Source organism: Lissotriton helveticus, chromosome 7 (assembly GCF_964261635.1).
Source record: "Lissotriton helveticus chromosome 7, aLisHel1.1, whole genome shotgun sequence".
NCBI lineage: Eukaryota > Metazoa > Chordata > Amphibia > Caudata > Salamandridae > Lissotriton > Lissotriton helveticus.
Window position 1 is genome coordinate 1037671445 of NC_136068.1, and position 72089 is coordinate 1037743533.

Genomic DNA, 72089 nt, shown 5'->3' on the forward strand with positions numbered 1-72089 from the left:
GCTGAAATAAGAAAGAAGGCCTGGGAAGACCTTAAGGCAACAAGTATGTTGAAAGACTCCTGAGCTTTTTAGCAGGTTGTTAACTCGCCAAGCTTATTGGGAGACTAATTACCTAGGCTGGTGTCACTGATATAACCCAATGATTGGGTGACACATTTCTCAAAAATTGTTGATTCATGGACTCAGCCCACAGATGCTCAGGTAGATGATCCGAATGCTACCATTGTTTTAGGCCGATCTATTGAAGTATAGGACATTACCCTTGCCATTGAATGTGGTTCCTTGGACAGAGTTCCAGCACCTGAAAGAATTCCCATAGATGTCTATCAATAATTACCGGAATTCTGGACTCCATTAATCACAAATGTAATAAGAAGGGCCATTGTAGGATCCCCAGTGAAAACCTTGCAAGAGGCTATCATTGTTCTCCCTTTCACAAAGGGACACAAGTCACTCTCACTGTTATCACCTGATTTCCCTGCTGGATAGCAATGTAAAGATCCTGGGTAGGGTGATCTTGGCCAAACTGGAGGAATGCTCATCGGAGTCCTGAGTGTTTTCCGACGTCCAGTTCAAGTTTCGACCCAGCCTGGGAACTGTAGAATGATCCCTGAATCTGTCCCTTATTGTGCAAAAATATACTAAGGCAAAAAAAGGTTGTGTTCTTCTTGCTTTTATGAACCTAACATGTGCTTTTGACCAAGATGGATTGTAGCCCATTGTGGCCTAGGGATTGACAGTGCCATCATTTTTTTTGAAAATCAATTTATTAGCATTTGTAGAAACGAAACATAGGAAGACAGCAGAAAGGGTGCACAATACATCAATGTCCATCATCAACAGACAGCAGGAGGCCCGATCTGAGTATATAACCATTGAATCTCGTACGAAGAAAAAGAGCAACAATAAGAGCTAGAAACCAGTATAAAGATCAACCCAGCAAGTTCAACCATTTTCCCCAAACCTTATCAAACTTTTCAGGGCAGCCTAGGGCTTCAAAGAGGGGTTCCTCTTGGGCCGCGCACCAGTCCACACCTTGGCGCCATTTACGTACTGTGGGAGGCTAGGCCTGTAACCAGAAACCGGTCCTAGGAAGGCACGGCTTGGCAGTTCGGGCTGGACTGTTCCCATGGGGCACAGGGTCAGACCGGTCAAGGGAAGGCACGGCTTGGCAGTTCGGGCTGGACTGTTCCCATGGGGCACAGGTTCAGACTGATTTGCATATGGCCATGTCTGAACTGGGGTGGCAGAGTGGGCTAAAGAACGGTGATGGATTAAACCCAGATCTTTTGACTGGGTGTGAGTGTTTGATTGGTTCAGATGCTCCGTCCATCACCACCCCCTTTTGTACCGCGATATCTCGTTTGGCCACTTCAACAGCCGTACCCAAGAAACATTTGTCGGCGCGAGAACAATCCAAGCCATCAAATACCCCTAGGAGGAGACGTAAGGGATCGTGTGGGACCTGCCTCCCCAGAGTGTACGTGAGGTCAGATTCTATACCAGCCCAGAAGGAGGTGAGACCAGGGATATTGCCAGACCATGTGGTAGAAATCGACCTGAGCATGACCACAACGTGTGCAATCTGATGAGGGGCGCAGGCCCGCCCTATGTAGGCGTGCAAGGGTAAGATATGCCGTGTGGAGGTAGTAAAGCTGAATAAGGCGTAGTTTTGAGGAGGACGTCAGGGTTTTGGGTGCCATCAGTGCGTCTCGCCAATCTGCCTCCTCCAGGGGGCCTACCCATCCCTTCTCGCGGGATTGCAGCGCATCTAAGGTGGTACGGCCATTGTTCACAAGGGAGTGGTATATCCGCGACACTCCCCCTTTACCCAGGTTGCCCATCATGACTTGGGCTTCCAACGGACTGAATTCAGGGAGCAAGGCGCCTGGTGAAACATGTGTATTAAGGGCGCAACGAAGTTGCAGATGTTTATAAAATTGAGTAGGGAGAAGGGAGTAGCGTTGCTGCAGGTCAGAGAAGGCCCTAATGTGGTCCCCCACCCAGACGTCCCCAAGGAGTGTAATCCCGATCCGATCCCACTGTTGGAACCCTCGGAGAACTGATACTTCGTGCAGCCACGTACCATGCCACAGAGGCATGTGTTGAGTGATTTTCTTGTCCCATTGCGTGGAGCACAGAGCAGAGCGTCAGGCCGTTAGTACCACTCTGGTGACAGGTGGGATGTTCTGTGGAATAGGGGTCCCATACAGGTAAGCTAGAATCCGTGGGAAATAGTTCTGAGTTTGGTCCGGTAGTCCGGATTGGACCAGCCTCCAGCGAACCAGTCGTGTACGACAATGATTCGGGTAGCCAGATAGTAGAGGTGAAGGTTGGTCACCCCCATATCGCCATCAAAGGAGGTTTTCGACTGTGGGCCAAGGCCATACGTGGTCTCACATTCACCCACTGAAACTTTGTAAGTACTCCGTCAAACTCACAGAACCAGATACCCGGGAGATGAAAAGTGGTGTTTTGAAGGATGTATAAAAAACGGGGGAGGATCATCATTTTAAAAAGCGCTCCTCTACCCTGGGGGTTAAGCAGGAGGGACTGCCACCGCTTAAGGTCAGATTTGGCTTTCGTGATCAGGGGTGTGAGTTTGAGAGCCCACTCCAGTTCTGGAAGCAAGGTTATCCAGATCCCCAGATATTTAAACAATTGCCTCTGCAGGGGGATAGTAGACTGCCAGTCAAAGCAGGCTTTCGAGGGGTGGAGGGGAACCAAGGTGGACTTCACCTGGTTGAGGCGTAGACCCGAGACATTCTCAAAGGTCCAAAGCACCTCCAAACAGCGTGGGCCGTAGGTCTCCGGGGTGGCCAGGAAAAGCAGAACATCGTCCGCATAGAAGGCAACTTTGTCAATCTGACCGGGGTCCCAGGACCATCCTCGGATTTGGGGATCATTGCGTATGAGGCATGCCAACGGCTCCATCGCTAGCGCAAATAAGAGCGGTGAAAGGCGGCATCCCTGGCGGGTGCCTCTGCGAATGGGGAATGTGTCTGAGAAGGCGCCATTAGTCAGGACTCTTGCCATAGGACTCGAGTACACGACTCGGATAAGACATCGAAAGTGAGGGCTGGGTGCCATGAGCGGGCATAAAGCCACACTGATCCGGGTGGATCAATTCATGCAACAAAAGGCGAAGACGCTGCGCCAACGCTGTAGCAATTTTTTTTATTTCAGTGTTGACGAGCGAGATCAGGCGATAGTCCGTGTAAGAAAGGGAGAGCGGTTGAGTTTTCGGAATGACCACAATTGTGGCAACATCAGTCTCTGGGGGGAAAGAGCCTGTCTCTACCACATGTTAAAAGAGGTCGACCAGGTGAGGAACCAATACGTTGCAGTATGTCGCATAATATTCCTGTGGGAAACCATCAGGACCTGGCGTCTTTCCAGGGTTAAGTAGGGAGATAGCACCTTGGACTTCCTCCGGAAGATCAAGGTCCGCCGAGTCGGTCTTGGGTAAGCAAGAGAGATGGGTACCGGATCTATCCAGTAGGTCGGCTAGAGAGGCCCCAGGGGGAAGGGCTGAATAGAGCTGAGAATAGTAACCCGCGAAGGCCTGGGCGATAGCTAACGAAGTACAGTGATGGGTACCAGCAGCGTCTCGGATTTCGGGAATAATTCTGACAGTGCCATTATTAACCTCTCTAGACTTCATGAGAACACCACAGCCAAGGTACGATTCAATAGGGATGTGCTACTTACAGATGAATTTCCCTCTCAGGCCAGGGTAAGGTGAGGCTGTGTCCTGGCCCTCATTCTCTTTTTTATACGAATGGTCTTGAGGCTTATCTGTGTGGGTTGAGGAGGGACATGCCAAAGTTTGCTTCTCGATATGGCCCTCTCTTGCTCTACGAGATGATGCAGTGCTCATAGCCAGAACTGCTAATGGACTTCAAATTTTACTTGATGCTTTTAATAGTTTTATGGAAAACCTGTGACTTGAGATAAAGCACACAAAATCGTTCATAATGAAATGTGGCCCAAAGTGAGCCAAAACAAAGAAATTCTTATTAGGGGGCTCTGAAATGTAAAAACCTCCCCACATTTGACATACTTAGGAGTTGCTGTGGATGCTGATTTTATCTGAAAAGTTTTGTTGAACATAAGAGCTCTTCAATTTCGAAAGGTCAATTGATGCCGTTTTTAGGTTTTCTAAAATAATCGGACCTAGGCCAATAGAAGAACCACTGTGTGTATTTAAAAGCAAATTACGTTCTATTACTTCGTTTGGTGCTGGAGTTTGGGGACATACCAATAGTAAACCCCTTCAAATAATGAAGAATATATTCTTAAGAATGCTGCTGGCTATCCCACAATCTGTCCCAGCCTCATTCTACCATGAATAATTGGGCTTTACTAATTTGGAAGATTATCTTAAACTCCAGCCGTTGGCCTGAAAGAAATGCAAATGTGCACAACAGGTTAATCTGCAAATGTAAAGGATTTGCAGATTAACCAGTGCCCATTTGCATTTCTTTCAGACCAGCAGCACACTGGCAGAAAGATGTGTTTAGCTGTTTACCTGGCTTTGATTTCTAAGGAAAGGAGAATGGTTTTGCAGTTAATTGATTAAATCACTTGAAGCTTTTTGAGTGGTAGTGCACAGAGTTAACTGAGCTGTGAAGTGCTTGCTTTTAATTGTCATTGTATTTACATAGTGCGTACTATCCCTGAGAATGTATTGAAGGGACAGTTCTGTGATACAAAATGCATTACATAGATTCTAGATATTACTAAAATCTATGGGCCTCATTTACAATGAAATTGTGTAGGGCAGCTCCGCAAGTATTTTTGCTACGTTGCCCTATGCCAAAAGGGCAGGATTGGACTGTATTTATAAGATACTGTGCATTCCTGTCCTTTCTGCAGTCACACAATTTGGTGCCTAGCGCCAATGCAGGCACCCTTGCATCATGGTGTTGTAGTGCTAGAGGCACTCTTGTGGTTTGACACCCAGTGATGACCTTTGACTACCATTATTTTAACTGACTTTAGTGTGTTATTTCATCCTAACCTGAATGTACGACGGTCCTGCATATGCCTTGCTACTCTTCTTTCTTGTAATCTTGCTGTCTTTCAGTGGGAGCTGTCATGGAGTAAGACAGTCTTGCCAAGAATAGAACGTCTGGATTTGAAAGCGTGAAAGGGAGAGAGAGTTGTGGAATGTACTCTTTGGTTTTGGAGTGCAGTGTTGTGTGCAGTGATGTACACGTGCTCGGTGTTGAATGAGAATTATGAAGTGCTTACTATTGGCTTTGACATGGCCTTTGCCTTGCTTCATCTTTTCTGCGTGCACTGCAACGCTTGCAAGTTGCTTGGGTTATTCACTTTCAAGGTCTTTCTCTTTTGGTGAGGGATTGGTTATGTGTTCTGAAAGGCTTTGTGAGCTGTGAGCTTCGTCAAGATAAAGGCTGGAACATGTGAGATTTGGAGAAGGAAATGTGAGAGCTCCTTCCTTCTGTGAGAATGCTTGCTTGGAACCTGGCCAGTCCTGGTAAGATTTCTCTGGCCCAGGGGGAGGTCTTTCTCAAACCTGGGACCTTGGTCGACCCACTCACTGCTGCCGCTCCTGCCTGCCTTTACCGCCTCCTGCCTACAGATTCCTTCGCTCGCTGCCCGCTGCTCCTGGGAATTTCCCGCTGCTCCTGGGAATTTCCCGCTGCTCCTGGGAATTTCCCGCTGCCCGCTGCTTCTTGGAATTTCCCGCCGCTGCCTCCCTGCGGCCCCGCCCCCCTGTGATTCCATTCGCCGCCCCGCTCCCGCCACCCAGCTGCTCCTCCCTCCCGGCTCCTTACTTAAGGGGACCGTAGGGGACCACAGAGTGTGACCGCTCAGCCCTCCACAGGGCTTGGTCGCCCCACTCACTGCTGCCGCTCCTGCCTGCCTTTGCCGCCTCCTGCCTACAGATTCCTTCGCTCGCTGCCCGCTGCTCCTGGGAATTTCCCGCTGCTCCTGGGAATTTCCCGCTGCCCGCTGCTTCTTGGAATTTCCCGCCGCTGCCTCCCTGCGGCCCCGCCCCCCTGTGATTCCATTCGCCGCCCCGCTCCCGCCACCCAGCTGCTCCTCCCTCCCGGCTCCTTACTTATGACGCCCCCAGAGCGACCGCGCAGCGGACGCGCACAGCGGGAGCACCGATTGAGCGCCGAAGGTGCGCCAAAGGTAAGCCCGTCTGCGCCCGTCCGCGCCTGGCCCGCGCCCAGCGCCAGGACCCCTGGCCCTCCCCGCCGAGGCAAGACGACCCGACTGACCTACGACGCCGCCACTCTCAATGCACTCCATGCCGGCCGGACCCACGCCTGCTGCCGAGCCACCCTGAGATGCACCCACTGACCCTTCACCTGCTTCACCTGCAAGTTCACCTGCCTCCGAACCTGCCCCGCACCCGCCAAGACAAACACCAGCAGCAACCACCTCAAGTGCATCCTGATCAACACCCGCTCCGTCCACAGACACGCCGTGGAACTCTGGAACCTCCTCGTCGCTACATCACTGGACGTCGCCTTCCTCACGGAAACCTGGATGAACGCCTCCTCTGCACCCGACATCGCCATCGCCATCCCGGATGGGTACAAGATCATCAGGAGGGACCGCATCAACCAGACCGGAGGTGGCATCGCCATCGTCCACAGGAACACCATCCGCATCATGACCGACGCCAACGACTCCTTCGCCGCAGCCGAACATCTCCACTTCCAGATTCACACCGACCCTAAGACGACCCTCAGAGGCACCCTCGTCTACAGACCCCCGGGACCACACACACAATTCAGCGAAGACATCACAGACTTCATCAGCCCGCACGCCCTCCCCTCCACCGACTACATCCTCCTCGGGGACCTCAACTTCCACCTGGAGAACAACAAGGACCGCAACACCACCGCCCTGCTGGAAAACCTCGCCAACCTCGGACTCAAGCAACTGGTCAACACCCCCACCCACTACGCCGGCCACACGCTTGATCCCGTCTTCTCTTCCAGCAAGTACATCACCTTCAGCCACGCCACCGGACTCCACTGGACCGACCACAGCTGCGTCCACTTCAGCTTCAAAAGATCCATGACCCACCACCACCCGCAACAGGTACCTCACAGGAATTGGAGCAAGATCACCGCAGACCAGCTCACCACCTCCCTCAGTCAGAGCCCACCCGCCAACACAACGGACCCCAACGAAGCAGCCCGCAACTTCACACAGTGGCTGACCGCCTGCGCCGATGACCTCGCGCCACTAAAGAACCCTCCCAGCAGACCCAGAAGCAAGAAGGCATCCTGGTTCACCGACGACCTCAAGGACTCCAAGAAGACCTGCCGCACCCTCGAGAAAGCCTGGCTCCTCGACCAGACCACCGACAACATGACCGCCCTCTAACATGCTACCCGCAAGTAAGCATGGGCGGATTTTGCGGATTGGCAATCCGCGAACTTGCGTATTTACGGATTCGCAATCCGCGAAGATCCGCGAACTCTAGCGGACTTGCGGATTTTTCCGTTTTTTGTGTTGGCGCGTGTTCGCGCCGATTTTGGGACAAGTTCGCAATTGCGAACTTACTTTTCGGCTTGCAACGGCCGCGACTATGTTGTTTCTACGTCTGGTTTATCATCACAGGTTCACAGCACCCTCTGTTTCACCACTGCCACCCTCTGGGACACCCATGCCACCCTCTAGTACATCCTCACAGGCACCTATTAGGTTTATTTATTACTGTAGATTATGGTGGTTGAAAAAAGCTAGCACACCTGCCCTTCTTCAACTGCCATCAATTAATTTGTGTTTCATTAATGTGTCAGTAATTTTGAAAGTTCCAGTCTGGCTGGCACCTGCTTCCTTCCTTATCTGTAATTTGCTTTTTGTTGCAGTGAAATTTTTTTTTTACAGGACCTTTATGGTGCTATTCTATGAGCCTGCTGTTTGGGTCATAGCAGGGTCATAGAATTGTTGCAAACTCTGGAGGGGCCCATCAGGAAGCACTACCTTGAATGTTACTAATGTTAAGTTTGAACTTTTGCACCTGCTCATTGCTTTCATTTTAGCTAAAATCGTTTTTTTTGCAATTTCGCGCGTTATTTGGGGCGCGAATCCGTGCGAGATCGATTTCGGAAGCCGCGAATACGTGCGAATACAAAATTGTTTTTGTTGCGACGTGTATGTTCGCGTGATCTTGCGCGTGTTCGCGAGGCGCTTCTAGCTATTCGTTTGCCAAGTTACCCTATCGGTCGTACACGGGCGCGGCCATCTTGTTGGCGTGACGTAATTCCGTTTCCGCCCGCTATGTGTAATCTCGCAAAGTGTGCTGCTCGCGAGTACAAGTTCGCGCGTACTCGCAAGGAAAATCTCGCGCGAACTTACCCACGCGGTCGTGAACGGGCGCGGCCATCTTGTTTCTCATTCATTGCTATGGTTCTGGGCATGCTTTCTCTATCCTCTCTCAATCTCTGCCATCCTTTGCTTGTTTGAAGTTTTTTTGATCTAATTTTACTTATTATCTAACCCTCTATTTTTCTAGCTCTATATTTTTGTGTTTTCTGCAGCTTTTAGTTACTTTTAAACTACTTTTTTAAACTCTTTTATTTTCTTCTTCACTATTCTATTTCTTCTTTATCATTTAAGTTTATTTCTGCCCAGACCATGGTAAAGGGAGCCGGGAAGCACCCTGAGAAGGGGAAGGGTCCCGCACCCCGTGCCCGGCTCCCGTGCGGGCGTTTAAGGGGGGAGCAAGTGGTCCCGAGGGAGATCTTTAGCGCGGAGGAAGTGGCGGCACTGATCTTCCATGTCCAGCGCCGCCTCCCCAAGACGATCCTGGGAGGCGGCAAGATCGCGACCGGCTATGGCATCCGGGAGCGCCGCCAGCGGTGGGAGAAGGTGTGCCGGGCCATGTACAAGATCTCTGGGGTCCGGCGCACATATAACCAGGCCACCCACCGCTGGACCGATGTCATGGACCGGGAGCGGGACTTGCTGGACGCGCTCGGCGTAGAGGTCCCCGGGCTTGGTGAGTAGTAGTAGTAGTACATTTACTACTCTGTTTTATCCTGCTCTGTTATTTGCAAATCTTTGTTCTTTACCAAGAGCAATAATGCTGCCGATTACATTGAGGTAAATTATATTTCAAAATCTTCTATGCATTTCATTTTCAGGTGCACTGCTCTCCTTCTCAGTAGCCTTGCTTGCTACTATGCTTCTTTGTTTTGTATGTTGTGTTCAGAAGCATTTCATTGGCCTGAGAAATTATGTATCAGTGTACTGTAAAGAAAAGAACTGCGTAATGCTAGACAGTAAGGGTCATATTTTCAATTACCGGCGCATCCCTGCAAAGTAGCAGGGATGCGGCAGTAATTGTGTGCCATGCCACCACCACCCATTGGCCCAAAACGTCGCAGAAGCCTTACGCATCTGTGCCGTAAAGGCAGCGCATTGCTGGAGTTGCGTGCCAACGATGGCGCAGCTCCAGCAATGCTCTGGGGTACCCTATCTCCCCAATGCTGCATCAAGCCGTACGTCGGCTTCAAGCGCGCAGGGTTTGAGTCATGCATCATTGTCATAAAAATGACTGATTGACATCTTGTAGATTTCCCTCAGCCACTTTTAGGATTCGTTCCTGCGCAGGTACGCCCTCCCTTGCGCCGGAACGCCCCCTGATGGCGCAGGGCTTTACAACGTGATGCATCGCCCATATGCCCATATGTGTTTTTTTTTTTAATATATACGCCGCACCAACACCATGGCGAGTCTTTTGTTCTGCCGCTGCGTCAGAAAAGGCACGCAACAATGGAGGAAAATCAGCCGCAACTTCCGCAAGGGACTTATAAATCAGCCCCAACAGACTGAAGTCCAGTGTCCTTCCTTTAGACAGTCACATGGCTATCAGAAGAAATAGTGGCGGTGGTGGCGGGTGGATTGATAGTTTGAGTATTCACTGATCTGCAAGCAGGATGGACTTTGTCTGTCACGTGTTGTGCACTACTGCCTGCAGTGCCAGGCCTAGGCAAACCTCTTTAGTAGTCTGTTTATTGAGTTACATAGGAACTTTCTAAGTCAACGTTCCGCAAATCAGGCAATACGAATAACGTAGTATACCACATGAGATAGATCCCGTGGAATAGTTGTCTATCTATTTGCTATTTTTCCAAAATATGTTGTTATTGTTCTTTTGAAATGTTTGATTTGGTTGAAAAATCTCATCCATGTTTTATGGTTTTTCTTTCTTTCATGTTGTACATCAGCTCCCCCCAAGGGCAAGAGGACACAGGAGGAGGGTGCTGAGGATGCAGGCCAGGATCGGGCAGGCGAGGGCTCCTTTGCTGGCCCCAGTAAGTTTACATTTTACTAAACAGTACCTATTTTTTCCTAGCGTTCCTCATTCGATTTTTTCTAAATCGTCTTTGATCTTCTTGTAGACTGGATATAAATTCTTATCCTGCCTCGAATATGATGACTCCCTGTGGTATTACTAGACTATTCTTATTAGTCTGTCTGTGTAGCTAACTAAGATTGGACATTTGGCAATTCCATTGGACTCCCATTATATTCAGCAATACCTCTATGCACTGTCTCCTTACTGACTAGATAGTGTGGCAGAGTCATTCAGCTCCCGAAGTCACCGATTATAGATCCCCAATGATCTCTAGATTATCGTACGCAGGACAAGAGAGTAGTACGGAGTCACAGCACAGTCAAGAAGTGTCAGAGGCACTCATGCTTGCAAAAATTCCAAAACCTTTAGCTCATCCACTCTAGTCTAGAGGAACAAAAACCACAGAGTCTATTTAAGTGTAAAAGCTTTATTAAAAGTAAACACATTTATTGAAATCTACTTTGTCATAAAACTATTTAACTGTAAACGGAAAAGTGGTTAGTGTTGACGATTAATTGGACACATTTCTTGTGGTCGAGCCGAACTCTCACCTACTTTGAACTTGATCCTGGTCGTGTTCTTAGGACTCAGGAGTCAAGCTTCTGTCTGTTAGGAGAAAAAGTGGTGCGTGTTAAAAATCAAAAGCAAGCATTCATCAGTTGTGCATAAAAGTGCAGCAAGACAACAGCCTTCCCTGGAAAATGGGACATTTTTACTATGGAGTAGACAGTCACAAATTATTACATTGTATTCTGTTTTTTTAACATTTCTCCTAGACCAAATATTATATAGTAGTGAGTGGTGTATTCTAACTTTCTTAAATGTACTTTGTAGGTGTAACATCTGGTGACGGGGCCAGCGCGGAGGTGGCTGATGTGTTGGACTTGGACTCGGAGGCCTCTGGGGAGGATGCGGCGGTAGAAGAGCTGGTGGCCGTTCCTGTGGGGGATCAAACGGTGGTGGCGGAAACAGGTAAGCTATATATTCCTTACTTATTGAGATTGAAGACTGCATAGTGTGCTTTCTGCACGGGTGTATTACAATTACAAATCAACCAGGTAGTAGCCTCCTCGAAATGTACTTCGACTTAGCTGTGAAGTTTTTGGTGAGAAGAATCCCAATAAGTTCTTAGACGAACGTGATGGATGGGATGAACGAAAAGCGAAAGAAGGGTGTAAGTAAGTGGGACGCGAACTTGTATGATGGCTGGCAAAGAAGAACGATATGTGTTTGCTTGGACCCAGAGGTGGCTGGGAAGGAAAGAATATGGTATGGTGCATGGCTGGGTCAATGATGAAGCAAGGATGGGTGGAAGGACAGCAGCCTGGGTGGGTGAAACAGAAACTGTATGTGTGCGTATACTTTGAATGAATGGATGCCTGGAGCATGGTATTCTCTGACTCTTACATAGCAAATGTGTATCTAGAGAGAGTAGATGGTCGCCAGGTGAAGTAAGTGTTACCTTGAAGAGCATGTACCACCGCACCCGCACGTCCGTCCCAGTGCAGGGAAGGCAAGGAAAAGAAATTGTAAATGTGTCCAATACTTCCATGAATAGTAGCAGTACTTTGTATTGCGTTTGCATTCACAGCATATATCTGGTTATTACGGTGGACACTCCGTACCTCTCTTAATAACTTTAGTTTACTTGTAGTACGTCATTCATGTGTGGGTGTATCACTGTGTTCACTCAATATTAAGCAAAGCACCTAAAGTCATCTCATCTGTCATTAAATACGTCCCATGTGAAGTGATAGATAATCAAATTAGTTAGCTTCTTCAGTTTCCTTTTCTAGTACTCATTTGCACTGTAGGGTGAAAGGTAAATTAATTAAGCAGTAGCCCTTGTAACAGAGTATTCTCAGTGCCACCCGTAATAGAAAAGTAATAGCTTCACCACCTGCATGTACTGGACCGGTACAGTAACGCAAGTCTGTCTCCATCATCATGGTGTGCAACTTTTTTTCTCGGGTGCAACTTCACTGTGCTGTGTCCATGTCATTCTGCCGGCTTGCATAAGATAACGTACCCATTTCCCTAAACAAGAGAGAAGAAGAAGAATAAGACTGGTGTACTGTCATAGTCGACTGTAATGGAAGTCCATAGTGGTCGTAGAATTAGTTCATTAAACTACCACTACTGTTAGAGCAAGGATGCAGAAGTGGGAGGGTTACATAGATACTGTCCTCAATAGTTATGTACTGTGCTTTCAATTTGCTACTTGTACTCTGTGACCCAACTTTCGGCTCAATCACTTTGTGTTATTAATAAGGAGCATTGGTTACAGACTATGTCTTTCTTTCTTCATATAGTTGCTCCTTCTTCCAAATCAACAACAAGGAGGGAGCAGGCTAGATTGGCCCGGCAACGGAGGCTGGAGGCCACAGTCGCCGAGTATCGGCGGCTGGTGGCCCTGGAGGAGGAGGAGGACACGCAGTCGAGCGGGGCAACATCTTCGACTGCATCCTCCTCCGTGACTAAACCAGCGGGACCGAGCCGGGCTAAGAAAGCCGACCGCCACCGCCAAGCACCGGAAACACCAGCTGCCCCCCACAGGAGCTGCAAGGAACGCCAACACCGCCTACGAGTCCGCATGTCCAACCTGGAGCAGGAGGTCCTGAGGTATAAGACCTTGGTTAAGGGCCTCCGCTCCGAGCTTGCCACCCTCCGCAAGGAGTATGATGCCCATGCCGCATCATGCACCAGCACCAGCACCCTCCAGTAGTGGAGTGTCCCTTGCCCTTTTTTTATAGACTTTTGGGGGGTGGGATTTGGGAGTTGGGATCGTTTTGGGACGTTTCAGAGACAATCGTTGGGGTTAGGGTGGGTGAGGGAGATTATTTTGTTAGGGATAAATAAATATATTTTTCAACTACTTTATCTGACCATACCTGTTTTTTACTGCTTTTCAGTCTGGTGGGTGGGGGGCGGGGGTGTAACAGTAACTTTGTTTTCCTGAACAGTCGTAGGACTTTAGTAGTACAACCGTCAAACTCTTGTCTACTCCGAAATAATACTCCATTATACTACCTCCCACCAAACGCTTATCTTACCTGTAATTTGTGTTAGAAATTAGGGCTAGGCCCAGGGCTGGCTCCAGGTGAAATGGGGATTAACGTTGTCATTCCTGGGCGGGTGACATTTCCTCATTGCGGTGTTACTAGTGGTGTGACACAGTGGCAGTTGCATGCCTATGGAAAAAAAGAAAACGAAACCTTGTTTGTACTCCTTACTGTAGCATTACAACGGTTACGGTACGATCGAGAAAATAGCAGGTGACAGTACACTAGAACAGTGCCATAATGTAGCCTAACAAATGGTAAAGTATTGCAAGTATAACTAGTACTTGCGTTGAATTTATTTGACATTGGCTACTACTACTAGAAGATATAGTACTGAAGCTGAGTAAGTCTAGAAGATATCCTCGTATTCCTTCACCAGCCTGTTGCTGCTATCACCTTATCCTCCCCAGCAAGTGTGTGGAATTATTGATGTCATTTTAGTCAGACATCAAGCAAAACAACACAGCCCGGGGGAAGAGGGTTAGGGTTTGTAAAATGGATGGGAATGGGGGTTTCTTTTTGGGTAGGTTTTGTTGAGAGAAGAAAAAAAAAGCAGAGCATGGACAAACAATAATTGAAGATACAGAGTTTACAGACAATCTTTGGTTACAAAGTAAAGGTAAGCACATGCAGTCACACTCATAGAATAAAAGACAACAATGGATACTGTATCTGTATTGCGTATGTTGTTGGAGTTGTCCTGTTGAAATTGGTAAGTAAGTTGCATGCAGCAAACAATTCCTCTTATTGGCGGCACTCCTCCATTCCAGCTGACGCTTCGTCCATCAATGTGGTGGTGACCACTGACAGAAGAGACACCCTGTCCACTGCCTGCCTGGCGGATGTTGACTGAAACCCGGCCTGTAATTATTGAACGGAAAACAGGAAGTGCTATTACAATACCACTGATAAATAAATAAAAGGTATGTACGCTGTGTGGTTCAAAAAGTCACACTTTGATGATGCCTAGCAGAAAAATGGTTACAAAACGTACTTTGAAAGTAACAGTAGACCCAAATACAGACCGTGGATTGTATTCAAACCACTTGCCTGCAAGCAAAAGTATCCATAGCCAGCATCGCTCCAACAGTGCTCTACAACAACAGAACCGCGTTGCAATAGAACCCCCCTAAACACATGCAATCCTGCTGCTAGGGCTAACCCTAACGAACCCTAACTTACAAAGTGCCAAAACTGGTGTTTCCTTATGGATTTTGTCCAACTAACTTCTAGCCGGTATTAGACCTTCCCAGGAATGCCCCAGGCAAGACCCGCCAACCCACCCGCAAAAAAACACCCGACACAACACCACCAAACAGCGAAAAAGCTAAATCTCATACTTACAATGTCTCTCGGCCTTCGGTCCAAACGCGGCGCTGTGCAGCTAGGTCGTCATCATCATCATCAATCATCATAACTCCTGTTTTCCACCACGGATTTCCTGAAAAGCAAATGCAATCAAGATTAGACTGTCGCAGCAGTGCTTCGACAGAGACCCCGGCCGCAACCCACCCACGAACAGCAGGAAGCCCCCCAAAACGCTACATTGAGCAAGATGTCTGAAGAAATGGCAAAAAAAAGGCTGTTCCTTATGGATTTTGTCCAAAACACTTGTATCCGGTATTAGACCTTCCCAGGAAAGCCCCAGGCAAGACCCGCCGGCGCCAACCCACCCGCAAAAAAACACGCGACACAACACCACCAAACAGCGAAAAAGCTAAATCTCATACTTACAATGTCTCTCGGCCTTCGGTCCAAACGCGGCGCTGTGCAGCTAGGTCGTCATCATCATCAATCATCATAACTCCTGTTTTCCACCACGGATTTCCTGAAAAGCAAATGCAATCAAGATTGGACTGTCGCAGCAGTGCTTCGACAGAGACCCCGGCCGCAACCCACCCACGAACAGCAGGAAGCCCCCCAAAAGCTACATTGAGCAAGATGTCTGAAGAAATGGCAAAAAAAAGGCTGTTCCTTATGGATTTTGTCCAAAATACTTGTATCCGGTATTAGACCTTCCCAGGAATGCCCCAGGCAAGACCCGCCGGCGCCAACCCACCCGCAAAAAAACACCCGACAACACCCCCAAACAGCGAAAAAGCTAAATCTCATACTTACAATATCTCTCGGCCTTCGGTCCAAAGTAACGCGCTGTGCAGCTAGGTCATCATCAATCATCATAACTCCTGTTTTCCACCACGGATTTCCTGAAAAGCAAATGCAATCAAGATTAGACTGTCGCAGCAGTGCTTCGACAGACACCAAAAATTACACACAAACCCCCGGAACCCCGCCAAAGAGCACCTCAAAGGCAAGCAAGTCAGCAAAAACGGCAAGAAATTTTCACCTCATATTTGGTCCAAAACACTTTTGTCCATTATTAGAGCTTCACAGCAATGGGCCCAAAACCGTCAACTCACCCGCAAAGAAGTACAACACCCCCACAAGTGCTGAGTCTTTCTTCATTGTGCGTAATCCAGCACTCTGCTTGGAGGGAAATCGCAGTCTGGAGGAGGAGGATAGAGGAGCATGTTCTTCAGAACTTGTGAACCTGAGGAATGTAGACTGCGGCACCTTCAAATCAATAAGCAAACAAGTGAAGACAGTTCTGATGATGGTCTTCTTTTTGGGATTAGGTGATTAAAGTTTGAATTAAATTAACTGTGCAAAACAAAGAAAGAGAGACACAAAGCACACAGGAATAAAAGTGAATAAGGACGAAAAAGAAAGTTCTTGATTGATTGTCTCATTTTCAGGGCTCGGTGTCAGGGAATAAGAACAAGATTTCGTCATCATACTCTGCGAATTCAGGCTGGATGAGGTCAGTGGCACCGAACAGAGAAAAAATCCCCTCATCTACGTTGCTGTCCTCATCGTCTTCATGTGGCGTGCTTTCTCGCACTTTGTAATCTGGTGGTATGAGGTGCTGATTCATCTTGATCATTGTCAGCCGCTCCACATTTTTGGGCGATAGGCGGCTCCGTTTGGCAGTTACAATGCCACCAGCAGCACTGAAAACACGTTCAGAAGACACACTTGCGAGTGGGCAAGACAAATAGTTTATAGCCAGGTTGTAGAGCTGTGGCCACAATTGTTTTTTGCCATGCCAATACTGCAATGGCTCCTCATTAAGAAAGACCACTGTTGAGTCATTCAGATAGTCCTGCACCATCGACTCAAGGTCATCAACTGTTCCTCCACTTTGCTTACTTTTTGCTGTGCCTGTGACATTTTTTAGAGAACCATACCCCATCAAACTTAGCCAATCCTCCTCCCCAGCCACTGTTAGTGTTGTCATTGTGTGTGGTGCAGATGATCCAGTTGCCGGTGTCTTTAACGGCTGAGAGGTCACTTGTGCCCCAGCCACAGGTGCAGAAGTGGATTCTTGTGACTGCGGATGGCCTGCTGATGCTGATGCTGATGTACTGGCTTCTCCTTCAATAACCTGCCGTTCTTTTTCAAACCTCTTGGCTGACCAGGCTAACCAATGTTTGTACTTTTGAACATCTGCATCAGCGAAAGGAAAGAATGCGTTGTCTGCCAGCGCCTTTTTGTAGCGTGGATCCAGAATAGTAGCACAAATGTAATGCTGATCTGAGTTGATGTTTTTAAGACGTTCATCACCACGTAGGCGATGTAATAATTTCTCAGACAAAATGAAATGTTTTTTTTTTTTTTCATCTTTTTCAAACTCAGAAGAAACCGCCATCAGTTGGTGCTCCAGTATGCACAACAATGGGATAGCTTTTCCCAAATTACAGTCCTCCTGGCTGACTGCACGCGTGAAGAACTCAAAAGGACGAAGCATGTCTGTCAGGCTTTTAACTATGGCCCATTGCGCCTTACTCATCCGCAGGTCCTCCTTCTGAGATGTAGCCTCTGTCAAGAAATAGTGATCGAGTACCGTATACTGCTCATGCAGACGCTCAAGCATGTAGAAGGTTGAGTTCCAACGTGTTGCCACCTCCTGGATGAGTGCTTTCACTGGCATTCCACGTTGAAGTAGCAGTCTCCGCAGATGCTTCCGGGCCTTAAAAGAATGGCTGAAATGGTTGCACATTTTGCGGCAGGTGGCCATTACCTCGAACGCTGGACTCTCTTTATCACTCAAGAATTTTTGAACTACCAGGTTGATACAGTGCGCCAAACACGGCACTCTAACATGGTGACCCTGTGACATGGCCTTAACTACATTGGCGCCATTATCCGTGGAAACATAACCAATCTTGCGTTTTAGGGGGGATAGCATTGACAACACCTTTTTGTCAAACTCTTCCAAAAGGTTTTCTGCTGTGTGACTTTTCTCCAAGGCAAACATGGCTAGTGTTGCATGTTTCCGAGCAGCTTTGAAAACTTGGTCCGGGTCAACACCTGCGTTTAGCTTTGCTATAACACCTGAAAAAGAGACCCAGTGTGCAGTGATGCACATGTAATCATCGCCTGGGCCACTGGTCCACATGTCTGTTGTCAGATGTATTGTGTGAACAGCACTCTTCTGCAAAGCTGCCCCAATCGCCTGCAGCACATCTTCATGTAGTGCTGGAACCGCAACTCTGGCAAAATAGAACCGGCTCGGAACCTTCCATTTAGGGCAGAGCGTTGCAACTAATTCAAGAAAACCTACCGCTTCTACAAAAGAAAAAGGTAGAAGGTCCACAGCTAGCATTTTAGCCAGCTTAGTGTTATACAGACGCGTCAGTGGGTGGTTGCGTTCATATGGCACGTCTGAAGTAAGCATTGTTCTAATGTTGGCCTGGACCAAGCATTTACGGGCTGATAATGACTTCGTTGACCCAATTTTGCTCGCTGGTGAACTTTTGTGCGTTGGTGTCTCACTCGCTCCAACACTCTTAGTGTGCCTCACATTGGGTGTGCTGCTGAGAGGGGTACTGGGTGTAAGGGAAGTGTTTGACACGTCTTCTTCCTGCTCGTCAACATCAGATGAAACATCAACGTTTCCTTGATTTTGGCCTTTCTTGATCGCAGCTAGGTGCGCAAACCATTGGACACCGTGCTTTCTGTCAAGATGACCACTCTGGCCGCCGGTACCATAGTTGCTACCTGGCTTACCACGACTAACTGCAAGCTTACAAAGGGTACAAATGGCAAACCTTGGATTTTTGGGACAAACAGTAAAGAAGTCCCAAACTGGGGACTTGAAGTGTCTGTGGGACCTGGAGGAGGCGGCGATACTGGTGGTGGTGGTGGTCATGAAGCTAATGCCAGATGAAGTGGAGGATCTGGATTGGCCAACTTTTGTACGTTTTCCACTTTCACCGCCACTAATTAAGGTCGAGGTTGACGCAGGTCTCTTCTTGCCAGAAAGAAATATGGAAGCGGGACGAGTTGGTGTACTACTTAACTCCAATGATTGTGGTGTTTCCACTGCCTCCTCATCGACAACATCATCATCATCATCATCACGCGCAGCAGCTCTTCGGGCTAGGGTCAAAATGTCTGTTTGCTGCATGCCCGCTGGGGCTGCAGTGACCTTTATGATGACTGGGTCGTCGTTGGCAGAGTCTTCATCAGCAGCAGTATCCGCCACTTCTTGTTGAGCCTCATCACACTCCATAAGTCTGAGACTTTGGACGAGCTTCCTTTTACGCTTAAGTACCTTTGTTGGATCATGGTGTGCCTCACTCTCAGACGGCTGTGGTGCTGGTTCCCAAGTTTGATCCGTATCATCAGAAGGAGGTGTGCTTGAAGAGGATGTAGACACCACCCTTGATCTCTTCCTTGCTAGGGTTGTGGAAGACAATGAAGGATCATCAGGAGGAGTGGCTTCCTCAAATGATACCTCGCCTTGATTGTCGATTTCCTGATGTGCCCCTACTTCGGGAGGAACAACTATTGTGGGCACTTGTTGTGACCCTCCATGCACCTCTGCATGCGCATCTCCTTGCGCTGCCTCTCCTTCCACATGTACTTGGGCTTGTACTTGCACATGTGATTGTTGTTGCCGCTGTGGTTGTTCAACACTCGTCAGATGAGCTACAACAACCTGTGTTGATTGAGGGACATTGCTGCTGCTTTCTTGCGATGAGCCAACATCACTGGTCGATGGTGATTGAAGAAGTATACTGGCTGCCTCTGCAGCACTCAAGGGCTTGGACTTAAGTTGGCGTGGTGGTGGTGGTGGCACTGAGCCCAATGGAGCGGGGGTGCTGCTGCCAGCTTGGTCCCCAGCAGATCCCGCTGCAGCTGCTGCAGGCATACTTTTTTTTTTACTCACAAAAAAAGGGGCGGGCGGCACACCAGTGTCCTTGGTAACTTGCTTCTTCTGCTCCTTACTGGCACCTTTCTTGCTAGAGGAGCTACGGGTTACTTTTTTTGGGGCCATCTTCTTCAGAGCAGGTCAGCAGGCAGCAGTTGCACGAGTTGCAGAGGGTTCTGTGTCCAGACGTGACGTCGCGTGACGTTATGCTGCACACACCGCTGCAGGACTTCTTCCTGGCACTGGTGGTTCTATTGAGTCTTCTTGTGCACCTAAAAGCAATGGAAGACAGAGGAACATCAGTTCAGTTATACACCCCAAAAAATCGACAAAACACAGAAAAATGAGCACAATCCCATGCCATCCATGATGTTTACATTGAAGACACCCCACAGAAAGACTAGGGACATGCAAGTATGCAACACTCACTACCCCTGGGCATAAGGGATGAAAAGTAGGCAAAATAAGTGCAGGCCTCAGACACTGCCTCTCCTCAAAATGGCCCCCTTACACCCCAAGCACATGTTGCTGCCTGTACCAGCCAGCACTCAAGATGGCCACCACCACCACCCACATGGCCAGTCCACATCAACAGTACACCCCCAAAAAACAGAAAAACAGCCAGAAATCACCACAATCCAATGCCATCCATGATGTTTACATCAAAGAGAGTGAGACAACACCACAGGCACACTCAGTCCATGCACCACCACCACCCCTGGGCAAGCAAAAGGCCACACCAGCAGCCCCCCAAAAACGACAAAAAAAAAATAAAATAAGCACAATCCCAGCCCATCCATGGCCTCAATTATGTTTAAATTCAAGAAGACACCCCACAGAAAGACTAGGCCCATGCAACACTCACCACCCCTGGGCAAAGGGCCACACCAGCAGGCCCAAAAAAACGACAAAAAACAATAAAATCTGCACAATCCCAGCCCATCCATGGCCTCAATGGTGTTTAAATTCAAGAAGACACCCCACAGAAAGACTAGGCCCATGCAACACTCACCACCCCTGGGCAAAGGGCCACACCAGCAGGCCCAAAAAAACGACAAAAACCAATAAAATCTGCACATTCCCAGTCCATCCATGACCTCAATGGTGTTTAAATTCAAGAAGACACCCCTCAGAAACACTAGGCCCATGCAACACTCACTACCCCTGGGCATAAGGGATGAAAAGTAGGCAAAATAAGTGCAGGCCTCAGACACTGCCTCTCCTCAAAATGGCCCCCTTACACCCCAAGCACATGTTGCTGCCTGTACCAGCCAGCACTCAAGATGGCCACCACCACCACCCACATGGCCCGTCCACATCAACAGTACACCCCCAAAAAACAGAAAAACAGCCAGAAATCACCACAATCCAATGCCATCCATGATGTTTACATCAAAGAGAGTGAGACAACACCACAGGCACACTCAGTCCATGCACCACCACCACCCCTGGGCAAGCAAAAGGCCACACCAGCAGCCCCCCAAAAACGACAAAAAACAATAAAATAAGCACAATCCCAGCCCATCCATGGCCTCAATTATGTTTAAATTCAAGAAGACACCCCACAGAAAGACTAGGCCCATGCAACACTCACCACCCCTGGGCAAAGGGCCACACCAGCAGGCCCAAAAAAACGACAAAAAACAATAAAATCTGCACAATCCCAGCCCATCCATGGCCTCAATGGTGTTTAAATTCAAGAAGACACCCCACAGAAAGACTAGGCCCATGCAACACTCACCACCCCTGGGCAAAGGGCCACACCAGCAGGCCCAAAAAAACGACAAAAACCAATAAAATCTGCACATTCCCAGTCCATCCATGACCTCAATGGTGTTTAAATTCAAGAAGACACCCCTCAGAAACACTAGGCCCATGCAACACTCACTACCCCTGGGCATAAGGGATGAAAAGTAGGCAAAATAAGTGCAGGCCTCAGACACTGCCTCTCCTCAAAATGGCCCCCTTACACCCCAAGCACATGTTGCCTGTACCAGCCAGCACTCAAGATGGCCACCACCACCACCCACATGGCCAGTCCACATCAACAGTACACCCCCAAAAAACAGAAAAACAGCCAGAAATCACCACAATCCAATGCCATCCATGATGTTTACATCAAAAAGAGTGAGACAACACCACAGGCACACTCAGTCCATGCAACACTCACCACCCCTGGGCAAAGGGCCACACCAGCAGGCCCAAAAAAACGACAAAAAACAATAAAATCTGCACAATCCCAGCCCATCCATGGCCTCAATGGTGTTTAAATTCAAGAAGACACCCCACAGAAAGACTAGGCCCATGCAACACTCACCACCCCTGGGCAAAGGGCCACACCAGCAGGCCCAAAAAAACGACAAAAAACAATAAAATCTGCACAATCCCAGCCCATCCATGGCCTCAATGGTGTTTAAATTCAAGAAGACACCCCTCAGAAACACTAGGCCCATGCAACACTCACTACCCCTGGGCATAAGGGATGAAAAGTAGGCAAAATAAGTGCAGGCCTCAGACACTGCCTCTCCTCAAAATGGCCCCCTTACACCCCAAGCACATGTTGCCTGTACCAGCCAGCACTCAAGATGGCCACCACCACCACCCACATGGCCAGACCACATCAACAGTACACCCCCAAAAAACAGAAAAACAGCCAGAAATCACCACAATCCAATGCCATCCATGATGTTTACATCAAAGAGAGTGAGACAACACCACAGGCACACTCAGTCCATGCACCACCACCACCCCTGGGCAAGCAAAAGGCCACACCAGCAGCCCCCCAAAAACGACAAAAAACAATAAAATAAGCACAATCCCAGCCCATCCATGGCCTCAATTATGTTTAAATTCAAGAAGACACCCCACAGAAACACTAGGCCCATGCAACACTCACTACCCCTGGGCATAAGGGATGAAAAGTAGGCAAAATAAGTGCAGGCCTCAGACACTGCCTCTCCTCAAAATGGCCCCCTTACACCCCAAGCACATGTTGCCTGTACCAGCCAGCACTCAAGATGGCCACCACCACCACCCACATGGCCAGACCACATCAACAGTACACCCCCAAAAAACAGAAAAACAGCCAGAAATCACCACAATCCAATGCCATCCATGATGTTTACATCAAAGAGAGTGAGACAACACCACAGGCACACTCAGTCCATGCACCACCACCACCCCTGGGCAAGCAAAAGGCCACACCAGCAGCCCCCCAAAAACGACAAAAAACAATAAAATAAGCACAATCCCAGCCCATCCATGGCCTCAATTATGTTTAAATTCAAGAAGACACCCCACAGAAAGACTAGGCCCATGCAACACTCACCACCCCTGGGCAAAGGGCCACACCAGCAGGCCCAAAAAAACGACAAAAAACAATAAAATCTGCACAATCCCAGCCCATCCATGGCCTCAATGGTGTTTAAATTCAACAAAACAGTTGTATCATGCACCCATAACCAACCCTGGTCCTACTGGATACTGTGGCTACCCACAATATAATTTATTTAATTTTCTGAAAAAGTTCCAAAATTGTACTTGCAGCAACTGTAATGCCCCAAACAAACTTACTTGTGAAAGTTGATTTCTAATCCAAAAGTGATCCAAAGACAGTCAAAAAGGCCTCAAATCCAAATATCCAGCAGCACCCACAAAAAGTAATCCTTCCAGCTCCAGATCCAAATGAAAGTGACCAGGAGATGGACAAAGCACTGGGAGGAGCCTGCTGGACAGGAACAGGAAGTTGGAGACTGTGGGGCACTTCCTTCCCCCCCCCCCCCCCCAAAATGGACTCCTTGCAAAAAAAAAGGCCATGCAAATGTCAACCTGAGGAGTGATTCTGATAAAAATCATAATTTTCTGAAGGTTTATCCTGTTTGCTGGTGATTTTCTTGTGCGAAATTGCAAAATCTCTATTTCGCAAGTGCGAGATTGTTCCTTTCCGCCGCAACTACATGTTCGCAATTGCGAACTCTCGCGAGGTGTGCTGTGCAAGGTGGCAAGCCGCGAGTACGTATTCGCGGGCGACAAACTCCCGCGGGAACACGCAGCAAGATCTAAAATGGCGCGTCACTCGCAAAGAAAAACAACTCGGCAAACGCTAAAATGACGGAAAGTGAACGCCGTGCACCACGCCGCGCGCCGCAACCAAGCAAAAAATCCGCCGCGAGCGGATTCACGGATTTTCGACAAATTCGCGAGCGTTCGCGGATTGCGGATTTGCCGAAAATCCGAAAAATCCGCGAGCGGAGCGGATTTTACGCCCATGCTTACCCGCAAGCACCACCAGCTCATCCGCACCACCAAGAAGAAATCCCTGAAGGAACGACTGGACAACAATGCCCACGACAGCAAAGAGCTCTTCACTATCGTCAAGGAGTTCTCCAACCCCAGCACCGGCACCAACGACATCACTCCGTCACAAGACCTCTGCGACTCCCTCGCCTCGTTCTTCCACCGCAAGATCGCCGACATCCACACAGCTTCGGTGCCCCACCCACGCACCCAACCGTCGAACCAACGCCCCCCACCGCCACCCTTCGCACCTGGACCACAGTGACCACCGAAGACACAGCCCGCACGATGAACACCATCCACTCCGGATCACCGACCGACCCCTGCCCACACCACGTCTTCAACAAGGCCGACTCCACCATCGCACCCCAACTCCGGAACATCATCAACGCCTCCTTCAACACCGCCACCTTCCCGGAGAGCTGGAAGCACGCCGAGATCAGCGCCCTCCTGAAGAAACCTACAGCGGACCCCACCGATCTCAAAAACTTCCGCCCCATCTCGCTCCTCCCTTTTCCTGCTAAAGTCATCGAGAAGATCGTCAACAGACAGCTGACCGCCTTCCTCGAGACGAACGGATCTCTCGACCCCTCGCAGTCCGGCTTCAGAGCCAACCACAGCACCGAGACCGCCCTCATCGCAGCCACCGACGACATCCGGACCCTGCTCGACAAGGGGGAAACAGTGGCCCTCATCCTCCTGGACCTCTCCGCTGCGTTCGACACGGTCTGCCACCGCACCCTAGTCCAGCGCCTCAGCAACATCGGTATCCAAGAGAAGGCACTGGAGTGGATCATCTCGTTCCTCGCCGGAAGAACACAAAGAGTCCGCCTCCCCCCGTTTCGCTCCGAGGCCACCGAAGTCATCTGCGGCGTCCCGCAAGGATCTTCACTCAGCCCCACCCTCTTCAACATCTACATGAAACCTCTCGCAGCCATCGCACGCCAGCACAACCTCAACATCATCTCTTACGCCGACGACACCCAGCTGATCCTCTCCCTCACCAGAGACCCCGACACCGCCAGAACCTGCCTACATGAAGGGATGAAAGACGTCGCCGAGTGGATGAAGGACAGCCGCCTGAAACTGAACTCGGACAAGACGGAAGTCCTCATCCTGGGATCTTTGCCCTCCGCCTGGGACGACTCCTGGTGGCCCCCAGCCCTGGGCACCGCACCCAAGCCAACCGACCACGCACGCAACCTGGGCTTCATCCTGGACCCCTCCCTCTCGATGACCAGACAAGTCAACGCCGTCTCCTCATCGTGCTTCAACACCCTGCGTATGCTTCGCAAGATCTTCCGCTGGATCCCGACCGAGACCAGGAAGACTGTCACCCAGGCACTGGGTCCTTCTCCTCACTCGTCACCAGCCGACTGGACTACGGAAACGCCCTCTACGCCGGAACCATAGCCAAGCTACAGAAAAGACTCCAGCACATCCAGAACGCCTCCGCCCGACTCATCCTGGATGTCCCCCGACGCAGCCACATCTCCAGTCACCTGAGGAACCTGCACTGGCTCCCCGTCGACAAGAGGATCACGTTCCGGCTCCTCACCCACGCACACAAGTCTCTCCACGACCTGGGCCCCAAGTACCTCAACGACCGCCTGACCTTCTACACGCCCACCCGCCAGCTACGGTCCACCAGCCTCGCCCTCGCAGCCGTACCACGCATCCGAAGAGCCACCGCCGGAGGAAGATCCTTCTCTTACCTGGCTGCCAAGACTTGGAACTCCCTTTCCATCCACCTTCGGCTGACCCAGGACCATCTCGCCTTCAGGAAACAACTCAAGACCTGGCTGTTCGAGCAGTAGCATACCCCTCCCCCCAAGCACCTTGAGACCCTCCCGGGTGAGTAGTGCGCTATACAAATGGCATGATTGATTGATTGATTTAAAGCTGAGGGTTGTGGACTTGGAAACCAGGATTTTGGAATCCGAGCGAGGACGGACGAGCCTATCTCGGAGTGTGAACCCTAGTTGCTGAGGCCCTCAATAACGGCTGTTTACTTCCCCAGTCTGAGATGTGGTGTTTTGCACCAGGTGATGTATTGAGTTTTGGTTATTGCCTTTGTGATGTGAGCCAGTGGCTGTGATCATTTGATTGTGTTTTCTTTGTGATGTGTGAGTGAGTCAAGGTGCACCTCCAAAGTACTCATTTGATGTATATATAGCTTTCTGATCTCTTGCAGGACATCCAGTATATTTGCTTGAGTCTTAACTCATATTATTTGCTGCTTGTTGATTCATCAGTATTATTCATGCATTATATTTACCAAGTGTGTTATTATTGCTTGCTTGGCCTCATGCTAGAAAATGTTAGAAAGATCCCCTGGCTCGCTTATGTTAAATCTAGCTTGGAGAAAATAGGACGTCCTGAGCTCTTCATTTCCCCAAAGATTATAACAAGAACGGATGTCTCACAGACGAAAAAAACTATGATGAACTTGTTATCTCTAGAGAGAGAGGAGATAGAAATCAGGAAACCAACTGTAAGGCTAAACTACGCTTTAGTTAGCTCCCCCGGACCTGAACTCTATCTCACCATAGTGAACCGCCCCTATCATCGGCATCTTTTAACTAGATTTCGTTTTAACTTGATCCATTTTTCACTTGGCTTCTTTCCTAGTTGGAGTACCCCGGATAGGGCAAGTCCCTGCAATTGTGATGATTTCTCAATGCAAGACACCTTGCATTTTTTTATGTTTTGCGATTTCTATGGTGAAATCAGGAAGAAGTTTTTGCTGCCTATCCTGAGGGAGGATGGGTTCATACAGGTTAGGCCAGCCCTGTTGTATCTGCAACTTTTAAATACCCATCGCATAATATTCTCTGTTGCAAACTTTCGAGTAGCCGCTGTAGGAATTAGGAATAGGAGAGCCAGTGTACTACCTATTTTAGCTAATCTGGATTAGGATGTTTTTTAACCTTATTTGCTTACATTATGAGAATAACTAAGATATGTTAAACATGAGGCTGACACAGTTTTTTTATCATACTTTTTATTATGTTTTTACATAAACATTTATGCAAAAATATTCTTAAATGAAATGTATTGTCCGTGCTGTATGTTGTGTAAATATTCTTTTGTATAATTGTATCACGTCTTTTTATGATATTAATTTATCGAATAAAAGTATTTTTGACTGACAGACTGACTGACTGCTTGCATATATATATATATATATATATTGTTAAACAAATGCTCAAAACTTTCAGGGTGCACTCAACAGTTTGCCTGCCATCGGGCATATCGGTTCAGATTGCCTTTACCATCCGGTCCTTTAATCACCTCCTGACGCGTTTCGTGGCTGGGACGCCACTTCTTCAGAGGCTCATTTCGACCCCCACATCGAATCACGCTCTTTTATTTGCATGCATAATTGATTCACGGCCCCCAGTGGGCCTGGTTTAGTGCAAGTTCAAACATGAAGCATGCTGGGATGCGTAGTCCCTAAGAGCAAAATTGTTTTCCTTAAGTAGGTATCAATGTGTGGAATCGTAGTAGAAATCAATTAATTCTCCTTCGTAGGATCCGGACTGGCAACGGCAAAATGCTCTTCATTTGGCAAATTGTGCTGCTAGCAGAATAGGAAACAGTTCCCTTCCACAGCCTCTCAAAGGTTCGAGATGGTGCTATCCTGCACGGCGAGGCCCCCATGTAAAAATGTTGTTAAACAAATGCCCAAAGCTTTCAGGGTGCACTCAACAGTTTGCCTGCCATCGGGCATATTGGTTCAGTTTGCCTTTACCATCCGGTACTTTAATCACTGCCTTATGCGTTTCCTGGCTGGGACGCCACTTCTTCAGAGGCTCATTTCGACTCCCACATCGAATCGCGCTCTTTTATTTGCATGCATAATTGATTCACGGCCCCCATTGGGCCTGGCTTAGTGCAAGTTCAAACATGAAGCATGCTGGGATTCGTAGTCCCTAAGAGCAAAATTGCTTTCCTTAAGTAGGTATAAATGCGTGGAATCGTAGTATAAATCAATTAATTCTCCTTCGTAGGATCTGGACTGGCAACGGCAAAACGCTCTTTATTTGGCAAATTGTGCTGTTTGGCAGAATAGGAGACAGTTCCTTTCCACAGCCTCTCAAAGATTTGAGATGGTGCTATCCTGCACGGCGAGGCCCCCGTGTAAAAATGTTGTTAAACAAATGCCCAAAGCTTTCAGGGTGCACTCAACAGTTTAGTTTGCCTGCCATCGGGCATATCGGTTCAGTTTGCCTTTACCATCCGGTACTTTAATCACTGCCTGACACGTTTCATGGCTGGGACTCCACTTCTTCAGAAGCTCGTTTCGACTCCCACATCGAATTGCGCTCTTTTATTTGCAGTGCATAATTGATTCACGGCCCCCAGTGGGCCTGGCTCAGTGCAAGTTCAAACATGAAGCATGCTGGGATGCGTAGTCCCTAAGAGAAAAATTAATTTCCTTAAGTAGGTATCAATGCGTGGAATCGTAGTATAAATCAATTAATTCTCCTTCGTAGGATCTGGACTGGCAACGGCAAAATGCTCTTCATTTGGCAAATTGTGCTGCTTAGCAGAATAGGAGACAGTTCCCTTCCACAGCCTCTCAAAGGCTCGAGATGGTGCTATCCTGCACGGCGAGGCCCCCGTGTAAAAATGTTGTTAAACAAATGCCCAAAGCTTTCAGGGTGCACTCAACAGTTTGCCTGCTATCGGGCATATTGGTTCAGTTTGCCTTTACCATCCGGTACTTTAATCACTGCCTGGCGCGTTTCGTGGCTGGGACGCCACTTCTTCAGAGGCTCATTTCGACTCCCACATCGAATCACGCTCTTTTATTTGCATGCATAATTGATTCACGGACCCCAGTGGGCCTGGCTTAGTGCAAGTTCAAACATGAAGCATGCTGGGATGCGTAGTCCCTAAGAGCAAAATTGCTTTCCTTAAGTAGGTATAAATGCGTGGAATCGTAGTATAAATCAATTAATTCTCCTTCGTAGGATCTGGACTGGCAACGGCAAAACGCTCTTCATTTGGCAAATTGTGCTGTTTGGCAGAATAGGAGACAGTTCCTTTCCACAGCCTCTCAAAGATTTGAGATGGTGCTATCCTGCACGGCAAGGCCCCCGTGTAAAAATGTTGTTAAACAAATGCCCAAAGCTTTCAGGGTACACTCAACAGTTTGCCTGCCATCGGGCATATCGGTTCAGTTTGCCTTTACCATCCGGTACTTTAATCACTGCCTTATGCGTTTCGTGGCTGGGACGCCACTTCTTCAGAGGCTCATTTCGACTCCCACATCGAATCGCGCTCTTTTATTTGCATGCATAATTGATTCACGGCCCCCAGTGGGCCTGGCTTAGTGCAAGTTCAAACATGAAGCATGCTGGGATGCGTAGTCCCTAAAAGCAAAATTGTTTTCCTTAAGTAGGTATCAATGCGTGGAATCGTAGTAGAAATCAATTAATTCTCCTTCGTAGGATCCGGACTGGCAACGGCAAAACGCTCTTCATTTGGCAAATTATGCTGTTTAGCAGAATAGGAGACAGTTTCTTTCCACAGCCTCTCAAAGGTTTGAGATGGTGCTATCCAGCACGGCGAGGCCCCCGTGTAAAAATGTTGTTAAACAAATGCCCAAAGCTTTCAGGGTGCACTCAACAGTTTAGTTTGCCTGCCATCGGGCATATCGGTTCAGTTTGCCTTTACCATCCGGTACTTTAATCACTGCCTTATGCGTTTCGTGGCTGGGACGCCACTTCTTCAGAGGCTCATTTCGACTCCCACATCGAATCGCGCTCTTTTATTTGCATGCATAATTGATTCACGGCCCCCAGTGGGCCTGGCTTAGTGCAAGTTCAAACATGAAGCATGCTGGGATGTGTAGTCCCTAAGAGCAAAATTGTTTTCCTTAAGTAGGTATCAATGCGTGGAATCGTAGTAGAAATCAATTAATTCTCCTTCGTAGGATCCGGACTGGCAACGGCAAAATGCTCTTCATTTGGCAAATTGTGCTGCTAGCAGAATAGGAGACAGTTCCCTTCCACAGCCTCTCAAAGGTTCGAGATGGTGCTATCCTGCACGGCGAGGCCCCCATGTAAAAATGTTGTTAAACAAATGCCCAAAGCTTTCAGGGTGCACTCAACAGTTTGCCTGCCATCGGGCATATTGGTTCAGTTTGCCTTTACCATCCGGTACTTTAATCACTGCCTGGCGCGTTTCGTGGCTGGGACGCCACTTCTTCAGAGGCTCATTTCGACTCCCACATCGAATCGCGCTCTTTTATTTGCATGCATAATTGATTCACGGCCCCCATTGGGCCTGGCTTAGTGCAAGTTCAAACATGAAGAATGCTGGGATTCGTAGTCCCTAAGAGCAAAATTGCTTTCCTTAAGTAGGTATAAATGCGTGGAATCGTAGTATAAATCAATGAATTCTCCTTCGTAGGATCTGGACTGGCAACGGCAAAACGCTCTTTATTTGGCAAATTGTGCTGTTTGGCAGAATAGGAGACAGTTCCTTTCCACAGCCTCTCAAAGATTTGAGATGGTGCTATCCTGCACGGCGAGGCCCCCGTGTAAAAATTTTGTTAAACAAATGCCCAAAGCTTTCAGGGTGCACTCAACAGTTTAGTTTGCCTGCCATCGGGCATATCGGTTCAGTTTGCCTTTACCATCCGGTACTTTAATCACTGCCTGACACGTTTCATGGCTGGGACGCCACTTCTTCAGAAGCTCGTTTCGACTCCCACATCGAATCGCGCTCTTTTATTTGCAGTGCATAATTGATTCACGGCCCCCAGTGGGCCTGGCTCAGTGCAAGTTCAAACATGAAGCATGCTGGGATGCGTAGTCCCTAAGAGAAAAATTAATTTCCTTAAGTAGGTATCAATGCGTGGAATCGTAGTAGAAATCAATTAATTCTCCTTCGTAGGATCCGGACTGGCAACGGCAAAATGCTCTTCATTTGGCAAATTGTGCTGCTTAGCAGAATAGGAGACAGTTCCCTTCCACAGCCTCTCAAAGGCTCGAGATGGTGCTATCCTGCACGGCGAGGCCCCCGTGTAAAAATGTTGTTAAACAAATGCCCAAAGCTTTCAGGGTGCACTCAACAGTTTGCCTGCTATCGGGCATATTGGTTCAGTTTGCCTTTACCATCCGGTACTTTAATCACTGCCTGGCGCGTTTCGTGGCTGGGACGCCACTTCTTCAGAGGCTCATTTCGACTCCCACATCGAATCACGCTCTTTTATTTGCATGCATAATTGATTCACGGACCCCAGTGGGCCTGGCTTAGTGCAAGTTCAAACATGAAGCATGCTGGGATGCGTAGTCCCTAAGAGCAAAATTGCTTTCCTTAAGTAGGTATAAATGCGTGGAATCGTAGTATAAATCAATTAATTCTCCTTCGTAGGATCTGGACTGGCAACGGCAAAACGCTCTTCATTTGGCAAATTGTGCTGTTTGGCAGAATAGGAGACAGTTCCTTTCCACAGCCTCTCAAAGATTTGAGATGGTGCTATCCAGCACGGCGAGGCCCCCGTGTAAAAATGTTGTTAAACAAATGCCCAAAGCTTTCAGGGTGCACTCAACAGTTTAGTTTGCCTGCCATCAGGCATATCGGTTCAGTTTGCCTTTACCATCCGGTACTTTAATCACTGCCTTATGCGTTTCGTGGCTGGGACGCCACTTCTTCAGAGGCTCATTTCGACTCCCACATCGAATCGCGCTCTTTTATTTGCATGCATAATTGATTCACGGCCCCCAGTGGGCCTGGCTTAGTGCAAGTTCAAACATGAAGCATGCTGGGATGCGTAGTCCCTAAAAGCAAAATTGTTTTCCTTAAGTAGGTATCAATGCGTGGAATCGTAGTAGAAATCAATTAATTCTCCTTCGTAGGATCCGGACTGGCAACGGCAAAATGCTCTTCATTTGGCAAATTGTGCTGCTTAGCAGAATAGGAGACAGTTCCCTTCCACAGCCTCTCAAAGGCTCGAGATGGTGCTATCCTGCACGGCGAGGCCCCCGTGTAAAAATGTTGTTAAACAAATGCCCAAAGCTTTCAGGATGCACTCAACAGTTTGCCTGCTATCGGGCATATTGGTTCAGTTTGCCTTTACCATCCGGTACTTTAATCACTGCCTGGCGCGTTTCGTGGCTGGAACGCCACTTCTTCAGAGGCTCATTTCGACTCCCACATCGAATCACGCTCTTTTATTTGCATGCATAATTGATTCACGGACCGCAGTGGGCCTGGCTTAGTGCAAGTTCAAACATGAAGCATGCTGGGATGCGTAGTCCCTAAGAGCAAAATTGCTTTCCTTAAGTAGGTATAAATGCGTGGAATCGTAGTATAAATCAATTAATTCTCCTTCGTAGGATCTGGACTGGCAACGGCAAAACGCTCTTCATTTGGCAAATTGTGCTGTTTGGCAGAATAGGAGACAGTTCCTTTCCACAGCCTCTCAAAGATTTGAGATGGTGCTATCCTGCACGGCGAGGCCCCCGTGTAAAAATGTTGTTAAACAAATGCCCAAAGCTTTCAGGGTACACTCAACAGTTTGCCTGCCATCGGGCATATCGGTTCAGTTTGCCTTTACCATCCGGTACTTTAATCACTGCCTTATGCGTTTCGTGGCTGGGACACCACTTCTTCAGAGGCTCATTTCGACTCCCACATCGAATCGCGCTCTTTTATTTGCATGCATAATTGATTCACGGCCCCCAGTGGGCCTGGCTTAGTGCAAGTTCAAACATGAAGCATGCTGGGATGCGTAGTCCCTAAAAGCAAAATTGTTTTCCTTAAGTAGGTATCAATGCGTGGAATCGTAGTAGAAATCAATTAATTCTCCTTCGTAGGATCCGGACTGGCAACGGCAAAACGCTCTTCATTTGGCAAATTATGCTGTTTAGCAGAATAGGAGACAGTTTCTTTCCACAGCCTCTCAAAGGTTTGAGATGGTGCTATCCAGCACGGCGAGGCCCCCGCGTAAAAATGTTGTTAAACAAATGCCCAAAGCTTTCAGGGTGCACTCAACAGTTTAGTTTGCCTGCCATCGGGCATATCGGTTCAGTTTGCCTTTACCATCCGGTACTTTAATCACTGCCTGACATGTTTCGTGGCTGGGACACCACTTCTTCAGAGGCTCGTTTCGACTCCCACATCGAATCGCGCTCCTTTATTTGCATGCATAATTGATTCACGGCCCCCAGTGGGCCTGGCTTAGTGCAAGTTCAAACATGAAGCATGCTGGGATGCGTAGTCCCTAAGAGCAAAATTGTTTTCCTTAAGTAGGTATCAATGCGTGGAATCGTAGTAGAAATCAATTAATTCTCCTTCGTAGGATCCGGACTGGCAACGGCAAAACGCTCTTCATTTAGCAAATTGTGCTGTTTAGCAGAATAGGAGACAGTTCCTTTCCACAGCCTCTCAAAGGTTCGAGATGGTGCTATCCTGCACGGCGAGGCCCCCGTGTAAAAATGTTGTTAAACAAATGCCCAAAGCTTTCAGGGTGCACTCAACAGTTTGCCTGCCATCGGGCATATCGGTTCAGTTTGCCTTTACCATCCGGTACTTTAATCACTGCCTGACGCGTTTCGTGGCTGGGACGCCACTTCTTCAGAGGCTCATTTCGACTCCCACATCGAATCGCGCTCTTTTATTTGCATGCATAATTGATTCACGGCCCCCAGTGGGCCTGGCTTAGTGCAAACTCAAACATGAAGCATGCTGGGATGCGTAGTCCCTAAGAGCAAAATTGTTTTCCTTAAGTAGGTATCAATGCGTGGAATCGTAGTAGAAATCCATTAATTCTCCTTCATAGGATCCGAACTGGCAACGGCAAAATGCTCTTCATTTGGCAAATTGTGCTGTTTAGCAGAATAGGAGACAGTTCCTTTCCACAGCCTCTCAAAGGTTCGAGATGGTGCTATCCTGCACGACGAGGCCCCCGTGTAAAAATGTTGTTAAACAAATGCCCAAAACTTTCAGGGTGCACTCCACAGTTTACCTGCTATCGGGTATATCGGTTCAGTTTCCCTTTACCATCCGGTACTTTAATCACTGCCTGAGGCGTTTCGTGGCTGGGATGCCACTTCTTCAGAGGCTCATTTCGACTCCCACATCGAATCGCGCTCTTTTATTTGCATGCATAATTGATTCACGGCCCCCAGTGGGCCTGGCTTAGTGCAAACTCAAACATGAAGCATGCTGGGATGCGTAGTCCCTAAGAGCAAAATTGTTTTCCTTACGTAGGTATCAATGCGTGGAATCGTAGTAGAAATCAATTAATTCTCCTTCATAGGATCCGAACTGGCAACGGCAAAATGCTCTTCATTTGGCAAATTGTGCTGTTTAGCAGAATAGGACACAGTTCCTTTCCACAGCCTCTCAAAGGTTCGAGATGGTGCTATCCCGCACGACGAGGCCCCCGTGTAAAAATGTTGTTAAACAAATGCCCAAAACTTTCAGGGTGCACTCCACAGTTTACCTGCTATCGAGTATATCGGTTCAGTTTGCCTTTACCATCCGGTACTTTAATCACTGCCTGACGCGTTTCGTGGCTGGGATGCCACTTCTTCAGAGGCTCATTTCGACTCCCACATCGAATCGCGCTCTTTTATTTGCATGCATAATTGATTCACGGCCCCCTGTGGGCCTGGCTTAGTGCAAATTCAAGCATGAAGCATGCTGGGATGCGTAGTCCCTAAGAGCAAAATTGTTTTCCTTAAGTAGGTATCAATGCGTGTAATCGTAGTAGAAATCAATTAATTCTCCTTCATAGGATCCGGACTGGCAACGGCAAAACGGCAAACGGCTCTATATATATATTACCTACTGGCGGTCGCCAGTAGGTAGTTATAGTTAGGATTGGCTACCATAGGAAATCCGCAACATTCTATTGGGAATAACTCTGGCGCCGGTTGAGGAATTTGTGTGAAATTTTCTAAAATTTTGGCCAGCTCCGCCCCGCTCCTTCCCTGGAAGTTTCGGGGGATTCATGAAGTGGGGGCTGAGAAAAAAGGGGGGTCCCAAAACGTGTTTTCCCCATGTTAATTTCCATAGGACGGTCTGACAAGTCTACAGCCTGAACCGCTGAACGGAATTACGCTAAACTTGGCAAAATTGTAGGGACTGGTACGCAGATGTGCCTTTGCTATATTTGCTGAAAATTGCTCCAGTGTTTTTTTTGAAAATTAACTTCAAAAACACATATATATCTATAGGCGCGATCCGAGCGCTCACGGGTACGCGTTCCGGGGAGCGCACCCGGCACGCTACGGGAGTGCGCCAGCGGAAAGCTGATTGGGTGTCTGTCAACATTCTAAACAGTCCGGAGAGTCCGCCATCTTGTGTCTCGGTAGAATCGAGACACAAGAGGTGAAAAAAGAAAGGGGGATATAATTAAAAGGGGGCTGAGTAGACACCCCCTGACCCCCTAGGTTTTCTGAGGGGGCCTAGAAGGACCCTGAAGGGCAAAAAAACTTTTTTTTTTTTTTTTTTTCGCGGGGTAAGCGCTGGGTGCGCTCCCGGGTGCGCTCTCCGGTACGCGCACCCTGAGCGCATCACGGGAAAAAACAGTGTAAAAAATTAGAGCAAAAAAAAGAATGTAGAGTGTTTAGAGGAAAGTGATGCATTGCTGGAATGTGTCACAAAAATGATGCAACTCCAGCAATGCATCCTTTCACATGGGGCCAGTCCCATGTGAAAGCGCCTGCGGCAGTGTTACGCCTGCTGTGAGGCAGGCGCAAGATTTGGACGCAACAGCATCATAAAAGTGACGCAGTGATATCTCTTAGATGTCACTGCGTCACTTCTACGACCCTTTCATATGTCAATACGCCCCTTTTGCATACATTACAGCTGGCGCAGGTATAAAGTGGCGCAGGGGTTTACAAAGTGACGCATCTACCTAGATGCGTCACTTTGTAAATATGACCCAACAAGGTGTATTTTTTACAGCACTGGTGCATCACAAAAAGTGACGCATCGGTGGCGTAAAAGTGACGCATGGCCTCATAAATGAGGCCTTTAGTCTTCTACTCATGCGTCATATTTAATTTATGACGCATTATGTCGCAAGGAGTTACAAATACGTCAGTATTTCTGACGTATCTGTAAGCGCAAAAGTGATGCATTGCTGGAGTGTGTTACAAAAGAAACGCAACTCCTGCAATGCATCTTTTCACATGGGGCCAGTCCCATGTGAAAGGGCCTGCGTCAGCCTTACGCCTGCTGTAAGGCAGGTGCAAAATTTTGACGCAACGGCGTCCTGAAAGTGACGCAGTGAAATCTCATAGAATACACTGCGTCACCTCTACGACCCTTTCTTGCGTCAATACGCCCCCTTTGCATATATTACACCTGACGCAGGTAAAATGTGGTGCAAGGGTTTACAAAGTGACTCATCTATGTAGATGTATCACTTTGTAAATATGACTCAACAAGGTGCAATTTTTACACCACTGGTGTGTCACAAAAAGTGACGCACCGGTGGCGTAAAAGTGACGCATGGCCTCATAAATGAGGCCTTCAGTCTTCTACTCATGCGTCATATTTAATGTATGACACATTATGTCACGAGGAGGTACCGATACGTCAGTATTTCTGATGAATCTGTAAGCACAAAAGTGATGCATTGCTTGAGTGTGTTACAAAAGTGACGCAACCCCAGCAATGCATCCTTTCACATGGGGCCAGGCCCATGTTAAAGGGCCTGCGTCAGTGTTACGCCTGCTGTGAGGCAGGTGCAAAAATGAGGCCTTCAGTCTTCTACTCTTATTTTTTCTTTCACTTTCTCTGTTTCTTCACTGCCTTACTTACCTGGTCTCACACTCACTTGTCTTTATCCAGTCTGTATCTCCACTCTTTCCAAAACATCACTGCTCTTTTCTTACCCTTCCGCACCCCCGTTCCTTTACTACATTTTTTTCGCGTATCCACATTCCCCATGTTCACTCTCCTTCTCCTCACTCTCCTTCCCCACACTCACCTTCTTTCGGTTCCCCCACTTCACTTCCCTTCTCCTCTCGTCCCTTTCTTTGCTTTCTCACTCATTTTCCTCTCCTCTCTCAATGCACTCCACTTCACTTACTCTTTTTCATTTTTTTTAAGAATACAGCTCTTTGATGAGAATTGGAGGTAGTTCTGAAAAGAACTTTTTTTTTTCTTCTTTTTTCCTTTTTTTTTTAACAAAAACAAAAACAGGGAATGGGAAACTGCTCAACAGGAGCAAAAAAACAAAACAAAATTAGGGCTGGGAACGGCAGCGATCGTTCTCCAATGCTCGAACCATGAGCAGAACACTTTGTTCCCCATAGCAAAGTAGCTGATCACAATCTCTGCATTTAATAACGCCTTTATTAAAAGCAGGCTGAATGTTAGGAATCAGCTCTTGTGATCGCCCCCTCCCTGATGTAGTTGCTCCTCCGGTTGAAGTAGAAGCCCCATCACTGGGAGCCGCTCGTGCCAGAGCCCTGACACTCTCCCGGGCAAAGTTCTGGGGGTGCCTCCTCTCGACATGGCGAATCATAGTGGAGTTTCCAAATGAATATTTCTTCGTGAGGTCACCCCGTGACAGGACAGTGTGACAAATCCTGCACTTTGGAGCATTTACTTTTTTCTGATCATTTGGAATGGAAAAAAACTTCCATATGAAGTGTTCTTTTATCTTCGGCTGAGGAACCTCTTCATCAAGAAATCCCTCTGTGTCATCTTCACTGCTGGATGCTCTGGCAGCCATGGTAATCCAAGATAGTAATCCAACAAAGATCCAAGAGCAAAGAGACAGGTCTTGCAGTCACAAAAGTGAAAGAAGAAGTGAAGGAAATGGATGGGGATTTTATTCTTTGTAAATAAAAATGTTAGCAACCAATGAAAAGAGTTATTTTAAGGTCACATGACTTGACGCGCTTACGCTACGCGCACCCTAGTGCTTCGGGGGGCGCTTACGTGGCGCGAATGTAGGCACTTCCGGGGGTGCTTACGCGGCGCGCCTGAGTGACGTTTTGATAGCTTTACGGAAATGCAAAATCATTTTCATTTCGTAAATCAAAAATACTGCTTTTATAAGTATGGTACTAAATGTCTTCCATTATTATTTACTTTTCATACATATTTTTTTTTACGAACGCAGAAATAACGCTCTCGGTGCGCTCTCGAGAGAGCTTACCGGTGCGCGCACCCTGAGCGCACCAGGAAAAAATGTAAAAAAATATATATACATTTAACAAATGATTAAAAAAATATATATATATATAATTAATTGTTGTAAAAAACAGCTACAAAAAAAATAATCGTAGGTTACAAAGTCGATATACAAATGAATTAGCTTTTTAAAAAACTATGAAATTCACTGAAAAAACCATAGGTTTCACAAACGTTATAGTTAGGGTTTAGCTTTTAAAAAACCTTTGCAATTCATTAAAAAAACCATAGGTTTCACAATCGTTATAGTTAGGAATTAGCATTTAAAAAACCTTTGAAATTCACTGAAAAAACCATAGGTTTCACACTCGTTATAGTTAGGAATTAGTTTTAAAAAAACCTTTCAAATTCACTGAAAAAAACCATAGGTTTCACACCAGTTATAGTTAGCTGAACATTTTACTCATACAAAACCATTGAAATTCCCACGTTATAGTTAGTTGGACTCACTATAACTCGTGCGCCCGCAATCCACTGCTGATGATGTCACATATTACATCATTCATGACATGGTCAGGGACATCACTGATGACATCACTGATGACATCTCAAATGACATCACTGATGACATCATCCATGTGATAATACGATGCACCTCCTCACACTCTAATCTAACCTTTGATACACCCAGTGTTAAATACAAACTACCATTTTTGAAATTATTGACACACCAATACCCGTAACTACATATGCACTCACTGATTCCTAGAACTACACACACATCCACTCATTCACCCATACAATCACTCATACATACAGTCACTCATCAATAGAACACTATCATATCCACTCATACACCTATACAGACACTTACATGCTGACACTCATCCACAAAGTTTCTCGAACACCTAGTCAGTTATGCAAAGAATCAATCACACTGCCATTTCCTCAACTACAAAGTTATACACACTAAACCTTACTTATTCAAACATATACTAACACATACTTACTCTCTTTTACATTCACTGATACAAGTACACATTGATCCATACAGTCACTTACGCAAACACAGGCTCTGATGTTTAGTCATTTATATATGCCAACTCTCACATGCACTGTGTTTTACATATGTATTTACTTGGACATGGAGCACTGAGATAGCCATTCACTCACCAACACACCCATGCAGACAGTCAACCACCCATACAGCTCTTTCCACATGCACTCTTGAACCCATATATCAAGTGAATCAACTGCTCACACATATATGCACAGAGTCACACACCTCCCAGCCTCCCACACACACACACACCCTCACATACAAATACTTGGGCAACCAATCAATAACCCATGTAGCCACTCATATAGCTACTGATCAATACATGCAGCAGCTTACACAACAACAGACATACTGATGCACACATTCAGACAGTTTAGTCACTAACCAATGCATTCAGTAAGACACATGTAATCACTCACTCATACAGTCAGTCACGCACCTACTAAATCCTTCATCCAGACACTCATACATACACTCATTATTCAATATGTTAAACACATTTTAACTTTACAGGAACACACATTCACTGGATGATGTCATCAGTGATGTCATTTGAGATGTCACCAGTGATGTCATCAGTGATGTCACTGACCATGTCATGAATGATGTAATATGTGACATCATCAGCAGTGGATTGTGGGCGCGCGAGTTATAGTGAGTCCAACTAACTATAATGTGGGAATTTCAATGGTTTTATATGAGTAAAATGTTCAGCTAACTATAACTGGTGTGAAACCTTTGGTTTTTTCAGTGAATTTTAAAGGTTTTTTAAATGCTAATTCCTAACTATAACGATTGTGAAACCTATGTTTTTTTTAGTGAATTTCAAAGGCTTTTTAAAAGCTAATACCTAACTATAACGTTTGTGAAACCTGTGTTTTTTTCAGTGAATATATATATATATATATATATATATATATATATATATATATATATATATATATATATATATATATAAGAATCCAGCTTTCCAAAATGTGCTTGCTGCACAGAAAAGCACGCAGACAGCCAAATCAGCACTCCGAGGCAGAAGATGTAAGGTTGCTGTTTTTTTAATTCATAAAGTGGGTGAAAAATGCCATCAGACGCGTTTTGGGCACGTCCGTGCCCTTGCTCACTGATACTTAACAAAGCGAAACACATTCATTTAAATTTAGCAGTTTGGCACCAATGCTCACATTTCGTAAACAAAGAGGAAAGACTAACAAAAATACATGGGCTCCTATACACCCAATAATGTGGGCGCCATTTTGTAATGGTAATTATACACAGATAAATCAAACAATATCTCATATGAGCAAAGCCAGACAGGGTTTAAATTATTCGCATTATATACATTCCACTAAATGGTATATACATTTTATCAACAATCATATTAAAGGCACAAATGCCTGGATTGTATATATGCATTATGTAATCGATAGATCAACATTTCATCTGGCCTTCATTATTTTACTTCAAACAAAAGGCGTCTGCGCCACATGTATTCGAGAGGAAGGATGTAAGTGTAATTTGAATTTAAATACACGGGGCAAAATTGATACCATCATCTAACTACCTACAGCGGACATGTAACTGTACAAATACATATGTATATTGTTATACTTCAATGGGATAAACCACTGTGTCATGAGATTATTCATGCTTGTAACTTTCACATTACGCACCGCAAATATATCTTGGTAGGTTAAGTTTCAATCATTCCTGTCTCCCCATAATCCGTTGTAAATTCATTTGAATGAATGAGTGTAGCCACCTCTACATTCTTTACGATTCTCCCCTTATAACTTATACAAAATAACAATATATCACCCATTTCCTCCAGTCAGTCCTCTTCTTTTGACATGGTCTAGCCATAAATGATGTGCATCGCCTAATCGGGTGCTTTGGAAATGAAAACTAGTGCTAATAAAGAAAACAGAAAGAAATTAAATGTAGTGCAAATGTGCTAAAGTGCATATGTAATCTCTACAACTTTCTAAAAACGATAGTAGGGTTTCATTCCTAGGCCAACTCATTAATCATTTTATGGGCTTAAGAAGATACAAATATCTACTTCTTTAGTGTAATAAAAATCCGCGACTCATATATATACATTGGGTGTTGATGTAATTTGCCAGAAGCCAACTCATAGCCCCTCTTTAGGATATACTTATAAGAAATTATTCAGGTCTTCTCCCATATTAAGACCTCCTGGGGTCTTACTGTTGAGCAACACTATATAGCGTGACTCTAGCTGCCGCAATTTTTTCTCATAGTCCCCTCCTCTTTTATTAGGGACTACTGCGTCTATGACAAAGTATGTTAAATGTGCCAGATTTTTGTCATGTACAGCTTGGAAATGCCGAGCTACTGGGTAGCTCTGGTCGGCATGAACAATGGCGCGCAAATGCTGCAAGATGCGCTGATGTACTGGCAACTTCGTGCTGCCAACATATTGTAAATTGCAGCTACATGTAAGTACATAAACAGCCAGTTCCGTGCGGCACGTGTAGTGGTCTCTTAGGGATATTGGGTTAACCTCAAACGGGGTTGTGTAACTTCTGGTATTCACACCAAATTTACAAGCTCTACATGAGCTGCAGCGAAAGAATCCCTTACGGGGGCAGAGCCAGTCTTTGTTCTTACTGGTTTCAGGATTACTGCTCACAAGGTCATTTCTCATTGTATAAGCTCTCCTAAAGGTGACAGTCGGAACTCTGGGCATAATGTCTCTAAGGACCTGATCTGTTAGAATGATGGGCCACTGTTGTTTAACAATTTTAGTAATGTGTTTAGCTTGGCGACTATAGCTAGTGATGAGCCTAATGGTGTTATCTTTATCTGGATGTTTGTTCGCATGTCTTTCTGGGTCAAGCAGATCTTCCCTACTCAATGAGTTTGCTTTTCTCCTCGCTGAATCTAGCAGTGCGGATTTAAATCCGCGACTAATCAATCTATTCTTAGCTTCCAGTTGACATCTATCTCTACTCTCAGGACTACTGCATGATCTATGAATTCTTAAAAACTCCCCATAGGGGATGCTTCTAATTGTGTGCTGAGGATGGAAGCTTGTCGCGTGCAAAATAGAGTTGCCTGACGTTTCCTTTCTAAATAGGCTCGTGGATATGTTATTGTCCGTGATCTCTATCATAACATCCAAAAAACGAATTTTAGACTTACTGATATTAGCTGTAAAATGAAGATTCAGGTTATTAACATTGATCGCCTGAACAAACTTAGTGGCAGTCTCCTCTGTCCCTTTCCAGATAATGCACACGTCATCTATATAACGCCAAAACTTCAGTACATTATTTTGCCAAAATTCCTTATGTTCAACCATGAGGACGTGTTCCTCCCACCAGCCTACGTGGAGCCCCGCGTAGCTGGGGGAGAAACACGACCCCATGGCGACACCTCTCTCTTGTCTGTACACCTCGCTGTTAAACAGGAAAGTATTATTGCGCAAACACTTCTCTGTCATCTCCAATAGCATTTTGCTGTGTGCATGTAGTTCAATTGGGCGTTTATCTAGATAGAATTTCATTGCTCGGAGACCATCGTTATGAGATATGCTTGTGTACAATGTTGCTATGTCCATAGTGATAAGCAATAATTCATCTGACCATGTACATTGGCTCAATTTGTACAAAAATTCTGTGGTATCTTTTATGTAGGCCGGCAATGCGACCACAAACTCCTGTAAAAAGAAATCGATATATTTCGATGTGTTTTCGAACATGCTGTTGATAGCGGACACAATGGGTCTGCCAGGTACTGGTGTTTGTTGTTTATGCACTTTAGGAATTAGGTACATATTAGGCATCACAGGGGAGTCTTTTTGCAAAAATTTGAGTTCATCTTTACTCAATAAGCCTTCACGTTTCCATTTGTATAGATCTGAGCGATAGGAGTCATTGATTTTTCTGGCGGTGGTCATATCAATTTTGGAGTAACACGTAGTGTCCCCCAATTGTCTTAGAGCCTCTTCAATATATTCCTGCTTCCCCCATAGCACCACATTACCCCCTTTGTCCGATTTGTTAATCACAATATTTTTGTAGTTTTTTAGTTTTTTCATAAGCAAATTGTAAGAGCGTGCTTTTGCGTTGGGTTTGAGGCGTGATTTCATGGTCTTACTTTGAAGAGTTTTAATTTCCTCTATCACACGATCTGAGAATACGTCGATTGCGTCTCTAGGCATGCTAGGATTGAAGGTGGATGTAGGTTTGAATGGACTTCCAGCTGGTTGGTTGATATTGATCTCCTCCTCCCCAACTACTTCCTGGGTACTGTATTCACTGATGTCGTCATTTTTTAGATTTTGTAAGTCTCGTAAAAGACCTACATCTCTTGATTGTAATCCAGTTAGTTTTGGCATTGATATGTCACTCGATTTTTTCTTAGTCTCCAACCCTGTTTTGACTGTATAGTACTTTTGCAACTTGATTTTGCGAATAAACCTAAAGATATAAATCCGGGTTTTCACATAGTTAAAATTACTTTCCGGACAGTATGACAGGCCCAGTGCAAGTAGTTGTGTTTCCGCTTTGCTAAGCTCCACATCGGTGAGGTTAATGATTGTGTTTTCGTCTATGTCTGTTTGTTCTTTTTGCGCCAGAACCTCTTCTGTTGTTTTCCTTTTGGAGGTTGCACGTTGGCGCCGCTGCTTCCGTCGCTGGTTCCTCCTATGCCTTGTTTGGCATTTGGAACTCTCGGACGGAGAGTTGACTTGCGTTGCATTCTCACAAATTCCATTTCTTCTCCCAGGGTTAGTTGACCCATATCCCCTCGTTTTGCACCTGAGGTGCCTTCGTCGGAATCCTCCTCACTGGGAACTAGGCTCGCATCCGAAATAGATGTTTCAGGATCAGTGGCTCCCGCCTCAGTCTGCTGAACCTTGGTTACTGGTGTTGCTGTAGTTGCAGTACGTTGACTCATTAGATGATCGTACTTACGAGCAAATGTATATATTCGCCCCTGTAGATAATCTTGTTGGTCACGGGCAAACTTAAATGCTTTACGCGTTTTTATTACCCCCTCCTGCTTCCTTAGGCGTTCTTTCATTTCACTTATTGTTCTGTCTATATATACTTTGTCCTATATATATATATATTCACTGAAAAAACCATAGGTTATAGACCATATATAGTTAGGAATTAGCATTTACAAAACCTTGAAAATTCACTGAAAAAACCATAGGTTATAGACCATATATAGTTAGGAATTAGCATTTAAAAAACCTTATTTTACTCACACAAAACCATTGAAATTCCATATATAGTTAGTTGCACTAACTATATATTGCGCACCCGCAATCCACTGCTGATCATGTCACATATTACATCATTCATGACATGGTCAGTGACATCACTGATGACATCATTGATGACATCTCAAATGACATCACTGATGACATCACTGATGACAACATCCAGTGACTGTATGTTTCTATAAAGTTAAAATATGTCTTACATATTGAAGAATGAGTGGATGTATAAGTGTCTGGACGAAGGATTTAGTAGGTGCATGACTGAATGTATGAGTGAGTGATTAAATGTGTCTCACTGAGTGCATGGGTTAGTGACTAAACTGTCTTAATTTGTGCATCATTATGTCTGTTGTTCTGTAAACTGCTGCATGTGTTGATCAGTAGCTATATGAGTAACTATATGGGTTATTGATTGATTGCCCAAGTATTTGCATGGGAGACTGAGTGTGTGTGTGGCTGGATGGGAGGTGTGTGACTCTGTACAGATCAATGTGTACTTGTATCAATGATTGTATAAGAGAGTAAGTATGTGTTAGTATATGGTTGAAAACGTAAGGTGCTCTATGTTTAACTGTATAGAGTAGAAAATGGAAGTGTGATTGATTCTTTACAGGACTGACTAGGTGTGTGAGTAACTCCATGGATGAGTGGCAGAGTGTGAGTGTCTGTATAGGTGTATGAGTGCATATGATTGTGTTGTAAACATGAGTGATTGTATGTATGAATGATTGTATGGGTGAATGAGTGAATGTGTGTGTAGACGTAGGAATCAGTGAGTACGTATGTAGTAACTAGTATTGGTGTGTCAATGGTTTCAAAAATTATACTCTGTTTTTAACACTGGGTGAAACAGAGGTTATATTAAAATGTGAAGAGATGCATTGTATTGTCACATGAATAATATCATCAGTGATGTGGTCATTGATGTCAAATGAGATGTCATCAGTGATGTCATCAGTGATGTCATTTGAGATGTCATCAGTGATGTCATCAGTGATGTCACTGACCATGTCATGAATGATGTAATATGTGACATGATCAGCAGTGGATTGCGGGTGCGCAATATATAGTTAGTGCAACTAACTATATATGGAATTTCAATGGTTTTGTGTGAGTAAAATAAGGTTTTTTAAATGCTAATTCCTAACTATATATGGTCTATAACCTATGGTTTTTTCAGTGAATTTTCAAGGTTTTGTAAATGCTAATTCCTAACTATATATGGTCTATAACCTATGGTTTTTTCAGTGAATTTCAATGGTTTTTTAATAGCAAATATCATAAGCTGTCGAATGTCAAGTACGTGGTAAGTGAAAACATTTTCGTGTTTATGCACACTGATCTGCTTTGAATGGTACCCCCCCCCCCTCATTTCTATTAGGAGTACTCTCTCTTTGCAGATAGTGAAAGGTAGTTAACGCAGGCCTTTGCCCCCGTTGTAATCCGTCGTGCCTGCTTCTCTCTCCATTTGATTGATTGTTATCCAAGTATTTACTGTTTTAGAATTAGTTCTCTTTGGTTCATTCTCTATTTACAAACAAACACAGAGTCGCAATACTCTGTTTAGTCTTTGCAGATAACGAAAAATCGTGTAAAAAAAAGAAAAGGAATCGAGCAAAATCAGTAGGCCACTAATGGGATCTCTTTTTGACCTCGCTAAAATAGAAACATTAGGAACAACCCCTCATGACAAATACAAAACTAGTGAGATGAACTGAACTCCACACAATGATGGCTGCAAAACAGCTCGGCTCCGCCACCCACCCCGCCCAAAATAACGATAAAGAGCGGCTGCCATGATTGGTTGCAAAATGGCCACGACGGAGCTACGAAATGATGCTGCTCTCATGCTAACCCCAGCTTCAGTCTGAAACATCCAGAAACACTGTAGACTACCAATTCGATCAGTTCCGGTAGCGCCCCAATGTAACCCGGTAGAGAAGAACTAGCCCTCCCCTCTTTGACTGATGGTTCTTGTTGCCTGTCCCTTCTGTTCTCATTTAACAGAACTATTTAGCCTGCTGAAAGGGGTTGTGTTCCGACCGCTGGTTGGTGGAGACATTTTGACTATATTCTGGACCTGCGTTGTCGCGTAATGCGTCATATGACGCGCCGCGTTAGCGCATCCGGAAGTCATCCGGGGCGCGCAGCGCGTAACGTAAGCATAACAAGTCATGTGACTTGTTAATAAAACTTTTCATTGGTTCATTTTACTTTTCTTATTGTAATGATGAAAGGCTTGGTCATATGACCTAAAAATTACGCTTTTCATTACTTCCGAACATTATTTTTTCTTAAATATATGTTATAATGTTCCAGACTAATGTACTTTCCCGGAAATTTTACAACTGTCCTGCAAGTAAAATATATTCTTTTTTCGAGAAAAAGAGCGTTTCTTCGTCCCATGATGGAGCCGTTGAGCAAAAGAGGGTCGACCTGCTGTCTTAGTCGCCGATACGCCTGAATATGAGATTCTTATCGATCACTTTATGTTGCAGGAATAGAAAACACAACAGCCCTTGACCATTTATCTTTACTGCGTTCCTTCGTATTATACCTTTTACCCTTCATGTAATTGGTCTTCTTTATTTCACTTGCCTTTTAATGATTCTAAAACAGTGACTATTATTACAAACTTTACCAATGTATATACTACTACCATGTTTTCTTTTAAAAACCTTTATTGTGAAAATTTCATTATACAAATACGAGCCTATAACCACGTGGGCCGGCCACGGAGCAAACTGTAATCGTATGTGATGAGTAGACATTTACACTGTAGAGGAACGTAACGGGCGGGCCATTAGGTTGCAAGAACTAAGGTGTCTAACAGTTACGGAATCGGTGGACGTACATTTTATAATTAAAATACGACAGGGCCAGTTACAATAAAATTATCTAGATATACATTTGCGGGCAAGTACCATGGGTGACGTTAATTCGAACTTTCAACAGTACAGTAATCAATAACACATCAGAACTTAATATCAATAGGGATGTCGAAATATTCAATCAATTCTCGTCCCCGCCCGCCATGTGCTTCAAAACTGCATACGTATCTCGTGATTTCAAGGTTCTGCAACCAGTACACAACAAGGAGTTACGAGTCCCATTTATTCCGGCGCCATTTTGGGCGAGGACGGGCAGGTCCAGGATATAGTCAAAATGTCTCTACCAACCATCGACTATGATGATGTTCATATGCTGTATTTATTAGAGTAACACTCATCTGTCCACATGAAATTAATTTGCCACAATCTAAACATGTCATTTTAATCTTTCCAAAGTTCTTCTAAAAATTTGGGACCGTTTCCCTTGCCTCTGAAGCTCTCAGTGCCACTTCTTTGATGAATGTACTAGCAGGTCAGGGGTTCTCCTCCAAATCTCTCTTTTATGCAGCACTATAATTAATTGGTGCCACCTCTCCATATGACGATGCATGGTATAGTTACCACAACTATATTTTTTTTCGGTTCCTCTGGAGAGTTCATCGTGGCAGATGAAGCGTGTAACGTACCGGGCATTTACCTTTTTTTGCATGTACAGGAAAGGAAAAAAAAATCGAGCGTCCGAGTTCTAAGGTGTCCCAGGGCCATTTTAGTGGAGGACATGATACAGCGATAATGCCCTGGATAAGGACACTTCCTTCGGGCACCCCACGCCGTCTTTCGGCGCAGCATTGTAGGATGGCCACACCAGTGCGGCAACTTGCTAGACACCACCTCGGTGCCATCCGGATCTCGGCGCCCCACTGCAGATGAACTGCCTCCACATGGAGAAGCGGGAGAGGCTCGTTTGCGCTGCCTCCCCCCCCCCCTTCGGGCACCCCACGCCGACTTTCGGCGCAGCATTGTAGGATGGCCACACCAGTGCGGCAACTTGCTGGACACCACCTCGGTGCCAACCGAATCTCAGCGCCTTGTGTTGTCTTCCATTCCGAAAATATTGTTGGCAGCATTTTGAAAGGAAAGACAAACAGCCGTTTGTGGCCCTCACTACACCGTTCTCCTAGTGAGTCTCACATTGTTACATTTAGGAAGAATGTTGAAGAGTAGTATGTTGAAAATCTGAAGCCATTGTTATACAAACTCTCAACCAGCCTTGGATGGAAAAATCCTGAAGAATGTACAAACTGAAAACCAGTTTTTCTCTGTATAGCATCAGCAGCAACGCTTGAGTCAGCTTTGTGTGAAGCCGCCATTTTGATTCAATCAATAGCGTCCCCCTGCACACATTCAGGGACCTGGTCGTGTCTTCAGGTCAAACGGATTGTGGGACAAGATGCACAAAGGAAAAGGAAAAAAGTTCCGCCGGACCCCGGGAGGTGGCCGCCTATGTCATGGGCGATCTTAGGCCACACCAGGGCAATAGTGAAGCTGCAGCAGGTGCAAATAAGCTTCAGACAGTGTTACAAGCGCTGCTCAGAACTCTCAACTATGACACCACCTCGATGCCATCCGGATCTTGGCGCCTTGTGCTGGTTCCGGCCTATTCACACATCGGTCCGCTACTGACGCCACCTCACAGGCCAACGGGGCACCCCACGCCGACTTTCGGCGCAGCATTTTAGGATGGCCACACCAGTGCGGCAAATTGCTGGACACCACCTCGGTGCCATCCAGATCTCGGCGCGTTGTGCTGCCTTTGGCCCCATTCGCACATCAGTCCGCTACTGACGCCATCTCACAGGCTAATGGGGCGCCCCACGCCGACTTTCAGCATTGTAGGATGACCACACCAGTACAGCAACTTGCTAGACATCACCTCGGTGCCATCCGGATCTCGGCGCCCCACTGCAGATGAAGTGCCTCTCAACTATGAAACCACCACTGTGACATCCGGATCTTGGCGCGTTGTGCTGCCTTCGGCCTATTCGCACATCGGTCCGCTACTGACGCCATCTCACAGGCTAATGGGGCGACCCACGCCGAGTTTCAGCATTGTAGGATGACCACACCAGTGCAGCAACTTGCTAGACATCACCTCGGTGCCATCCGGATCTCGGCGCCCCACTGCAGATGAAGTGCCTCTCAACTATGAAACCACCAGAAAACGCTTGAGTCAGCTTTGTGTGAAGCCGCCATTTTGATTCAATCAATAGCGTCCCCCTGCACACATTCAGGGACCTGGTCGTGTCTTCAGGTCAAACGAATTTGGGACAAGATGCAGAAAGGAAAAGGAAAAAAGTTCCGCCGGACCCCGGGAGGTGGCCGCCTATGTCATGGGCGATCTTAGGCCACACCAGGGCAATAGTGAAGCTGCAGCAGGTGCAAATAAGCTTCAGACAGTGTTACAAGCGCTGCTCAGAACTCTCAACTATGACACCACCTCGGTGCCATCCGGATCTTGGCGCCTTGTGCTGGTTCCGGCCTATTCACACATCGGTCCGCTACTGACGCCACCTCACAGGCCAACGGGGCACCCCACGCCGACTTTCGGCGCAGCATTGTAGGATGGCCACACCAGTGCGGCAAATTGCTGGACACCACCTCGGTGCCATCCAGATCTCGGCGCGTTGTGCTGCCTTCGGCCTATTCGCCACAAGTGCGCACGCAACTCAGCTGCATAGCGAGTGAAACACCAAGGGGCGCCCCACTGCAGCCGAGGAACCTCCATCTTGGGGGCGACGCACAGCATCACATTGCTTTCCAATGCAGTCAGATCCTCAAACAGCCCCCACTGACTGACGCGAACTCACAGGCCAACGGGGCGCCCCACGCCGACTTTCGGCGCAGCATTGTAGGATGGCCACACCAGTGCGGCAAGTTGCTGGACACCACCTCGGTGCCATCCGGATCTTGGCGCGTTGTGCTGCCTTTGGCCCCATTCGCACATCAGTCCGCTACTGACGCCATCTCACAGGCTAATGGGGCGCCCCACGCCGACTTTCAGCATTGTAGGATGACCACACCAGTACAGCAACTTGCTAGACATCACCTCGGTGCCATCCGGATCTCGGCGCCCCACTGCAGATGAAGTGCCTCTCAACTATGAAACCACCACTGTGACATCCGGATCTTGGCGCGTTGTGCTGCCTTCGGCCTATTCGCACATCGGTCCGCTACTGACGCCATCTCACAGGCTAATGGGGCGACCCACGCCGAGTTTCAGCATTGTAGGATGACCACACCAGTGCAGCAACTTGCTAGACATCACCTCGGTGCCATCCGAATCTTGGCATCTCAACGCCTAGTGGTATCTTCCATACAGAAAATATTGTTACGCTACCTTTGGCCCCATTCGCACATCAGTCCGCAACTTAGACATCACCTCGGTGCCATCCGGATCTTGGCATCTCAGCGCCTTGTGGTGTCAGTCAGAAAATATTGTTGCGCTGCCTTTGGCCCCATTCGCACATCAGTCCGCTACTGACACCATCTCACAGGCCAACAGGGCGCCCCACGCCGACTTTCAGCATTGTAGGATGGCCACACCAGTGCGGCAACTTACTAGACACCACCTCGGTGCCATCCGGATCTTGGCGCGTTGTGCTGCCTTCGGCCTATTCGCACATCGGTCCGCTACTGACGCAAACTCACAGGCCAACGAGGCGCCCCACGCCGACTTTCAACATTGTAGGATGGCCACACCAGTGCTGCAACTTGCTGGACACCACCTCGGTGCCATCCGGATCTTGGCGCGCTGTGTTGCCTTCGGCCTATTCGCACATCGGTCCGCTACTGACGCCGCCTCACGTGCCAACGTATTTTCTCCGCATTTTATACCCTATGCCGCATAACAGGTCATGTGACTTGTTTATAAAACTTTTCATTGGTTCATTTTACTTTTGGTTTCCTAATGATGGAAGGCTTGATCATATGACCTAAAAACAACACTTTTCATTGGATGAAAACTTTTTTTTTTTCCAAACGATGAAAGCCCCACCTTGTTTCTGGATGTTTCAGACTGAAGCTGGCGTCAGCATGAGAGCACCACCATCTCGTAGCTCCGTCGTAGTCATTCCGCGAGCAATCATGGCAGCCGCTCCCCACCAGAAGCCTGCAGGAGTCGGGGCCCCCAAAACTTTTGATGAATTCTCAAGGCGGAGGGGACGCTTTCGAGAATGGGGTCCAAGACCTAGCAGACAAGCATCCGATTTCCAAGGTGTCCCAGGGCCATTTCAGTGGACCAGGCCCAAAAAGGAAAGAGCCTGCCGCCATTTTGAGAGTCCTGTGACAGCCGCCTATCGCTGCACCGCAAGAGTGGGCGCAACTCAGCTGAATGGCGGCTTTTGACACAGTGGACCAAAAACGGACGGAATGGCAACTGAAACGGTAAAGGGGCGCCCCACTACAACAGATGACACTCCACCTGGAGAGGCCCGTTCACGCCGCCTCCCCCGGGGCGCCCCACGCCGTTATTCGGAGCAGCATTGTAGGATACCAAAACCAGTGCGGCAACTTACTGGACATCACCTTGGTGCCATCGTTCTGCTGCCTTGGAACTATTCGCACAACAGTTTGCTACTGAAGACCCACCCCCCGCGACGCCCCACGCCGTTTTTTGCTGGGCGGCAACTTACTAGACATCACTTTCGTGTCATCTAGATTTCAGCGCGTTCTGCTGCCTTGGAACTATTCGCACAACAGTTTGCTACTGATGACCCGCCCCACGCCGGAAATCTGGACGTTGTGCTGCGTTGGGACTATTCGCACAGCCGACCGCTACTTCGTTGTTTTTCCCTAAAAATGTTTATATGTTATTACTATTTTTGTTTTCTTGTATATATTTATAAATTATTAAAGTTTTATAATCTTACTACTTTGTCGGAGTGCTATATATTTTTAATGTGACACATAATTGTAAAAACTTTGATGTACAAAGAGTCATCCCTGGAATCTTCCGCTTCACGCTCGGTCCCCTCCCCAATCACAATACAGGATGGTTTTCAGATAATAGCAACGCTTCTGCTGTGACGGATCTCATCGAGTGTGGGCCTTGATCTACTATAACTCCTTTGAAGAGGGGTGAATCTTTACAGCTGTGGCCATAAACTACATCTGCAGGGCTAGCTGATACCCTAGGACCAGCCTGGACAATCAGACACAGAGGAAAAGGAGTGTCAGAGGGTGCAGTAGTGAATAGAGCGAAAGGGAGGTGTCGGGCGGGCACAGGGTGTGATTCTCAGGAAAGAGCAGCGCAGATGGGGGGAGGTTTATTACCCATGCATAAGACAGAGAGCGGGGGTGACCACTGCCTGGGGGAGATGCTTGCGAGGGTGGGGAGCCATGCTAAGGATCGACAGCGTGCACAGAGTGGGTCTGGTCAAGGCATCTAAAATGGCTGCCGTGCACGACAAAAGTGTGGCATTTGAAAAAAGACAAGATGGCGCAGACAATGTTTTTCAACACTTCCTGATTTCCTTCGAATCGAACGTTAACAGACGTTGGGGCATATTACCAAAGTTAAGCGATATTTATCCCTAACGATGCATTGCAAAGATTTTTTTACCGTCAGAAATTATCGCAGATAAACCTTGCTATTATCAAAGTTTATCGCAAATACGATAAAAACCGACCGCAATGCATTAATATCGCTGAAAACTCAGCGATATTCATGCATTACCGAGCTAATCCTCTTAGCCATGTTATCCACCTCCCATAGGATAACATGGCTAAGAACTGCTCAGGGCAGCTGTTACTTTTTGGAGATATTCGCGCTTATCTCGAATATTTCCAAAAGTTGATAATAGGAGATAGCGATGTTAGCGACTGTTTCCAGTCGCTAACATCTTGGCATGCCCACTTTGCATGTCATTAGTGATAAATATCACTCACATGCAAAGTGGGGCCCAAGATGGTCGCTATCTCCTACTAGCCGTCGCTAACTGGTGTTAGCAACAGCTAGGTAATACAGATATAATTTTATCTCCGCGAAGCGGAGCGCTGTTACAGATATATATCTTGTTTTTGAACGTTAATTTCTCAAAATGCACTGAAGCACATATATTGAGACCTAGCAAAGGCACATCGGGCTACCAGTCCCTAATATTTTACCAAGTTTCGTGCAAATCCATTCAGCCGTTCGATTATTATTATTATTTATTTTTTTTGCCCCGCGGGGCCCTTTTAAAACCTCCACATCAAACCTAGGGGATCAGCGAGGATCTACTATGCCCCCTTATGGTCATTTGCCCCTTCGCTTTGGCCTCCTCTTGTCTCTCGATCCTACCGAGAGACAAGATGGCGGCCGCTACGGACTGTTTGGAATGTTTACAGACACCGGAGAGCCAATCAGCTTCGCTTCGCAAAGCTCCGTAACGCGAAAAGTACGCGAAGCGGTGCGCTGTTACAGATATATATCTTTTTTTGAACGTTAATTTCTCAAAATCCACTGAAGCACATATATTGAGACCTAGCAAAGGCACATCGGGCTACCAGTCCCTACAATTTTGCCAAGTTTCGTGCAAATCCATTCAGCCGTAAGATTATTATTATAATTTTTTTTTTTTGCCCCGCGGGGCCCTTTTAAAACCTCCACATCAAACCTAGGGGGTCAGCGAGGATCTACTATTCCCCCTTATGGTCATTTGCCCCTTCGCTTTGGCCTCCTCTTGTCTCTCGATCCTACCGAGAGACAAGATGGCGGCCACTACGGACTGTTTGCGGCCACTACGGACTGTTTGGAATGTTGACAGACGCCGGAGAACCAATCAGCTTCGCTTCACAAAGCTCCGTTGCGCGAAAAGTACGCGTCCTAGGCCGCTGCCCGGTCCGCGCTTACAGATATATATCTTTTTTTAAACGTTAATTTCTCAAAATCCACTGGAGCACATATATTGAGACCTACAAAAGGCACATCGGGCTACCAGTCCCTACAATTTTGCCAAGTTTCGTGCAAATCCATTCAGCCGTTCGGGCTAAAAGTGAGGCCAACCGCCCTATGGAAATTAACATGGGAAAAACGCGTTTTGGGACCCCCCTTTTTTCTCGGCCCCCCCTTGACGAACCCCCCCCAAATTTTCAAAGGCTGCTCAGAAACAAAATGTGCCATTTTCCTGAAAATTTCAGCCAATTCCGTCCACAAACGGCAAAGTTATTAGACATAGAATTTTCAAAAATCCCATAGAGAAAAAATCCTAACTATATATACCTACTGGCGACCGCCAGTAGGTAATATATACATATATATATATATATATATATCTTTGTATATTTGAATCTTTTGCATTTGGCTTCTGGGAAAGCTTTTGAGAGCATTGTGTAATATAAAACCCCAAGCCTTATTCTAAGAGAGAAAGAGTCCTTGCATTTTGTAAAATAATACCCTTTTCTAAAGGTGCTGTGTTATAGTGTTTTGACTGCGCCGGGTGTTGAGCTATCGTGTGGAAGATTCTGTATTATTTGATAGGCACAAATTAAAACAGGTGCAAGGGTGTCTGCATTGTTGGCAGGATTGTTTTTGTGCAAGAAGGCACGCCTTTCTGTGCAAAAACAACCAATGGAGGTGTTTTTCTATTTCTATGTGTCCCACACATAGAAAGAGGAAACAATTCAGGTGAAATAAATATATTTCTCCTTGTTATGAATCTCCTGGAGCAGTGTACAGTTTTGACACATCCTCAGGTTTACAGAGGCTTGTAAATCTGGGAAAGTGTCAAAACCCATTGAAAAATCCACTGTATCGCCCCAGACACAGTGTAAGGCAGCGCATCAACTTGGCCACCATTGCTTTGCATCATATTTAGGATGCCATGGAAAGCCACGCAAAGTCACTTTGCGTGACCTCGTAGATATGGGTTTGCACTCTGCGCAACCAGAGCATCATTAAAAATGATGCACCAGCATCACAAGGGGCTTATAAATAAGCCCTTATATTTGAAAGGAGCCAGTATATTTTAGAATCGCCATTTTATCGTATAACATTTTGCACATTTTGTAGCAGTCTATCGTATACTGTGTGTAATGCAAGTATAAAATAAAGACTTACATATTCACATTGCTTTCTGTCTAAGGCTGTGAACTCTTAGCACTAAAAATACACACGTCACTATTATCCCTGCACCAACCACAATTTAATTCTGTGGCTCTCAGGTTTCACACAGACCTTTGCAGTGCATTAACTAATAGAGGTTTCATAATGTATTATCGTGAATTTCCCACTCAGTAAAAACTTTTTAAAATGTATTTATTATTCAGTGAAGCTGCCCGTTACTTTATAGGTAGCTACCGGATGGTGAAAGACCTAAAAAATGTATAGATGTTTTAATTTTGATGAATGATATTCAGCTACCCCCAGTTACACGCAGCTGTAAATGCAAGCTGTCAGCATCCCATGAAATATGGTATGGATTTCTTCCAATGCAGTGAAATAAAGTTGTACTATTTTTAACAACAAGGGAACCCAAAGGCAATACGCAAGGTACCTTGGGTGTGTAAGCAGTTTCTAAAGACAGTGGTCCCAAGACAGTTACAAATTTAGAAAAAATAATAAACATATACTGAATAGATTATACGTTCTTTGTCCAGCCGGACAGATATTTAATATAAGAATAAGTGCATAGAAGGAGATTCATGTACAAATACAAGTGGGACACAACCTGCGTCCAACTCACAACCATATACAAACAACATAAATAGAGGGAGGGTTTCAGGCAAGGGGAACGTGTCTGCAAATCATAGAATTAACAGACTTCAAGTGTATGAAAATACCATTGCACAATATAATTCACAACAGTTAGATGCATATGGTATAAAAGTGTTGACGACGTTTCGATCCCTAGGGGAAATCATGCGATCATCTTCAGGACATTTGGGATTTATATGCCTGCGCACAAGCAATTCTAGACATTAACTTCATGTCTTAATACATTTAAACAATTGATCATATGTACGTGGCCTAAAGCAGTCTTTAACAGCTAAAGTATTAGCTTCAGGTCATGGTTGGGTCCATCATCTGTATGGAGTCCAGAAAGCTTTAAATAATCTGCCTAGATGATCCTTGAATGGCAGGGCTCCCTGTGAGGTATTCAGATGTTGGTTCAAGACCTTAATAATCCAGGTACACTGGTGGTGAATATGCTTTCTGACATCAATGAACATTTGGCTGTCTTACAGAAACTCAATGACAAACACATAAAACGTTCTGCCATTGAAGAAGTGAAGGATCTAGTTAGAGAGTGTATTGTTGAAAGAAATGAATTAGGACTGTCCTACAGAGCACCAGTGCTAGTCCTGGCATTGAAAGGTACCAGAACAGTACTTTTGCCACCGCTTGCTGGTTGTAAACACAAGAGATTTGTCCCAATAGATCTCATAAAACTACACCATGAGGCCAGTCTCACAGTGTAGGCCATGAGGGCTCCTGGGTATTTACCTGTCTCCTCTCTCTATCATACAGGAAATCCCTTTACAGGCATTAATCAGTACAGAAACTTCTACTCTCTTGTGGGGGGTATAAGGCACCAAAATGTTGCTACTTCCAGTTACAACTAGTAGCACCATACAAACAACGCATGTGAATTCACAGTCTTCGACTGCTATGCCTAACAACAGCATTGTTTATTATGATCCACCTTTGGAGGTATCCATCAGTTGTACACTGCCTTTTAAGGTCCTGTTTTTGCAAAGACTGCCTATGGTTATTTTGCTGACGCTAAGGACTTTTCCCTCAGAATCGTCAGACACACCTTTACATGGATTTATATTTGGGCTAAAGCAGGCTTCCCTTGTTCCACCTTGGATTAATATTTGGATTGCCATTTTATTACTTTTCCTTTTTGTTTGGATTGGATTCGTGACAGTTTGTGTTTGCTCATAGAACGCTCTGCTGTCAAACTTTTAACCAAGGTATTAAAGCCTCATTCTTCATTCTTCATCACATAAAGTGCGATAGACCTGTCCCTTGTGAACATTTCTACATTTCCCGTCCAGGATGGCATTGTTTTGGATAAAGTCCCTTTTGATATTTATGGTCCCGCAGAGATTTGACAGATCCCTTATGTTTTCAGCATTTCATTAAGTGATTTAGTAACTGTTGGCATCTTATCTGATGATTGGTATGTAAATACTGTAATTTCTATGCTTTCCGATCTAGAATATTGTACTGTGTGTGAAAGTGAAGATATATATAGTGGAACGACTAATTATGGTGAAATGTTCTGTTATCATCACTATGCACACCATTATATACACAGAGCTAGTACTCCACATGCAGGTTTTAATTACACACAAATGGAACATTACCCAACACCATTAGTGGGTAGCTCAACAACATACCTGCAAACATTTTTTAATGTATTTCTTTATGGGGAGTTCCAAGAAAAATACAATACCAACAGAACTGGGCGGTGGGTATCATTGTACGTACATAGGTGACAATAAAGACATATATATCACATTGCATCCATACCTGCAAAAGTTTGCCTATTTTTATGGCAACAACCCCATAGACCCAGAGTCTTATTATTTTAAACGTTCCACTTCCCTGGCAAACAAAAATATGCTGACCGAAGCTAAATTGATTTATTCAACTTCCTTTATTTCCCAGTTGTCTGTACAGGGTTATGAATTTTTGAAAGACAATATTGATTTAAAATCAGTTTGAGGAAAAAAAGATTGGCAATGATGTTTTGGTTAGAGACTGTCTGATACCAAGATAAATGATTTTTCAGAACAAAACAGTACAGCAAACATCATACCTATGCTTGGCAAAAATAGAAGACATAAATTCACCAAGCATTCCGGCGCTTGCACGTTTTGATAATTGGCAACAGTTTACAAATTAAACAGAGGAACAGCTTAACAAGATGATACAGAATGACACATACAATTCAATACATTCGATTTTAGATGGGTGGCTAGTGTGGCCATTGGATACTAATCATTGTTATGCATGTTTTTAAAATGAAGGGTTTTAAAACAAAAAGACCAGACCCACGATATGTGCAGACACAACACTCATGAGTTGGCACTGCATACAGTGTGGAAGTGTTGTGCTAGCAATGGGTAGAAAGTTCCAATTCAATTGAGGTGAAAGAACACATGCTTCTCCTTTATAATAACATGGATTTATAGGATTTTTTGTTAGGTCCTAAAGCACCACGCAATAAACAATTTTTACATGCCATATATCTTGAACTTTGGAATGCTTGCTAGTAGGAAACTGCTGAGCTCATATGAGAAATTGACAAGGCTAATTTGGAAAAGGTATTGGCTGTTTTTGATAACAGCATTCCTAAATTATCAACTAGGATTTATTCTCTGAATAACATTGTGTCCTCAGCAATTCACATCATAAAAAGTGACTGATTTATTTTTGCCTGATAATTAACACACTCACAAAAAATAATGGTGAAGAAGAATGTGACTTACACAATGTTTAACATAGAGCATTTAGAGAAATTGCCATTTACAAAACACTGTATGCAGAGTGGTTAATATATTGAATTATTTCACTACCTGCATTTCATTTCACGTCTTGTTTGAAACATTTTCAAGCAGGCAGATATGATGCATTAGGGGAGAGATTTGTACTTGAAACATCGATCCTGCATTTAGATTTCTGATGTAGGAATGGAGAAACTGAAGTGTTTCTCATCGGAAATGACCATTCTCTCATTTGCAAAGAGTTCACTCTTCCCAGCATTTGTAATGCATCTATGGCCAACTTAGCATGCCCTGAATTCAGATTGCTTTCAAAGTTATTTGATGCTGAATGACCAAGGTTGTTGTGTGATGAAACCAGGAGCACGCTATGTGGTGATGGATTCCAGGGTTGTGACCTGCTGTAATAATGTGTTATTTCCACCTGCATGTGCAGTCAGGGATGAGCCAGTTTGGCATTTAATAGCAATTTATAACATGAACTTTGATAAGTTGAGCAGACTGAAAGCCTTATTGTTTCAGAAAGAGGTTTCTTTTACATCTGCTAGAGAGACTTTTGATCTCCAAGTTGCAAAATCTTCCCCTGAAATACAATTGCTACTATGCTCTAACCTCCCTTAACATTTTGGAGAACTTGTGCCCCTGATATTTAATGTATCTAATTCTGAGGGAGAAGTACACCAAGTGTTTGGGTCTGGCTGTGTTAGAATGCTCCAGACTGCCTTTTGAGTGACTCCATCTTTCATCCAGTTCCTCGTTTCCGGCGCTTTTGGAGAAATACCACTGGTAATTTTCCTGCTTGTTGGTCCTATTTCTGCTGCTACGCAATGGATATTCCACCTTGCTGCCAAATGGTGATGGAGCTACTGCACGTGCTGCTGTTTTGTGAATGTATGAAGCAGTATTTTGATGCATCCCTGATTAAAGAACTAAATGACAACTGGTCTTTGTTCTTTCAATCTGTATGGTTACATTGGATACAGCCTGTGTTCCACTATCTACTGTGCACATTTGAGTGTTCTCTGTATAAATGCCTTGGGATGCAATTGGCTTAATGTACGGATATGGATCTGCTGATGTGTCTTCATTGGATTCATTTTCAGTGTTGTCCTATGTGATTGCTGTTGCTGCAGAATGCATACTACGAGCCTTTACTGGATACTTCAGCTCCTGGATTCACAGAGTTTGGCTACTGCTACACTAGTTGCTGGCACACCATCAGCAGCTGCTTACTGGGTTGGAGACAACCACATTTGTTCTTTGGAACTTGCGGTCCGGGCCTCAATAAAAACATTGTCTGTGAAGCTGGTTCCATCATGGTTCCTAATGATTCTCGGAACATGTAAAACATTCCTGGAGTTTTCTGAATTGTTATTCGGTATTTAAAAAAAAAAATCTTTATTGCTCATATACACCTTTTTCATTTGTGTGTTTTTTAATTGCAATTTTGCGTTTGTTTTGCTTCATTATTAAAGTGTATTTGAAGAAAACAGTGCTTTTTGCGATGTCCTTCCATTTTGTGTTGTTATGTTATGTTAAAGGGTATTTATAAAGCTCACGTAAACCAACAGGTCTCTTGGCGCTGGGTTAGGAAGCCACCATTGATAAGGGTACGTGTCTAACTATATGCTGGGGTGAAGAGCCATGTTTTCAGCTTTTTTCTGAAACACATGTAGTCTGTTACTTGTCTGATTGTGATGAGTAAAGAATTCCAAAATTGGGGTCTTGAATGGAAAAACATGTGCCCCCTGTCTTTTTATGTCTGAATCTAGGGACCTCTGTCAAAAGTGAGGGAAGAGGATTTTCGGTCCATTCAGTTCCCCTGATTAGACCCGGAGTTAATCAAAAAAGGAATGGACACTAGTATCTACTGAACCATTAGTTCGAGATTGACAACCCTCATAGGCAGCCTGATTCAATCGATGCGGTGTATCTTTTTTCCGCCCCGTCAGGTGTCATGGCATATTCATAGGGAAGTCAAAAAGCGTGTAGTATGCCCGCCTCACCCGAGGCTACCTCTGGTCCAGGTAGAAGTGTCCAGAAATAATAGGGAGGGTGAATTATTATAAAAGGCAGTGTATCTCCAAAAGTTATTTAATGAAAAAGGGGGGATGACACTGTCAATTAATTTTTTTTCGATATATGTATGTAATCGAGTAACTAGATTACCATATACCTATGTATATATGGGTGCGTCAACATGTTTCAGCTCTCTGGGCCCAGCCGGGTCTATAGAGCTTTCGTCAGGACAAAAAACAAACAAAACATAAATGAGGTACTCACACTAGTAGTGTAGGTTCCTTTCGCTATTTTTAGCGTTTCTTATTTAGTCACCTTAATAGGTTCTTTAACCCTGGTAACCAGGGGCAGAGTCAGCACAGGGACCAGAACGCGGTCCACGTGGCAAAGACCACGCCTAGCGACTCTCACACCCTTGCTGAAGTTCTCTAAAGAACCTATTAAGGTGACTAAATAAGAAACGCTAAAAATAGCGAAAGGAACCTACACTACTAGTGTGAGTACCTCATTTATGTTTTGTTTGTTTTTTGTCCTGACGAAAGCTCTATAGACCCGGCTGGGCCCAGAGAGCTGAAACATGTTGACGCACCCATATATACATAGGTATATGGTAATCTAGTTACTCGATTACATACATATATCGACAATTTTTTAATTGACAGTGTCATCCCCCCTTTTTCATTAAATAACTTTTGGAGATACACTGCCTTTTATAATAATTCACCCTCCCTATTATTTCTGGACACTTCTACCTGGACCAGAGGTAGCCTCGGGTGAGGCGGGCATACTACACGCTTTTTGACTTCCCTATGAATATGCCATGACACCTGACGGGGCGGAAAAAAGATACACCGCATGGATTGAATCAGGCTGCCTATGAGGGTTGTCAATCTCGAACTAATGGTTCAGTAGATACTAGTGTCCATTCCTTTTTTAATTAACTCTGAATCTAGGGACCACCAATAGATTTATTTGCACGGATCTAAGAATTGCGCTTCGGGGAGTATCTGTGAATCCTTGAGGATAGGTATTTAGTGCCTAAGCTGTGGATAGCTTTAAAAACAATACAGCCTATTTTGAACATGGATCGCTGCTCCACTGGAAGCCAGTTAAGCTCCTTCATCAGAGGCCTGGTATGGCATCGCCTAGGTTGTTGATAGATGACTCTGACAGCTTGGTTTTGTATTAACTGTAGTTAATAGTTTTGGTTACTCAGGAGGCCTAGATAAATTGCATAAGTGTAGTCAATTTTTGACAGGATCAGAGAGATGATGATTTGAATACTGGCCTCTCTGCTGAAGAATCTTCTAATTTTCCTAAATTTACATAGTTGAAGGAAGCAGGAGAAAGTGACCAAACTTTTCTGAGATCTCATGGATAGGTCTGCATCAGTTTGTATGCCAAGACTTTTTATCGTACTCTTAAGAATAGGTGCAAGACCAAGCTTCATAGGCCAGGGAGTGGGAGTCCAGTGGTTGAGTTTATTATTGGGGATGACAATCTAAATTTTTTCAGAGTTAAGTTTTAATGGGTTGCAGTTCAACCAGTTTCTAATGAGCAACATGGTATTCCTTAGAGACTCCTTGGAGTTAGCTGACTCATCGATTGTAAAGATCAGCTGCATGCTATCTGCATAGTTATAGATTTTTACCTTCTTTTGTTGTAGAGTATGTATTAGGGTTCGAATGTAGATGTTGAGAGGTAGGTAGACAAAGAGGAACCCTGAGGTACTCCACAGTTCATGCAAACAGTGGCAGAGCTGTGGGGCAATAGCCGGACTGATTGCTTACGATGCTTTAGGAAGGATTTCATCCAGTTTAGGGCAACACCTCAAAGACCCGCTGCAGCAATACGATCCATAAGGATGTCATGATCAACAGCATCGAACACTGCAGATAGATCCAATAGGATCAAGGCCTGAGTACATCCCTCATCAGCCTTTCATTTTAGGTCGTCAGTGATGGAGAGGATGAGAGATTCAGTGGAGTGAGAGGGTCAAAAACCTGCCTTATAGGGGTCCAAGAAATTGGTTTCTTCTATGAAGGAACTTAGGTGTTTGGCTACATGTGCCTCTAGGATTTTAGCCGGAAAAGGGAGGAGAGATATAGGCCTGTATTTGTCTAACTCCTGGGTACAATTCCTTGTGTTAGGGATAAGTTCAATAGGGAGAGAGTACTCTCTGGAAATTAAGTAAAAATGAGTTTTTTTATATATGGGGAGCAAACATCTATGGGAGAGGCCCCATTTGGACTACTAAATGCTCGTTTTCGACTCTGACAGTGCACTGAAGCCTGCTAACCAGGCCCTAGTGCCATTGCTCTCTCCATAAAACTTTAATTTGTAAATTGCTATTCCCAATTGACAAGGAATATACCCCCCTTATAAGGCCCTATTAGATGGTACCAGTGGTACTCAGGACATGGGTGGTAAAGGGGTCCCTAGGGCATGCAACACTATTTGTGCCACCTTGAGTGACTCAAGTAAACTACTGACTGCAGGCCTGCCATTGCAGACTGCAGGAACAGTATAAACTGCTCCATTTCAACTTTGCCCTCACCATGTGTAGCAAAGCCAATGCACTGCATTTAATATATTTAAGACCCCCTTAATGGAGGCTTCCTAAAGCTCAGGAGGCAGGGTGCATTATATTAAAGGTGTGGACATGTAATGTGAAAGCTTAAAGGTCCATAAAGTGTCCTTTACCATTAAAGTACACTATAAGTGATAGGCAGCCCTTAGGGCAGAGGTTTTCAAACTTTTTGATGCCGAGACCCCCCTGTCAAACCTTTGTAGGTGTAAGGACCCGCTCCTAACAAATATTTTTGGAACCCGGTAGTCCTCATCCTCGACAACTATAAACGTTCCCAATTACCACAGCAAATCAATATTGTGATGGGGAAACAATATTAAACAGTGTTGAGCAAACCAAAAGTTTGTGGGTGACTGTGGATTGGTATCGGAGGCTTATTACACAGTTCAAAAAGAATAACCCAAAAATTCACAATGGTACTTTTTCACAAATAAAACCTATTTTGGCAAACCTTATTTGGATGATAACACCTTTCTGAACTAAAGTGATGAGTGTGCCTGTTTCTCTCCAGAGAGACGGTCAATCTATGACTGTGACCTCTGACCCTGCTTCAGGGCCGGTTGCTCCACGCACTCCGTGACTCCCCTTTAGTGTCCCAGGCTTCACTGCTGCTGCCACGAGTTCGCCGCTGCCCTGCAGCTGCAGCTGAGCTTCTGGTCTTTTCTCCTGTGCTTGTTTTTTCTGCCGGTGTCTCGTCGCTGCTCCTGCAGCTGAGTATTGTGTGTTACTCTGTGCCTTATTGCTTCCCGTAATTGTATTGTTGTAATTGTTTCTTTGCCCCCTCGCCTCTGTTTTCCCGCTCTTCCCCCCCGCTCCCTGCTCCCCGCCGCTGCTCCCCTGCGGCCCCGCCCATTTCTCCTCTGTACCCCCTCCCGTTCGCCTCCCCGCTCCCACCTCCCAGCTGCTCCTCCCTCCCACTTGGCCATTTATGGCGGAGTCCACGCAGTGGTGAGCTGTGACCTCTGACCCTGCTTCAGGGCCGGTCGCTCCACGCACTGCGCGACTCCCCGTGAGTGTGCCAGGCTTCACCGCTGCTGCCACGAGTTCGCCGCTGCCCTGCAGCTGAGCTTCTGGTCTTTGCTCCTGTGCCAGTTTTTTCTGCCGGTGTCTCGTCGCTGCTCCTGCAGCTGAGTATTGTGTGTTACTCTGTGCCTTATTGCTGCCCTTAATTGTATTGTTGTAATTGTTTCTTTGCCCCCTCGCCTCCGTTTTTCCCGCTCTTGCCCATTTCTCCTCTGTACCCCCTCCCATTCGCCTCCCGCTCCCGCCTCCCAGCTGCTCCTCCCTCCCACTTCGCCATTTATGGCGGAGTCCACGCATACGTGCAGCGGCCGCAGCGGGCGCCCGAGTGCGCGCCGAAGGCACGCCAAAGGCAAGCTTTCTGCACCTGGACCGCGCCCAGCGCCAGGACCCCTGGCCCTCAGCGACACCAGCCCACCCATCTGAACTATGACGCCGCCACCCTCCACGCACTCAACACCGGCCCGAACCTCGCCTGCTACCGAGCCATCCCGAAACGTACCCACGGACCATTCACCTGCCAAGACTGCAAATTCAGCTGCCTCCGAACCTGCACCGCACCAGCCAAGCCAGGCACCAGCAACAATCACCTCAAGTGCATCCTGCTCAACACCCGCACCGTCCACAGGCACGCCGTCGAACTCTGGAACCTCCTCGACACAACATCACCAGACGTGGCCTTCCTCACAGAAACCTGGATGAACGCCTCCTCAGCCCCCGACATTGCCATAGCCATCCCGGATGGCTACAAGATCACCCGGAGGGACCGCATCAACCGAACCGGAGGGGGCATCGCCATCGTCCACAGAAACACCATCCGCATCACGACTAACTCCGAAGACACCCTCACCACCGCCGAGCACCTTCACTTCCAGATACACACCGACCCCAAGACCACCCTCAGAGGTACTCTCATCTACAGACCCCCAGGTCCACGCACACAGTTCAGCGAAGCCATCGCTGACTTCATCAGCCCGCACGCCCTCACCTCCTCAGACTACATCCTCCTGGGAGACCTCAACTTCCACCTGGAAAACAACAACGACAACAATACCACTGGTGAACACCGCCACCCACTACACCAGACACACTCTTGACCCAGTCTTCTCCTCCAGCAACCACATCGCCTTCAGCCACTCCACCGGACTACACTGGACGGACCACAGCTGCGTCCACTTCAACTTCAGGAAAACTACGAGCCACCACCACCCGCAGCAGGCTCCCCGAAGAAGCTGGAGCAAGATCACCGCCGACCAGCTCACCACCGCCCTGAGCCAAAACCACCCCACCAACAATACGAACCCCAACGAAGCTGCCCGTAACCTCACACAGTGGCTCACCAACTGCGCCGATGCCCTTGCACCGCTGAAGAATCCTCCCAGCAGACCCGGCAGCAAGAAAACCTCGTGGTTCACCAACGACCTCAAAGTCTCCAAAAAATCCTGCCGTACCCTCGAGAAAGCCTGGCGCCACGACCAGTCAACAGAAAACATGTCAGCCCTCAAGAGCGCCATCCGCAAACACCACCAGCTGATCCGCACCACCAAAAGGACAGCATTCAGAGAACGACTGGACAACAACACCCACAACAGAAAGGAACTCTTCAACATCGTTAAAGAGCTCTCCAACCTGAGCGCCAGCAACAACGACATCACGCCCTCGCAAGACCTCTGCGACACACTCACCTCGTTCTTCCACCTCAAGATCACCAACATACACAACAGCTTCAGTGCCCAGACCACGCACCCAACCACCAAACCAACGCCCCCCACCACCAACCTCCACACCTGGACCCCTGTCAGCACTGAAGACACCACCCTCGTGATGAACACCATCCACTCCGGCTCCCCTACCAACCCCTGTCCACACCACATCTTTAACAAAGCCGACTCCATCATCGCACCCCAACTCCGGAACATCTTTAACAACTCCTTCGCATCCGCCACCTTTCCGGAGAGCTGGAAACATGCGGAGATCAGCGCCCTCCTGAAGAAACCCACTGCGGACCCCACGGACCTCAAGAACTTCCGCCCCCATCTTGCTCCTCCCGTTCCCCACTAAAGTCATCGAGAAGACTGTCAACAAAAAGCTAACCTCCTTCCTTGAGACTAACGGATCCCTCGACCCTTCACAGTCCGGATTCCGAGCAAACCACAGCACCGAGACCGCCCTCATCGCAGCCACCGACGACATCAGGTCCCTGCTCGACAATGGGGAAACTGCTGCCCTCATCCTCCTCGACCTATCGGCCGCATTTGACACAGTCTGCCACCAGACCCTAACAAGCCGCCTCCACCACGCCGGGATCCAAGGAAGGGCCCTGGAATAGATCACCTCCTTCCTCTCCGACAGAACTCAGCGAGTTCGCCTCCCTCCCTTCCACTCAGCGGCCACCAAGATCATCTGCGGCATACCTCACGGCTCCTCGCTCAGCCCCACCCTCTTCAACATCTACATGACCCCCCTCGCAGCCATCGCACGCCAATACAACCTAAACATCATCTCCTACGCCGACACCCAGCTGATCCTCTCCCTCACCAACAACCCCGCCGCCGCCAGAGCCAACCTCCAGGAAGGAATGAACGACTTCGCAGAATGGATGAAGCTCAGCCGGCTGAAACTGAACTCAGACAAGACGGAAGTCCTCATCCTGGGACCATACCCCTCTGCCTGGGACGACTCCTGGTGGCCCCCTGCACTGGGCACCGCCCCCAAGCCCACGGACCATGCACACAACCTAGGCTTCATCCTGGACTCCTCTCTCACGATGACCAAACAAGTCAACGCCGTCTCATCTTCATGTTTCAACACCCTGCGCATGCTCCGAAAGATCTTCCGGTGGATCCCCACCAACACCAGAAAGACGGTCACCCAGGCCCTCGTCACCAGCCGTCTGGACTACGGGCACACCCTCTACGCCGGAACCACAGCCAAACTACAGAAAGGGCTCCAACACATACAGAACGCTTCCGCACGGACATACCCCGACACAGCCACATCTCTGCCCACCTGAGAGACCTGCACTGGCTCCCCGTCAGCAAAAGGATCACGTTCAGGCTCCTCACCCACACTCACAAAGCTCTCCACTACACCGGCCCCGAATACCTCAACAACTGCCTCACGTTCTACACAACCACCAGACAACTCCGCTCCGCCAACCTCGCCACCGTCCCACGAATTCCCAGAACCACCACCGGAGGAAGATCCTTCTCCTACCTGGCTGTCAAGACGTGGAACTCCCTCCCCACCCACCTACGGCTGACCCAAGACCACTTCTCCTTCAGGAAGCAACTCAAGACCTGGCTCTTCGAGCAGTAGCAGCAATCCCCCCCCCCCCCACCCCCACCAGCGCCTTGAGACCCTTGCGGGTGAGTAGCGCGCTCTATAAATGTCCTGATTGATTGATTGATTAATTTCACCTTATAAATCCAAATATACCAATAAGCAACAGAACAGTAACCAGTCCCGCTCTGCCAAGGGCTCTTAGTGCGCAGCAATACGTGTAGCTGATTTTTAGAAACTAGTGAACCGGTTGAGCTATAAACACATTTATTTTGTTAAAATCAGCAGCTTATGTGGCAGATGATTGACTATGTGACTTTTGAAGGTTTGCTTGTTTCGTAAAAATGTGTTCACTGATTCAGTGTTGTAGCGGTAGCGCATGGTCCCAAAATCTGCCTCATATTTTAGGCAGCAGGCCTCGTATTTATGTCATTCAGACTATAAATGCTGCCTTACCGAGAGCCGCACAAACAGCCTCACTGCACAGATCTGCGGATCCATACCCAAAATTACATTTTCCCATTTGAGTGCTCATTTTTCCCTAACAAGGGCTTTTGAGAATACTATTGTTCTATGGCCCCCTTTTAGGGTCATTTGTTTATGCAGGCCGTAAGGCAGCTATTTTTCAGTGGCCTTAGTCAGGGTCACTGGTATTATGCAGCAGGAGAGGCCCAAATTATGCAGCAGGGTTGGATAAATTATGTGGCAAGCAAAGGCAAAATATGTAGCACATTTTGGGAAAGTATCACTTCATTATTCAACATTTCTAAACTTGTTAACACTGTCTGGGCATTAGTTCCAACTCATTAGTACCACTTTAACACCCAACCACAGCCAAAAGTTACAGAATTATGACCAGTCAACCTTTACAAAGGATCTTCCACAGCACAGCAACACCAGTTGCTTTGTTTTTAATAACTTTTTAACTTTGAGCTTGAAACTATTTTATGTTAAAATCTGCATAATATGCAGATGATGATGGATTATGTGGCAAAAGTAGTATTATATGAAAATCGCTGCAGATGTATAATCACATAATTCCAGGGCCCTGGCCTAAGTGCTGCACTAGCTCTGAGCACAACTTCACTGCCAGGCATCCCTGCTACTGACACATATGGTAGTGCTCCCCCAATGTGTGAAGTCTGACATGACGCTAAGCTCCACGTTGAGCAGAGTAGATGGGTGACGCACTGGAGGGCATGCAAGACACCACGCATCTCTTCCCTAAGCCTAGACAGCAGTCTTCAAATTACCCAAAGCTCTGGCCACCCACCCAGATTTCAGAAATACTGGGAGTACTTTTATTTATTTTAATTATGTGGTATTTCAAACTCGAAGAACTGCTACAGTTGGTAAGTAATATACTCGAGGAAAATTCCTTGACAGAAATGTTCTTGAGAATAAATGGGCCACAATGATTTACAATAGATTTGCAATGCAATAGGTCTTGCATTTAAGCGAGTTTAAGCTATTGGATTTCAATTGACTATGCCTTTTATTTAAGTTTTAAAAATCAAAACAATAAATAAAAGGCATTGTTATTTATAATGCCAATAGCTCAAACTTGCGTAATTGCGAGACCTATTGCATTGCAAATGCTTATTTTTCTTGCTCCTTACTGGCCTTCAACACCTCCTCTGGGATAGTATTCACTATGTAAATATATTTACAATCAGAAGTGTGCACTTCACATCTCATCCCAAAGCTTTCAGTGAGTGGATCAATGAAAGCCAGTACCGGCTCCCAAGCATTCTTTACAGCTGCAAATTGCCCTTTTGGTTTTCAGATAAACTCAGCACATATTTCCATTAATTTCAGGCAAGTAGGCATACTGAAAGGAAACCTTGTTTAGCTGCCTGATCAGCTCCGGTTTCACATCACAAGAAAACACTCCCTGAATGGCATTGCAGCTTTTATTATTTTAATTTCACAATGAACTGTCTGGGGACTTTTTTTCCAAGAGTTCAGGCAGAAGTGAGACCCAGGAATGCGCGATGCCCTTCCCATGACTCCACAACCCCGTGGGGGGCGAGCCCCACAGATTGAAGACCTCTGCCTTAGGGTAACATGGGCTGGCACCCGGGCAAACTTGGAGTCGCTAGCTCCATTATGGTACCACCTAGATATGTTGAGTTTAGTATCAAACAATGTGCCTTCTCACCCCTGACATGAATTTCATGTCCAGGGTGATGTGGCATGCACCCAGGAGGATTCCTTAGAGCTTTCCCACCTGGTTGCTCCAGCTTCTCTGTGCTGTGGCGGGGAGCTCATGCTTGCTGCCACCAAGGCAGGATTCTGACCTCCTGCCAGACAGTGTGAACACTCCCAGGAATCAGGAACAAAGATCTGAGCAGGAAGGAGATCTCACCTCCTCCCTCTCAGGATGGTTAGTGAAGTGTCACATCAAGGTAGTGAGATTGAAAGGCTACACCGCCTCTAATATGCATCCATTCTATCTCCCAAAGGAGTCAATAGCCCTCGCCCACCCCCTCCCCTTTCTCCAGACACACTTGCACCCAGACAGGCAGGAAATTACATATGCAGGAGGGATACTCTCCCAGAAGGCTGGCCACACCTCTAGAGTGAGCTCCATGGTCTGTACACCTATGGAAGACTTCCTTAGGTGTTGCTCTTTTGCTTGTTCCACCATTTAAAAGTGATAGAAATGGTGGGTTCTGGATAGATAGGTGACCTGCACCACCTGCACCCCCGGTTGTGGTTACCTCAGGGGCGGATTAGCTCTGGGGCCATAAGCCCATTGACCACTTGCAGTCACACCTCTAATGCCCCTAAATCTAGGATTAAAGGGCCACCCCTGAGACCAGAACCTCAGTTCCGAAAAACCTGCATTGAAGAAGACATAGGCCTGTGTCTGCAACAACAGAATATGCACAAAGAACAAAATGAATATTCTGCACCTGTGGCAACGCTCCTGACCCCTGCTTGATTGAGACTGCCCATAGGCTAGCTCTCAGTTTCTCAAGACAGAGGGATCCCTGTTGAGGGTTGTAACACCCTCAGACTCCCCTGGATTAGCGGCACTGGTCCCTTGCAAACTGCATGTAAAGCAATGTTCTGGATCCAAAGAATCGCTGGCCATTGAACCCTCTGTTGGAGCACCCAAATCAAGATGCTCTAGTGCATTGTGGGAACTGTAATCTTGCTTTCTACAAAGTTACAGGCAGCTACAGTGTTCCCCGGGATCAATAGACATCGAAACACCTTTTTACAAGGATTACTGCTGCAAAGGCTTGTTGGTCGCCAGTCCAGCAACTAACACTGTTACTCAATGCTGCACCTAGAGTGAACTCCATCCAACCTTCGATTTACATCAGAAACCCCAAAGTTGTTGTTTTTTTGCATCGTGTTCCCTCGCAGCACTGTGTAAGCGGTAGAAGCAGCTCTCAGGCGGTTCTTGTTCAGCACCAAGGACAACCAGGACAACTCTGCACTCTGGGTCCACGGGCCAGGTAAAATGTAACTGATTGTTGTGGACGTGTCCTGGGACCCGCATCACTTTTACCCTGCAAGGGTACCACACAACTAGACCTGCAAGTGACCGATTGTCACTTATATTTTTTTCCATTGTCCGCAATGTTACATTTTAACTGTGTTATTTTGTACTGATTTTACGTTGCTTCTAAAATCTATAATTCCGATATATGTAGGCTAACCAATTCATTTTAGTGTCTGAATTAAGATAGAAATACACTCTATTTTTATAAAATGGTGTCGGATTTCTCTTGAGTGCGGTCAATTACTTATCGTCCATGTTGGTACTCCGAAATGCTTAACACAAGTGCCTCTAGTATAGCCTGACTGCTCTTTGTCTGAGGATTTATTAGTGTGAATCCAAGGACTATCTTTGGGGTTTGTGACAGTATTGCTTGGTGAAGTCCAACCAGCATCACCACATAATACTCCACCTTCCCAAATGTATTGTACATTTTTGTGATTTTAGGCGTATACATATATTAGGTGTAATATTAGGGTATGCCTTTAATTTTAGTTTGAAGTATTAGTGACCCTTCACACCAATGAGTGGGTGTTTGGAGGTTCCAAAAACTTCCATTTCACAAGTTCACGTTTAAACTTGACATCTTTTTTTAAACTGTGACTTTTCATATGGTTTGAATGTATATGATAATGTACTCAGTAAGTGTTCTGCTTGGAGGCATATTTCTTCTTAAGCATTTTATCACAACACTGTACATTCTGTTCAAGAATAAAGTACACTGGGCATGCTTCCCTTGCATTTTGTTGTCCCTTAGGAGACAGCTCTGAATCAGAAAGACAAACAGTGACACTAACAATGGACCTCAGACACAGTGTGAACGGAATCAGTTTTTATTATATAAACTGTTTCTGAGATTAACTCGCTCGAGGAGCATTCCATGCATTATCTTGGACGTTCTCCCGTGACTGATTGCCAGCCCTGCAGACTTCCATCATTATCTTTCAAAGGATGGCAGCCTGTTCAACACCAC